This window comes from Choristoneura fumiferana, chromosome 24 (genome assembly GCF_025370935.1).
Source record: "Choristoneura fumiferana chromosome 24, NRCan_CFum_1, whole genome shotgun sequence".
Lineage (NCBI taxonomy): Eukaryota > Metazoa > Arthropoda > Insecta > Lepidoptera > Tortricidae > Choristoneura > Choristoneura fumiferana.
The window spans coordinates 1,738,130-1,803,343 of record NC_133495.1 but is presented as its reverse complement, the minus strand read 5'-3'; the positions used below and the strand labels follow the sequence as shown (position 1 = coordinate 1,803,343).

General features: G+C 37.2%; 2 protein-coding genes across 2 annotated transcripts; both read right to left on the bottom strand.

Moving 5' to 3' along the window:
- Positions 1 to 9,658: 9,658 nt before the first annotated feature.
- LOC141441899 (uncharacterized) lies at positions 9,659 to 20,161 on the bottom strand. Its single transcript, XM_074106793.1, is given in 4 exon segments — positions 9,659 to 17,843; positions 17,890 to 18,225; positions 18,227 to 18,341; positions 19,452 to 20,161. Coding segments are annotated over 4 exon segments (1,671 nt in total). The 3' UTR covers positions 9,659 to 17,333.
- Positions 20,162 to 44,078: 23,917 nt separating this feature from the next.
- On the bottom strand, positions 44,079 to 48,690 carry LOC141441504 (zinc finger BED domain-containing protein 4-like). The gene has a single exon (XM_074106266.1). The coding sequence runs from the start codon at positions 46,135 to 46,137 to the stop codon at positions 44,224 to 44,226; it is 1,914 nt and encodes a 637-aa protein (XP_073962367.1). The 5' UTR covers positions 46,138 to 48,690; the 3' UTR covers positions 44,079 to 44,223.
- Positions 48,691 to 65,214: the final 16,524 nt, after the last annotated feature.

Sequence of the window (65,214 nt, the reverse complement as noted above, 5' to 3'; positions counted from 1 at the left end):
GACTTCAGACTGGTAGAAAATTATTTTCATGGTTTTTTGTAGTCGGTTCAATTTTTGGTTATATTTTTTTTTCACGCTTTTTGTGCAAATAATATAAGATACTTACATTAGTATAATATCAACTGCTCGTCACCTTTTACGAACGATTGCTTTTTCCGATGCGGAGACGTTCATTATTGAGGAGTCCTGGTGCTTCGGATCACCACCCGTTTTACCATATGCATAACGAGGAGCATAAATTGGTTAGCAACTGTGTCATAGTACTTAATTAAAATTCAATCCGTGAAATACTTGTTATTGAGTAGTAACTCCGATGGTCAACTGTGGTGTGGTCTTCATCATCAGTTTCACTTCACCAAATGATGATTTTCAATAGCAAATGCACGAGTTACTGCTAAATATATCCAAATTACCAAAGGTGTCCCTACAATATTTGAAGTTCCCTCGATTCCTTAAGGTCCGATCATGAGATCCTAATTTGCTGCTTATGGGACCTAATTGAAAGCATACCTAGATGAACTAAAAAAAAATCAAATCGGTTCATAAATGAAGAGTTCTGAGGTAACAAACATATAAAAAAAATACAACCGAATTGATAACCTCCTTTTTTTAAAGTCGGTTAAAAAACCGGCCAAGAGCGTGTCGGACACGTCCGAAATAGGGTTCCGTAGCCATTACGAAAACAGTAAGTAATAGGTATTTTTCTAAGGATTTCGTATGTTATACGGAATCTTCCAAGTTTAAGTATATTTTATACCTTAGGCTGCTATTTACTCTTAAACTACTAATAATTCTCAAGCAAACTTAGCCGTTATAGTTTTCCTTGAGAAGTTTGATATACCTACTTGCTACCATCCTGATTTTTTTTTAATTTTAGATTTTAGAGTACGGTACGCTCGATTTTAATGAAAATTTGCACTTTAAAGTTGAATATATCGCAAACAAATCACTGAATCGTTTTTTTTTTTTAATTTTTATTGTACCATTTTGTCGGCATAGTTTACATATATATTCGTGCAAAATTACAGCTTCATAGACAGACATGGCGAAACTAATAGGGTTAGGGTTAATTTTGGCTCCGGAACCCTAAAAAAGAGTGGCAACTTTCTGTCAAAAATTGCATCTATAAGTAACAGGCGCTTCCTGGTGGCCAGAGGACAAACTAAATTACACACACACACACTCACACACACACACACACACACACACACACACACACGCACACGCACACGCACGCACACACACACACACACACACACACACACACACACACACACACACACATACACACACATGTATACAACAAGCATAACGACGATAGTATTTGTATTTCCTTCCTATGTCTTTTATCATCATCAGTCCGTCCACAACAAAATAAATAATATTAACAAATAACCCAAAAAACTTAAAAAAAATGCATCAAATTCTGCGAAATCCAGGCAGTTGAAAACTTGAAAAGGCAGATACATTTCTCTAAATCTACTTTTGACATTTTTGCCATGTTATTGACGGTTGTGTTTCATCATCCAGACATCAGAGGCGCTGTTGTCTACGAAAACAGAGAACAGAACAGATTAACAGACAGAGACTCTGCTCTTTGCAATAGATAGAGGAAAGAATAATAAAAAAAAAACCAATGGACCAATGCTCGACCTTATACTGCTCGGCCATCATTTGGTTAGAATTATCAAGTCGTACAATATTAGGTCGTGCATTATTAGGGTGTCCTAATTTTTGCTCAGCCGACTTGGTACGAAGTTTGTGGACTTGTGGTGGGTGTTGTATTATTTCGCCTTGTCTCTCTTAGTTGTGTCTGTGCTTGCTACGGAAGAAAGGGTAAATTGTATTTTCTGTTTTTATTTCACTCAAATTCAGAATAGGTTATACGGTGTTGTAAAATATAGTATTTATAGACAAAAAGATACGTTACAAATGCCGCTTTGTGTTCCGTGCGTTTTTAGTAAATTATTTTGGTATTATTATTAATTTAGAGAAGTAATTTAGTCTCAACCAGTTATAAAAGTAATTAGTAAAAAATAGGTTAGAATCCCGCCAGCTATGTTGTAGTGCAAGACTCAAGCTCAGGGTGGTTGGGCCGCAGCCTCTACTACCTACAAACAGGCTTATTTAGCTTAACCTATATCTGGTATGGTATTATCACAAAACATAATTATATGGCACTCATGCATAGTTCTGATAGCATTACTGCAAGCTGATCTGACATTGGAGCTAATGTACTGATCTGCTGACCAAATTGATATGTACATAATTATTCACTAGTGGTTAGTGTCATGTTACGAAATAAGGGAGTTTATACTGATTTTAGCTTAGGAGGAGGGTTCACAGAAAATTAATTTAATTGTGGTATGATATTTTCTTATAGACCAGATTTAAAAACATTATCAATGTAATTATCTTTGGAACTTTATTGTTATAATGAGATTCCAGCAACCAGACATGAAGTTCCATACCCAAAGGGTAAAAACGGGACCGGGCTGTATCTCATGAACCATGATAGCTAGACAGTTCAAATTTTCACAGATTATGTTCTGTTGCTGCTATAACAACAAATACTAAAAAAAGAATAAAATAAATAATTAAGGATGGCTCCCATTCAACAAGTGTGATTTTTTTGCCTTTTTTTTTCTCAATATTAATAACAGCAACAGGTAGACGCTTGAAATATTCTTAGAATATTTAGTCATATTCTCTTTAACAATCAATAATTAAATTAAAATAAAATAATTATTTGTATTTTGTGTCTTGTACAATAATGTTTATATACATACATATTTAGGGTGGGTTCCAATTACAACAAATGTGGTTTTTTGCTTATGTCTGATGTCATATAGATAATAGTACAGTTCCCTTCTTGCACAAGTCCAACTCGCACTTGGCTGTTTTTTAACTATGTTCATTATTGTGTACAGTCACCAGCACCAATATTTGACACAACAAGCGTGCATAAATATCTGATACAACTCATATTTCTAGGGCCGTAAGGATGTGTCGGATATTTTAGCATGGTCCGCTGAGGCAGATAGTAATGCTGGTGACTGTACAGTTAATTTTAAAAATTCCAGATGGCAACAGAGTTAACATTAAAATGGTTTTAGGCAGCTTTTTGTATTGATTTGTGGTGTGCAAAAGAACATGATATTGTAGATTATTATATTTTTATTATTTATAGATTTTCATTCTAAAATTCATGAAAAGATTGCTGACAAAACATGTACCTATGTACCTACGTGATTAATTAATTTCAGAACATTTGAAATCAACATCATCATCATGGAATCTCGGGACGCTATAGTGAAGGCTTTGATTTTAAGCGCTAACTTGTTTTTGGAAATGGATTTTAGTAGCGATGACGAAGAAAATGAAACAGTGTTGGTTGAAAATTATGATGATGGTCCAAATGCACACAATGCTAGTGCTGCCGCTGTGGCTGCTTTAAAAATAACAAGATGGAGTGGTGATGAATACCAAATGTATTTAAAGTAAGCTGTATACATTACTATTTTACAGGTGGTAGGACCTTGTGCTAGGTCCACCTGGATTGCTACCACCATCTTGCTTGCTAATTCTGCCCGTGTAGCAGCAGTAGCAGTGCTTGCACTGTTGTGTTTCAGCGTGGAGAGTAAGACAGCCGGAGAAATAACTGGCACTTGAGGTATCCCATTTTAGGCCTCTAGGTTGGCAACGCATCTGCAATACCCCTGGTGTTGCAGATGTTTATGGGCGGTGGTGATCTCTTACCATCAGGAGACCCACTTGCTTGTTTACCATCCAGTCAAATAAAAATAAAAAAAATAATTGGCAATCGGTGGGCCGAATCACTTGAAGAACAGATAACCATTGGAGAGAAAAGTCCTTGAGTGGCAACCACAAACCGAAAGACGAAGCATTGGCAGGCCTTCCACTAGGTGGACTGATGATCTGATAAGTGACAACTGGTAAGTTGTCATTCATTGAGGCCAAGTTCAGTTGTGGATGTCTTCCTGCTGTTGCTGGATGTATACATTACTAGCTGTTAAGCTTAAGACTTTGTCTGCAAAAAATCGATTTAGCGTGCGCCTACAGGAATTATGCAATTTTGCCCTCCTCCTGACTTGACTACATTGCTAGAGTTGCGGGCAACCGGATAATCCAAGTGGCGAGTTTTCCTTCCTTGTGGGGTTCTAAGGGGGAGGCCTCTATTCAACAGTGAACATCTTCTGGCTGATGATGACTATACTCTCCTCATACACATCATACAATTTGAAGTAAAGTTTAAATGATGTTGGCTGTAGTCAATGAGGTATGGCTGAAATATTTTAAACTCAGCCATGCCATTACCATTTAGCAGCGTTCAGGGGCATATGCATCCTGTGTGCGTCCTAGTGTCAGAGAGTTCCAGGTGTCAATCTGTCCATTCCATTGTCAAAAAGTTGGACTCTCTGACCCTTGGACATACATAAATAAATATAAATATCATGGAACACTTTACTCCAATTAATTGACTTAGTCCCAAAGTAAGGGCAAGGGATAAACTATGAATTTAAACTGATTTTTATACTAGATTGTTATATATTTTGTTTTTTTTTAGATTATCTGCTGAAACCTTTGAATTCCTGTATCAATTGATTGGACCAAAATTACGCAGAGTATGCTATGGTATGCCTATGGTTGAGGCGCACTTGCAATTAATGGTTGCCATCCATAAATTGACTTCATTGAAAACTTACAGGTACAGTACTTATATGTGACTAGCTGCTGCCCGCAGTTCCATCTGCGAAGTATTTATTTTGATTCTATGGGAACTATGCTATTTTCTGGAATAAAAAATATCCTAAGTCCTCAAGGCTTTAAACTAGTACCAACCAACAATATCGGTAACAGACTGCGTTTTCGCGACAGATGTGCCAAGATGTGTTGCAAGGAACACATAAGTAAATGAAGCGTTTCTATTGGTTTACGAAAAACACGTTTTTCATGAACCAATAGAAACGCTTCATTTACTTATCCAAGCACAGCACAGCTCTAGTTCAAACATCTGAGAGAAGCGAGGATAGGTAAACAAAGCGTTTCTACTGGTTGATGAAAAACACATTTATGGTGGAAGGAAATGCAGCCTTAGAGGGGTAATTATAATATTTGGGTTTATGAAACCAAGGCTTTTCTGGTACAAAAAATGCCACTTGCCAGTATTTCAAAACGTGTTTGAAGCCCTGTATTAAACTCTTATAACCACACATACACTCGCAAACTTTCGCATTTATAATATTAGTAAGAAAAGTAGGATAAGTGATTGAACAGAATTCTTTTCCATTTCAGGAATGCTAGTGACATGTTTAATTTGAAGAAATCTACTGGTTACGGCTGCACTAACAGAGTAATTAGTGCACTGCACGACCTCGCCCCAGTCTTCATAAAATGGCCGTCACAAGCTGGAGTTAGGAAGATATCTAGAAGTTTCCAAGAAGTAAGCGGCTTTCCAGGAATTATTGGTGATCTGGGCCAGTATAGATTCAATGAACTGTATGTAACAGAAAAAGATGACAACAATGGCATACTATTTCAGGTAAGACTTATTGAAGTGTTTAGATGGTGCACAGTTATTTCCGACAGTTTGTTTGTTCTTTTGGTTCTTTGTCATGGCATTCTAAAACCTAATAATAATTAAAAATACTGAGTACTTATGTTGAACCAGTTGACAAAACACTGTGTTACATACATTACATAGCAAAACAGTTGTACAAAAACATTATAAAAAGTAAGGTAATAAATAACTAATAATAAATTACATAATGTTGAGCCTGTGTTTGTCTTTACTTACAAATACTTAATTTTTCTGTTACAGGCTATATGTGACCATACAAGAAAATTCACCCACTGTCACATCGCATCATCTAACTCTGAAATGAATGAATGGCTCAACAACTACTTAGGAGATGCCACTTTGTTCCCAGCCAACACCCACTTGATCTCTACTAGTCCATATCCACTTCATGAAAATCTAATGGTGCCTTACAAAGAAGAATCCGACATGCAAAAGAATTTTAATAAAAAGTTGGTAGCGGCTTCAGTTATTGGCGAATGTCTTGGTAATTTACTTGGTCGTTTTGAATCGCTACATCGAGGTTTATCCCTGAATAAAACTAACAGGACTCATCTTGTGGCTTGTTGCGTTCTGCATAACATTTGTGAATTAAAGTGTGACAAGTACAAAGGTGAAAGAATCAAAATAGAAAAAATGAGTCGCAGTTCTTTTCCATGCTCTCTAAGAGCAAAAATGAAAAGAGATGCTATAGCTGCTAAGCTATCAAACAGTTGAAGATATTGCAGCAATTAAAAGGAACAAAATATAAATAAAGGGTCTCTATTATATGAATAGTCCTTCAATGAGTAAACGAAGAAAACTTAGTGGTTGCTTGCTTGCTAGAATGACTAGTTTAAAGGCTTCATCTCAGAAAATCAACGACTTTGTGAGGAACGCGATGGAGCGAAATCGGTAGAGGGAGCGCATTTGTGCTCTAATGACCATCATCAACCATGACTATCAGTCTAGCACCAAGAGAGTGCTGAGCTGAACTATAATCTCTGAATTAAAAGGCATGAAAACAAGTTGATACAGAAAAAGTGAGACATGGTTCTGTCCCATGTTCTCCGAAAGAAAATGTTAAAGGAGATGCTAGTCCAGTTAAACTCCCTAATATTGAAGATTTCATAGCAAATAAATGGAACTTAACAGTGATGAATGAAATCGTTTTTTTTTACTGGTTTTTGAGTCTTTACTATTTGAAGTATTCCTAAATCAGCAAACGAAGAAGACTCGCATGTTGTCGCTTGCTGCATTTCAAAAGGAGACAGGTTGAGATAGAAAAAGTGAGATTATTCTATCCCATATTCTCTTAATAGCACAAATACAAAGAGATTGTCATGTTTTATTTATGTTGGGTTGTGGTGTGTTCACCAATAAAATGGTAGGTAAAACTAATAAACAATAATAAAATTTCGGACGCCAGGCTATTTACAAGAAAATAAAACAGCCAAAACTCAGCAGATAGAGGAAATTTGGACTTTTCTTAACCCAAGCCGGGGACTCAGATGTTGCAATAAAAACTTAGTCTCACCTGATAGAGGCTCCCAGTTCTCGTCTGATTTCGTCGTACTTGGTTAATGGACTCTTAAGCCAAAAGTTATGAGCCGAAATTGCTTCCTTCACTTCATCATCGTCACAATTTTTTTTTCCTCGTAGTTCTTTTTTTAAATTTGGGAACAAATAATAATCGCTGGGGGCCAGGTCCGGGCTGTAGGGTGGGTGAACCAGCGATTTGAAGCCGCATCTGTTAAGAGCAGCAGTCGCAATATGGCTCTTGTGAACCGGTGCATTATCGTGCAACAGCAACACACCCTTTGACAAAGCCTTTTTTCTTTAATGGCTTCGCGTAGTCTTTCTAATAGCATCGCATAATATGTCCCAGTTATCGTAACACCCTTGTCTTTGTAGTCAATCATGAGAATCCCTTTTGTATCCCAAAAAATCGTAGCCATCACCTTTCCAGCCGATTCTGATACCTTGAACTTCTTCGGAGGGGGTGCAACCTTCTTATGCCACTGCATAGACTCTTGTTTTGACTCAGGTTCAAAATGATGAACCCAAGTTTCATCTCCAGTCACAATTCGTTCCAATATGTGGGTAGGATTGTCACCGCACAGATTAAAAAATTGCTTCGATGCTTCAACTCGTTGTTCCATCTGCTGCGGTTTGAGCATTCTCGGTACCCACCTAGCACTCACTTTCGTCATGCCAAGATGATCATGTAGGATCCTTAAAATTGTTGTATCTGATACACCAACTAATGCAGCTTCTAATACGAGTTTTTCTACTTTTTGTACAATATCCGACGATGTGGCGTCAATCGGCCGTCCTGGGCGAGGGTCGTCTTCAATTGACTCTCTACCACGTTTGAAGAGTCCAGACCACTTGTAAATCATGGTTTTAGCAGGACACTGGTCCCCGTAGACTGCTTTCATTTCATCCATTATAATTTGCGGAGGTTTTCCTTGCTTCGACAGAAATTTTATCACAGCACGATATTCAATTTGCTCCATAGTGGCACGTTTAATCGGAATAATTTGTTTGAAGGGCTATCTTTAAAAACAAATAACGGTTTTGAATTGACATTTACACATTTTTTTTCTAAAGAGTTTTTGTGCCAGATAAGCAAAGAGGTTTAGTACTATTTTACTTTTTTCTACTTCATTTCGCGGACTTTTGGACCTCGCCTCGTAGGAGTCGCTTAGTACGGGCAGAAATTTTTTGGTAGGCAACAAAAATCATCGGAAAGACCAGACTCATTGAACTTACGTTCGGCGTTGTCTTGCTTTGATCGCCGCCGTGCATTCTGTATCCCACCAGGGAGGTGAAGGGATTTTGCTACTGCGTATTTTTTTTTAGGGACGTACTTATCTGCTGCCTCTCATAAAAAAGATTGGAAGTAGTGGTATAGTTCTAAGGGATTTTATAGGTTGGGATCTAGCTCTTTTGATTTATTTTCAATATAATAATAGTAGCTTGGCCAGTCCGCTTTATCCAACCTATACTGAAGGAGGGGTTGGGGGACGGGTGAGGGAATAACAGAGGATGGCTGGGAAATAATTAAAGTGTAGTGATCACTTCCGAATGACTGACTCAGTAGGTGTCATTGCGCCAATTAGCGACCAGTTAGCTAGGTTGCCCACTTCAGATGAGTAAAAGAAAATGTTATCTACACACAATATAATATGTGTTATTAGAAATAGGTCCCAAATACGAGGGTCAAACTGAAAGTTCTTAGAAAATCAAAAACTGAGCAAACTAGCAAGTTATTAGTTATATTATATCTTTTCAAAATAGTATCTATTCACATCAATACACCGCTTGCATCCGATGGAACGACTGAGAAAAGCACATAGCACACTCGTCCTTAGGGGTCTCTTCGACGGCCTTTTGAAACGCACCCACTGCTTCCTCGGTGTTCACAAAAAGTTTTCCTCAAAGTTTTTCTTTTATTTTCGGGAATAAATAAAAATCGCAAGGTGCGAGGTCGGGGTTATACGGTGGGTGACCCAGTAATTCCACGTCTGACGTCACTAAATAGTCGATCGTTCGCCTGGCGGTGTGCGACGAGGCGTTGTCGTGGTGAAGAAGGATCCTACTTCGAGGTCGTTTCTCCCGAACTTTTTCCAATACAAGTGGAAAACATTATTGTTAGTGTACCACTCTGCAGTAACTGTTTTTTGATCCTCTAAAACAATTGTCGCATAGTGACTTGTCCTTCCGAAGAACGAGGCCACCATCTTTTTTCCCACGCTTCGACCTCTCTTGACTTTAGTTGGCAACTCCTCGAAAGGAAACACCCATTGGCAGACTGTCTCTTCGTTTCTGGATCATAACAGTAAACCCAGCTTTCGTCACCCCTAAGTATGTCGAAAACAGCATTTGAGTCACCTCCGTTAAATCTTTGAATCATTTCACGGCACCAATCAACCCGACGGAGTTTTTGGGCCTCGGTCAAATTATGAGGTATCCACCTCGCACAAAGCTTCCTGACCGCTAAATGTTCATGGAGGATTTTATGCACTTGACTCATACCGATGCCTAAGCTAGTCCAAATCTGCTGATACCTCACTCTTTTGTCAGTCTCTATCATACGCCGCACAACACTGATGTTATTTTCAGTCGTCGCCGTAGAAGGCCGTCCCTCACGCAGATCATCGGTGAGATTAGTGCGACCACGTTTAAACTCATTAAACCAGTTGTAAATGGTCGCACGAGATGGGACTTCATCATGAAAGGCCAATCGAAGTCTATCATAGCTTTCTTGTTGACTTAAATTACATCGAAAGTCATCAAAAATCATTGCACGAAAATTTTCTCGCGTTAAATTCATGTTGACGTGACACAGACAATTTTCAATTTAACGCCAAATCGAAAAACAAGTGACAAATGATTAATAGCAGTAATTGCAGCTAATTCATAGTAAATTTTTATTTCATCAGGCTGAAAACTCGGTACGTGTTCTTTAATTAGCTTAAACATACGTTCGTATGTATCTTGCCGCTTGTTGGGTAGCAAAGCATATACAGGGAACTACCCTCGTGTAGCTGTCGTCAGAACCTATGTCGCCATGTAACGTATACAATTGAAGAAATGGCTTTGGCACCATTTTAAAAGTGCTATCCACAAAAAAGGTTTTTAACCCTGTTATCCACTCCTTGCATTCACTTCTACAACAAATTATTGTCATAGTCGTGAACGCACACGAAATTTGCAGATATATTAACAGGTATGTCAACATCTTCAAATGTCTCGAACTTTATGTACTCGCTGATTTCTGGCGTGCTTTGTATAAAGCATCTCTTACAGAATGAAAAGGTAGAAGTTTATCGATGTATTCCTCACGCATGAATTTTCTCATTTGTTGTTTATATAGCGTAGGAATGCTATAATCAGCGGTAACTTTTTTTTTTAAGGCGATGATTTCTTTCTCACAATATCTATGGATTCGTAATCAGGCTCACAGGAATGTTGACCGTTGCACGTTCGTTTTTGTTTTCTTTTGGTACTTTTTCCCTTTCCTTTCCCTTTCTTGCTTGTAACTGTTTCCACTTTCTTTTTCTTAATTGCTTGTTTTTCGGCTATCGCATTCTTTTCTGGGGTGTCGGTAAGAACGGCACTCTTTCTGGTTCATCGTTTACGCCCTGTTAACACTTAGAGGTGGAGCTTTGGCTAGTGGTCAAATACTTTCTGGTAAGAAAGGGACATCTTTAGATGTTCCTGGTTGTGGTTCGTCATCGTGAGCTGCAAAGGATGGGTCTGGTTCCTTGAATTTTGGTTGATTGAATTTTAAAGCGCATTCATAAGCAAGCTTTTTCACCTGTTCAGGTAAAAGACCGAAGTAAATTGTGGAGCATCTTAATAAATACGAAGCTAAGACCGCCTCTTCTTCAGCATTGAACACCAACTTACGGATATATCCAACCGTAGGAGTTTGTCCGAGCTCAAGTTTCTTGACATATCTTTGTAATATAGCATAACATATTTCCAGTTCACGAGCTACAGTTTTTAATTTTCGACCGTCATTTATAACAGCTTCAGCTGCTTTTTGGAGTAATTCTTGAGAAGTGGTACCCTATTTGTCTTCCTTTTGTAAACTCATCCTTAAAATAATACAAATAATAATTAATGTGGGTTTAGTTGTGCCATCTTATTTTATTTGGGATTTCGCCCTGGGGTCCGTCACGAAGATACCCCAAAACCCAGGGCCGCTCCGGCTAGCGCGGCATGAAGTAGGGTCGTGCGATCGGCTGGCTTGAGGGCGCGGTCGAAAGTACCTTGGGCGCCGTAGAAAGAAGAGCGGCCGCACCGCAAACAGGACTGGTTAAATTAAACAAAGTATTCTCGTCTCATGGTCGTGTATTCACCCGTTGAAAAATTAAGTTGTAGTTATTATATTATACTCAAGACCTAAATGAGGTCTAATCAGGTGTTCAAAACTAGAGTAGCAAGACAAATACTCATAACTGGATCCAATAGGGTTATACACATTTCTTAACAATAACAGACTTATAAAGCTTATTTTACTTGTTTATAATTAGAGTAGTAAATTAATTACCTATATCTGGATAACCAATCGGGTTATAGCTCTAGCTTCTGTGGCTACTCTGGTGCTGCGGGAAGAGCAGCCCTTCCGCCCTTGCGTGACAAAGTCACAGCGGGCGAGGGCTGCTCTCCCTCCGCGCCACCGGTGTTTAAAAATTTAAAAAAAAGTCATAACTCCGAAAATACGAAAATTCGCGGAACATACATGGGGGTGATTCAGATAGCCCTCTAGGTCCTCTATCTCCCGGCTTTAGTATATCACTACTTCTTGGGACACCCTGTATATACACTCTACTAGGGGTAGGGCAGACAAGACCACGTGGAAAGTGGGGCGCTCTGATTCGGTTTTGGGTAATTTTCGGATATTCATAATTATAATGACAATAAAACACAAAGAATTTTAATAAAAGCTGTTTATTCAATTTTATAAATAATATATGCTTTATTTCCATATACAAGACATACAATAATACTGTAATAACTACTGGAGAGTTGTTATTATTGTTAGCAGTGTTAATAGTGTTAGTTTTAGTATTAGTAGTATGCAATAAACTTTTATTTGAGCCCGGAGCAATGAGACATCAGGGTCACGTTCGGTTTGGCTTGAGGGCGGATCACGAAGGTTACAGAGTCTTGGGCGCCGTAGAAGACGTGACCGCCGCAAACAGGATGGCGAAAATGAAAAGACACGACACTTGTTCTCACGAGTAGTTTATTTTCAGTTCACCCTGTCCAGTTTTCGTAAACCACGGTTGGTTACATTAATGTCCGTGATTGGTTACAGCAACATATAATCACGATACACTGAATATAGACCCAGGTAGCCAGTAAGGAGTCTATCTAAGGATAAGAGATCCTAACGGAGGCGTAGGCCACTTGGTTACATTAACATCAGCGTAAGGTTACAGTCTTATCAGAATTAAAATAAGATTAATTTCATCCCGGACAGAGGTTGAGAATCTATTAGGACAGTCGTCCTGACCTAATATTGCATCAAGCTTACAGTTCTATTGAGGGCTTCTCCTCGTTAAAACGGCAAAACCAAAAGAGGTCCTTAACCACCGCGAGGCAAAGTGGATTGGTGTTTTGAGGTTAAGAAAAGGTAACATCACGTGACTCCATGGCCGGGAAACCACAGCCATACGACGGTGCACTGGAGAAGCTCGCGACCGCAGATCCGCTCACGCTGGGACCAGGTTCATGACCGACCCGCTCCGGGTCATAACAGAGAGAGTAGAAACACGTCGCCTCACAGCGAGCAAGGGAGACGGCCCGCCGGGCCGGCGAAGTTACAGCCGTGTCCTTGAAATCACCGCCGCATCCTTGAAATTACCACCGTATTCTTGAAATCACCGCCATATCCTTGAAATCACTGCCGTATCCTTGAAATCACCGCCATATCCTTGAAATCACCACCGTATCCTTGAAATCACCACCGTATCCTTGAAGCCCTGAAATGATCGAAGTGACCGTTCAGGCAAAACACACAAACTAAACACAGCGAGTCGGATCAATATGCTTTATAGGTACTGGGGTGGAGACTTACCAGTTGGGCATTGCAAAGTTATGTGGAATAGGCCGAGTGGCCTTTATCCTCAGAACCGCACAGGGTTAGAGTTGAACGCCTAAAATGAATAATAACTTTCAGTACACGTTTTGCATTACGCTTCCTGGACCGTGCGTGTACACAAAGCTTACCATTGGCGTCACGACAAGGAAGGGCAGAAATAGCCTTTATGCTCGGGTCTGCTGAGCTTTAGCCCGTATACTCGGCTACAGAGTGTTGGATTCGAACACCTGAAATAAATAATATCACTCAGTACATGGTTTACATCACGCCTTTAGAAACGTGGGCGTACACGGAAAACCATGTGCATTACGCAAGGAAGCGAAGAGATGGTCTTTAATTATATTCGGAACCGCGGAGCGTTGCCGAGTTTGTTTTTAACACAAGGAAGTAGGAGAAAGCATCTGAAACAAACATTCTTTCAGACTCCAAACACAAAAAACATCGAATACTCACTCTTGCCCGTAACGCAGATCAGCTTCCGAGCATTGCCGCACACTCTCTCAGATAGAAATAAAAGAACACACCTCAGAGACCACCTTTCTTCGTCTTCTAATTAGAAACTTTCATTTACATCGCCATTCGTGTTCCGACAAAGCTAATGACCTCTCACTACCACGGAAGCGCTAGTGCAGAGAACTGCATTCCAATGCAGCCAAAAGACGCTCATCTGTCTTAGAAAAACCGGAAAACGCCCGTTCGCCGTGTAGACGCCGCTTACCCTGAAACGTCAATATCAAAAGAAGTTGAAACGTCAAACTGACAGTATTATGTGAGGTTATTATGCGCCAAATGGATTGCATGTTATTGTAGGAAGTTTAATTGAAACTAGATAGATTTTTTAGAATCGAAGTGTGAGTCCCGGTCAGGCGAGTGAGTGTACGCAGTCGCGTCGCTACGATGAAAATCACGCCATGAACTCGTCTAGCAAGTGCGTTATGGGCTCCGTGCAGTTCCTGGCATTTACGCTGAAAGAATAAAGAGAACGCCGCCCTACTTTATGCCAGAACGCCGGTCCACGTTGCTACAACGAGTTCCCACAATGCACTCCCGGCAGCGTGAGCGTAAGTACCTCCGATACACTCCGTTGGCATCTCACTACTATCGACCTCAGACTTCAATAACAATTAGCTAAACTCCATGCTCGTACTCCAATTGAACCTCAGGGCAAACAGAATAAGGGCATAAACGGCCAACTAGAATTTTGGGCGTTACAAACATATTTTATTGCATTTAATAATTCTTCATATGCATCTAAATGATTAACCATGATTCTTCGCCTCCAGCTATATTCACATAGCCAGTCGGTAAAATTGTGTTTGTTTTGATTTTGTCTAAATTGCTTTTTTAATCCTCTCCACTGGCTCTCGATTCGTTGTGTGTGTGTCCCGTCTGGTGCCACAAATTTGTTAGTTGGGTCACTATGATTTACCCTTTTATGTATATATCCATGCTCAGGAAGGCTCAGATATGCTCTCCAATAATCCGTGTGAATGATGGAACCTTCCTGAACATGTTTTTTTTAAGTGGCACCAATATGTCCGCAGACCTTTCATAATCGGGACACACCTCAAGCCGCAGATCATCACTGCCATCTTCGATCATTCCTATGACCCAATGTCCTTCGATATGTCTTCCACGATTGTACTTCCTTTTCCCAAATTTTGATTCGTCGATTTGAACTACTTTATTAGGGCCCCCTATTATTCCTTGGGTCCTTTGATTTTCTAATTGATAAATAGCTATGGTCTCGGAGGCTCATTCCATTTTATAAACATATTTTATTACATTTAATAATGCTTCATATGCATCTAAATGATTAACCATGATTCTTCGCCTCCAGCTATATTCACATAGCAAGTCGGTAAAATTGTGTTTGTTTTGATTTTGTCTAAATTGCTTTTTTAATCCTCTCCACTGGCTCTCGATTCGTTGTGTCTGTGTCCCGTCTGGTGCCACAAATTTGTTGGGTCACTATGAAATTACGTAGTAGTTTTCTCCATAGAAGCACAATACAGTAGTATTGATACATACTACTGGAGAGATGCTTCTTAAGACGTCTATCGTACGTCACCGCAGATCGGTACGATGCCTGAACAAGCTCTACAAAACTGGAGTAATCCAGCTTGAACCTACGCTCTTGCGCGCACTGGACGAGTCCAGCGATTCCATCAACGACGATGGAGTCAAGTATCATAGGGTCATTGCGTTCGACGGAAGGAACCGTCGATAGATGCTTAGGCGTGAGGTCTGGTTTCCTAACTGGTGTAGGTGGAGCAGACTTAGGCGCGGGTTCGGCGGAGGCCGGAGCCACAGGTGTGGTTAGTTCGATAGGGGCTGGTGAGCTCGCAGGCTTTCCACGTCCTCTACCTCGGTATCCTCCTCTACCGCGTCCTCGATTGTTAGTGGGTGGTAAAGCATTCATGATGCAAGTGATCGCGAACCCTTTTATGTATATATCCATGCTTAGGAAGGCTCAGATATGCTCTCCAATAATCCGTGTGAATGATGGAACCTTCCTGAACATGTTTTTTTATAAGTGGCACCAATATGTCCGCAGACCTTTCATTATCGGGACACAGCTCAAGCCGCAGATCATCACTGCCATCTTCGATCATTCCTATGACCCAATATCCTTCGATGTCTTCCACGATTGTACTTCCTTTTCCCAAATTTTGATTCGACGATTTGAACTACTTTATTAGGGCCCCCTATCTTTCCTTGGGCCCTTTGATTTTCTAATTGATAAATAGCTATGGTCTCCCGGCAATAGCTAAACCAGTCGGCCACAGTTCTGGGTGAAACTACCGAACCATCTTCAAACGCTAGCTCCTTTCTCGTTTGGTGATATGTCAGTCCCTCACTAAATGCGTACATAATTTGGAATATTAGAGTGAGGGACAAGCGAATTATGGAGGGGGCAGCAGCGGAGGAGATGAATTATAATTGCGGATTTAATAATAATAAAATTTAATGATTATAAAAGAATACAAGTTTTACTTAAACTATCACGAATGGTTTCGTGTTGTCCTATAAGACCCGATGTTAGGTGTCGAAAGGTCGCGAGTCACTGTGCACACTAGTTTTGTAATTAGTTCGAAACCGATTGCCTAATTCACTGTGCCGGCGACGTAGCGTGGTGACGTAGCGTCTTGACGTTGCACCGTGACGTTGCGCAGTGACGGTGAGTTGTCGTACGAGGTGCTGACGCGATGACGTAGCGCTGTGTAGGTCACGTGCCTAACAAGAGCGTGCGTTCTCGAACCAGGTTCCAACTGCACGGGAGACTGGTTTGGTCCGGCAGTTGCTTTTTCGGCATCTGAATTTTCCAACTTGTCCAGCTTCTTTAGTCAATGTCATTGCCTTGCGGTGGTAGGTGCACATTTTCTCAGTTGGAAGGAGACCTCTCTCCTCCGCAAACTGGATTGAGCTACTTTCGTCGAGATACTTTTGATTTTTTTGCATGCATTTAGGCTTTTTTCTTATATTTGAAGTTGATGGCACAGGATTGTCAAAGCTTATATTTTCCTTTTGAGATTTTGTATTGCACAGGTTAAAGTTTTTATTGATTATCTGCATATTTTTTTCAAAATCTTTTAAACCTACAAATGGAGTATTTTCAGGCTGGTATCTAATGTCCGAAAGAATGGTTACTTTTGCTTTCTTATTTCTTTTGTGTTGTTTAGATATGTCAGCATCTTCATTTATTTTTCTTTTTAAATGAGACGCTTTAATTTTTTTATCATTTTCATTAGTTTTAGTCACTTTTACCAGTCTATGTCTCCTTACATCAAAGCATTGACAGTAACCTCTTGAATCTCCACAAAAGCAACTTAGAGATCTGAATCGTATTTCATAATTGGATTCACTGTTACTTATTTGGTGCAAGTTCATTGTCTGAGGAACAGGCGTCAGAACTTCTTCAATTGAGTATTCGGCAATGTCATCCTCATTGATATAAAAAGTCATAACAGTTGTGTCCGAGTTTTTAAGACATGTATAGGCCGTGTATGCGTCTGGTATGTCAATTCCGTGTTTGACGTTATCGTCTAGTCTGCGTTTGAGTCCCCCTCTAACTCCATCTGCCGCTCCCTTTCCATGAGCAGATTCACTAAAGTTCCATGTTGAAAGGGGGAATCACATTTCCGTTGTACACTTGGTAAACAAAAAAAAAATTCTTTTTTTGTTTATACTGTGTTGCTGGTCCATCGGAGAAAAAATGGACCGCATTAACCAGCGGGTATTCCTTTGAACATATTTTAGTATGGGATTTAAATGTGCCCAAATGGCTTCGGGACCATGTTCATTAGATGTCGATATTGATGCGAATGACTGTGGTTTTTTTTCTTTGGCATACAAAACACCTGTATGAATAGTCACTTGTGACTTTGATGCTCCGAAGTGCATGGATTGCACTTCAGTAGCAAGTTTGCAAACATAATTTTCACTGAAGTCGATGTGAATTGCCACTTCAGTGGCCTTTAAGTTTTTTATACAGGATAAGTAATGTGCGCACTGATGTTTTATATTAAATATGTGTTTTTTAATATCTTTAAGTTCCTGATTAAATGATTCAGTTAGTGTTTGTAATTTATCTTGAATTTCTTTTTTCACCATTTTTTTAGTAGTCATAGTTTTGCCATCATTTTTGTTAATATATTCATGTGTCTGCTTAAAATTCGTTCCATTTAACAATTTCATTCATGTCCCGATCGTCTTCATCGAACTTCATAAATTTATTGACACATGTAGGACATTCACCATAGGCGCATGCTTTAGATTCCAAATCACATACGACGTTTAATAAGATTTCATTTGAATTCTTAGTCTTCAACATTCCTAAGGAATTTAACGTCGCAACCTTTATAGAAAAGTTTTCGTGCTTTATGCACCCGCATGTCTCTCTGCTAGAAAGTTTCGGTTGTAGCACATGAAATGGTCTGTACTTTTTAAATGCTGTCGATTTCGCTCTACCTCCTTCTGTTCTGTACTTTTTATAAAGCTCCTTTATTGTATTTAGCAAGTACCGCCTTTTGTCTTTTAATTTTGCCTTTAGTCTTGAATTCTTTTTTCCCAGCCGTAGCCCGACTCACATCGTCTCTGTTATAGAATTTAACTTTCTCACTTATTATAATTCTGTTCTTTCTAATTCATTTTTGGAAACGTTATCAATTTTTCATACAAAGGCAGCTGTTGGACAAAAAGTTTTTATATGAGAGTAAAATCAGTACTTATAGAAAAATCATATTTAAAAAATAAATGTTTAGTACAATGTATTTCGTGGAGATTTAATCTAAACAAAAGAAGTTCGCCATTAAGAACAATGTACAATAACTCAAATTTACCAAAAAACTTTCAAAATTTTAAACAAATAAAAGTGGGACAAACGAAAAATTATATTTGTAAAATTTTTTGCGACCATACCCAGCTACTAAAAAGGATTTCAAACCTGGAAGTAGTAGGCGTGCTTTTTATTTAATTTCAGCTCATTATCTGCTACAATTAATGAGAAATAACTCTTTTCCTTTGCTGCTGTTATCATATCCATATTATTGCGAGCCAGTGAGAGAAAACATTTTATCTCGATAATTGCATTTTCTGCTTCAATAACACGTACAGAAATTCGCAGTTAACAAGTAAAATAAATAAAAATAATATACAGAATGTTAGGTTACCTCTCTTGTCTGTAGTCCACGAAACCAGTTATAATGTCAGAGTCTATATAGAGCCTGCGCTGTTTGTGTGTTGGGAATGTTCCTAATTCCCGGTTATAATTTGGCAAAATGCTGTTAGCTTAATAGTTTGGAAGCCTTTGGGCATGGCTTATAAATTGACAAAGCCAGTATTTTTCATCCAATGTGAATCTTTGGCCTTTTTTTTTTGATATTGACTACTTAAATTCCATTTTGAAAAAAAAAACTATCGGCCAGTGACATCTTTTTACTCAGAATTTCAAATACAGTACTCGTAAGTAGTCTTTATGAATTTAGAACTTAAATGTAATTTTATTCTAAATTTATTTTTGGAATTTTCTTACAGCAAACTTTGAGACTACGTCGGCGAAACGTTGGTACATTTGTGGTTCTAACAACTCCAATAGCACAGATTTTTATTGCCATCGTTGCAGCCTTAAAACTTATGTCCGTCAAAGTCAAAATAATATTCAATTTGCACTTATGAATGTCAATAAAAAATCTACCACCGGTTAAAGTTACTTCTGTTTTTCCAATTAAGAATAATAAAATAAAATATTACACGTTTGTCGCGTAAGCCTCCAGCTGCACACTCTTCGCCGACTTGGGAAGTGTGGTAGGCGTGTTCGACTGGAATCCGGTGAACTGTGATTTAACGACGCGAGTCGGTATTAACTCCACTTTTGATCTCATCGCCGGCTCTACGGGTTCCAACACTTCGTACTCTGAAAATGCGCTCCTACTTCCTTGTCTTTCGGGCTGTTGGGGGGCCTCTTCAATTGAATCGGCTATCCTGGATGCCTCTGCGACCGGGTTAGGTGTAGACCGGTACGCGTGTCTTGGTGGTAACCTCTCATATATGTGCCCCGTAGACCCTAAGTAGTATGTCCCATTCAGCAGTCTCTCGCGAGTCTTTGCTGTGACTGTTATAGGTAGTCTGAGTATCTGGTCCAATGCACCGTCGGACAATATAAAAACTGCTGGAGCGCGTGCCTGGACAGCCACCTCTACAGCACCGCCCGCTTCCCACATAGAGAAGTTTGTTATCGTGGAATGGGTCTGAAAGTTCCAGGATGTGTATCTCCGTGGGTACTCTGTGTCCATACACGCCACATGGTCTCCCGCTTGGGGTAGCTCAGTCAAAGGTTCTAGAGTTGTTCCCACGTATGGTAGGGAAGCAACGAAGTTGTTTAGAGCGAGTGATTCACTCTTTGCGTCTAAAGTACGCACGTCGTGCACAGACCGTGTCTGTGCGTATAGTCCTGCCTCCATACTAGCAGTTTTCGATCACGGATTTGCAGATCTTGGTCAGGATGTGGTCGTATGAAGCGGCCTTTGAGGCAAAATAAATGTCGATAGCAGACAAGACCATCACTAAGATGATTAAGAGTATAACGATCGTATGTAGCAGACTACTACGTTTACAGTCTCTACATCCCGTCAAGGGTTGCGCCTCAACCGAGTCGTTGTCCATGTTGCGTCACACTTATCCTGAGTCTGTGTTCGTTTTCACTTTTCTTCTTTCCGGTGATGTGCTAGTTTATTGTCGCTAGCTTGAGTGGGTCGGTACAGTTAGGGGTATATCTCCGTAGATATGTGTCCTCTCTGTGGTCGGCCGACCGGTTTGGGAAAACCTTTGTTGAGAAGAATCCGGCAAGAAACTCAACGCGGTATATATTTCTTTCAACAGATTTACAATGTTGTTTAATGATCACAAGTATTTTTAGCATTTTGTTTATCGGTGACTACGAACAAGTTGGTCCATTTTAAAAGTTTTCTTTGGAGGCTTATTTAATTCGATCAAACTGAAAGCTCGACATTTCTCAGTTGCAGTATGGTTCAGCCATGTTTCGTCTAAAAATGACGACGGGCTTATTACCTTGCTTTGGTTACGTTTGATATAATGGAAACCTATTTGTTTTAAATCCTCAACGAAGTTAAACTTCCGTTGAATAATTCAGAATAATTTAAAGAGATTTTTAATTTTTTCACTGTAGGGTATTCTGTCCTCCTATAATAACATAGGTAGGGATTGCATTAAAAAGAGATTTGAGTTTTATAACTTTAAGGGGCTGTTTCACCATCCATTGATTAATGTTAACTGACGGTTAAATGTGATGCCATCTTTATTTGTATTGTTCGAATAATTTAACCGTCAGTGAACACTAATCAATGGATGGTAAAACAGCCCCTAATTCTCCCTTGTCGCCCTAGTCTACACCCTCGCCTCCGCCGACGCCACGGCCACACTCCACCGCGCGCACATAGAGCGCAGCTTAGCCTCGTCAGCTCGCTCTCCGAGGCTACTCAACTTCGATTAGGAGCAGCGTCCTATTGAGACGTAGCTACGCGCTACGCAGCGACTGTGTAGGGTGCGTGAAGATTGGGGTTGGCGGCATAGATTGTGGGGGCCCGGTGGCGGACAACAAAATATAAAAAAATATTCTGTATTGCACACATTGACGTACAATAAAACAACTAGACTCCCAGTCGCTCAACAAGTTCCTCAAAAAACGTCCGAGCGGCGTTGTGTATTTGTATACATCACATCAATTCATACAGATAATATTAACACATACGTTCAAATTAACACGTTATTTCGTGGCAGTAATGTTAAATGTCAATTGTATACGATCGTTGGAAGGTAGTGACACGACTAAGACTTAAGACTGCAGACCACTCGGTCCTGGGAAAGAAATAAACAAATTGTTAAGTTGTTAATAATGTAATAAAACTAAAAAAACTATTATACAATAAAAAAAAATATCAAACAATCTAAACAATAAAAAAAAACTATAATAAAATAAATTAAAAACTACTCCATACCCGTCCACATCGTACTTGGCCCAAACGTACGTACCCATTACCCCAGCGGCGGGGGGTTTATGTCATAGAGTAACATATATTGGGAGATAAGAGTTGTCAGTTTACTTCCCTTGTAAGCGCCCCCCAGTGGCTAAAGATGAAACTATTTCGTACTATGTCTATATGCATACCTACATAAATAATATGCGTGCGACAATGCGGTACTGTTGGATGTCCATTTAACTTTTTTATTATTATTCGTTAAATTAAACACACATTCGTCTTTAATGCTTATTTAAATAAAAACACGACTATAACCAAGTTGAATTATTAAATATGATAACATTACAAGGCACGGAAAGAAAGTACAACCTAAACTATGGAATTACAGTCCATTTGCTTTACAGCAAGCAATGATGACAGCAATGTAATTTCTAGTCTCACGAAACGAATTATGGATTCAAGTATAGGAATGTTTTGACTGACTGGGAGATACGATCGTATCGCGTTTCGACGTTATAAAACCCTTTTTGAATAAAAAGCCAAATGTCATAGGCTAATACGAGGTAGTCTGCAGCAGTAGCCTGGAATATTTTAAAAGCTGTGTCAACGGCAGCAACAAGAAGACTGTTGTTCATAACGCGTATCTTCCACTATGACCAAACATTTTTCGATACACATGACACACTCACCGATATACACAACAATTGGCTGAAATGTCACCTTCCATGCTCCTAACGTTTCTTTATGATCTGCTAAACGTGCCTCTAGATTCGCACAGGCAGGTACTCACAGAATTAAATTATCTCGTATGACCGCCTTGGATGTCTTTTTCAAGTCTTTTCCCTTCAAAGGCGTAATGTTCATTAGTAGGGGCAGCAACAGAAGGGATACGACCAGTTTATTTTCTGAATCGTCTGAAACAATACAAAATATATATATTGGGAGGGTGCGAAGTACTAGACGGGGGTAAGACGTCTCCAGGTCAACATTAACTTGGTCATTTTTGATGTCAAATATTTCAAACTTTTTTTTTGACGCATGTTTTAGGAGACGCAGCTCCCGTTTATATTATGCTTCTGATGCATGATATTTTCTTATTTTTGATTGTTTTTATTGTCACTATTCACTTTCACTATGCGACGAGCGGAGTTGTAACATTTTAATAATCTGTCACAAAAACATTATTGTCATCAAGTTTGTGCGAAATATTACCAACTTGTCATTTATCCTTGTTATGGCTTTTTTTGTGGCTTTCGCTTTCATCGCGTTTTTATTTTCTTTCTTCACGTTCTCATATTTTTGGGAAAAGGATTTGAGGATAGCAATTGTAGTACCTTATATTATATGATTACAAAACATAATATATTTTTGTAATTACTATGTAACAATGTTAATAATATATTTTCTAATAAGGTAAACATGTCTTTTAATTGTAATTCTAAAAATTGGTGCTTATTATAATTGGCCTTTGGGGTTCGTTTTTATCATTTTTATATTTATTTCACTTAATTTAAATTAAGGATCATTGTCTTGTAGCTTTAATTTTAAGAAAATTTAATGCTTTTGTTATTTTATTTGGTTTCTTTATATTTCTAATTGGTACGGTGGTTTATCGTCCTTTTACTAATATTGGTACAACATTTCTTTATGGAGTTTCCCTAACAATAGCTGTTTCATATCTTGGTTTATCCTTAGCTAATCTTTTATTAACTATTTCAGTTTATACAACATCTCCCTGTTTAAAATTTTGACTGGTCAATGCAGTTGGTTCTAATCTTTGTCTTGTATTTTGTTTTGCTTGTAACATTCTTTCTGTAATGATTTGATGCAGTAGTTTTGTTCTTTTGTAATGATCATTGATCATTTGTTGCATATAGTTATGATTAAAATTTAGATCAAATATACTTCGGTATGTCCAAATACTACTTCGAATGGAGTGAATCCTGTCATTGAATGAATGCTGTTATTGTATGACATTAGTGAATAAGTCATTACTTCTGCTGCATCTGTTATTTTTCTTTCGTATTTAACTAGTCTATACGTTTCTACAATGGTACTGTGGAATCTTTCTATTATTCCCATTGATTGCGGGTTATTAGAAGTTAAGTTTATTTTGTAAAGGTTAAGTAGTTCTTTAATTAAATTATTATTAAATTCTGATCCTGGGTTGCAACTTATTTTGGAAGGTGTTCCGTATGTTGAAAAGTATTTTATTAGAGCTTTAACTACTTATGGAGTTGATCTATTTTGTATTTGTATGGCGTATCCTAATTAACTAAATGCGTCCACTAGAGTTAAATATAGTTTTCCATCTATTTTGAATAAATCTATAAATATCTCCTCAAAAGGTTTGTTTTGAGTTCGCGTTAGTTCGTTTAATGGATTTAGTGGTTTTCGGACATATTTCATTTTCTTACAAATTTCACAATTATTAATGACTGCTGTAATTGTGTTTTTCATGTTTGACCAATGGTACTGTATTTTTATTTTATTGTAAGTTTCGTTTATACCTCTGTGACATGTTTTACCGTCGTGGTATTTGAATACAATGTATTTTTGTTCGTCTTCGTTTGTCAAAATTGACACCCTTTTAGTACATTCAATTAATGGGATTGTATTTGTTTCAAAAAGGTTTGCTGCTGTTTTACAAAAATATTCTTTTATCTGATTTGAATGAAAATATACGAAATATTTCTTATTAGGTTCTATGTGTTTCTTTATGAAATTTTCAATTACTTTTGTATTTAAGGGTAGGAAGACATTCATAATTTTTCCATTTGATTTGTGTAATATTCTAGTTATATTGCGATACCAATAATTTAATAAGTTTTGATTTGATTTTATGTTTACCGCTTCATGTAGAATTGGAGTTATTGTATTTTTGTCTAATTCTTCTATTTCTAAGTAGTCATTTTCATCTTCTACGCTTAAGGTGGTTTCAGATATATCATCGAGAATATCGTCTGTTTGTCTAGATGTCGACGGAATGGTTTCGTAAATTGGTTCATCAGTATCTTGAATCGTTAGTGTGTTTAATTGAATTCTAGATAATGCGTCCGCATTTGTTTTGTTTTCCTTGTTTATAGATAATGTCATAATTGTATTCTTGTAATCTTAGTCGCCAACGTGTTAATTTACTATTTGGTTCTTTAAGGGAGTAAAGCCATGCTAAGGGCCTGTGATCTGTACATATTTGGAATTTCTTACCATAAAGGTAACGTCTGAAGTATTTAACTGCCCATAGAACTGCGAAAAGTTCTTTTTCTATGGTGCTGTATTTTTGTTCGGTGGTATTTAATGTTCTACTAGCATAGGCGATGGGTTTATCGCTACCAATTGTTCCTTGAGATAATACTGCGCCTAAAGCTACATTTGAGGCATTAGTCGTAAGAATGAATGGTTTTTCGAAATCTGGATATTGTAGAATTGGTGCATTAGTCAAAAGAGTTTTACATGTTTCAAATGCGTTTATGAAGTCTTGAGTAATGGTAAATGTTTGTCCTTTTGTCAGTTTCACTGTCATTGGTTTTGTCAGTTTGTAACGGTTTTATTTTCTTATACCTTTACTCACCAACTTTCCCAGCCGGTTTGCTTTGAGACTCGTAGAAAGCTATACCTATTAAGCTATTCCCAGGGGCGCCAATCACAGTCCATATCAAACACTTTATTTTATATATATTGAAATAATTTATTTCGCTAATAGTTTCGCTTAAATTAAAGTTACAGTTATGCTCGTAGTACAAAAAATACAGATGTCGCAGCTAGGGAGATATGAGCATCATTAAAATAATAATTAATGCTATATTGTTAATACAATAAAAGGCTTACTGACCTTTCCGGATTAAGTCTTAGCTCTAGGTCTCACATATATATATAGTTTGGCTTCCTGCTTCGTCTTCAGCGCGTAGGGGACATATCCAACAGATGTGTGAACGTAACCGCGTATTCTAGACCCAGACAGACTTTCCTACTTCGGGACTAAATTGGTGGCGTTGGAAACACCAGTGACCAGGCTATGGAAGACCGGAACTAAGGGCGAACGATATTAAAGATGACCGGAACTAAGGACCCCTAAAACCAACAGAAAACACTCTATGATTCTAGGATTCCGTAAAAGCACTAAGTGGCAAATAAATTAGAGCCTAAATAAAATAACAAATCTGAATACTCACATTACTGGGCAAACAGCTGATGCGACATCTAATTATAGGGTTGGACCTAAAAGTCCATCGTTATACGATCACTCGCAGCACTTAAGATTTGCCATCTCGAAGGTTTTCGTATGAGACGAGAAAGAGCACTCTAACAGAAATTCAACTTTATTAAGACGATCTGCGACAAACGAAAGAGAGCTCCCGCAGCCGCGCGCTGACTTATATCGGCTCTATGACGTCACGGTTAATACGTGAGAACATACGAGGTCCGCTACCACTGCGCCCCCTGGCCGAAACTAAAGGCAACTCACGATAACCCAAGGCATAAGTCCTCCTATCACTTTTAACTACCTAAACATCATAGCGAAATGATAGCCATAGCCACCACTTTCGCTGCAGGCGTCTTTACCTAGATTCGAGTTTAAAGTCCCTAAGGCTTCCAAATTAATTGTTACAAGTTTTGCAAAATCTGATATTAACTTTCTTTCTTTCTTTTTCTTTTTTCTTTTTTCTTTTGACTCCCCACTGAGCAAGCGAAAGTTGCTATAACATTCCCGAAATTAACATTTGGGAAGCTGTAAGTTACAAACGCAAGATTGCAATGTTATGGCAAGCTGTGAGAAAGCTTGGGGCAAAGCTGTAACGGCCACACTTTTCATGTCATTTGCAACTTGCCCATTTAGCTCAAATGTAAGTTGTTAAAACTTACGAATATAAGTTACCCACAAGTTCCAAATAAAACATTCTGGGTTGCTGAAATCTAGGGTTAAAAAAATTTGTATGAATGTGTATGATATTAACTTGTTAGTAATAAATAACGAACATTGAAAATCTTACCATAATATCCAACTACTTTTACAATTGTATATTTTACCCAGTCATTTTCAGGCTTCATTTGTAAATTTATAGCCTTTCTTTCCAATGTCTTTTTTGGCCATATACAGCTTTTTTCATTCTCATCGATCCATTTTTTAGGAGCGGCCGATATATATTCCTCATTATCGCGTGTAAATATGACCACCGCATAAATAAGCTGAAATATATATAAAACCAAATTTGTAGGAATCAAAATGCGTAGAAATTTAGTAAATTGAAAGTTTATTGAACTTTTAACAATTTAATTACGGGAGACGTGTGTTCGCCGTGCAAGTCTTAGCAAGAAGAGAGTGTTGCCAGCTTATTCATCGCCTTTAAAAGTTGAGGCTGTCACAGTGTTATCAAACTCAAACCTTGCTGCCATTGTTTCTTCTGTCTCTTTCTGTTCAGTCGATGGAGTTTTGGCCCTGAAATTACCTAGATTTGACTTATTTTTCTTTTTAAACACTTTATCTAAGTCTGTATGGTCAAATTCAGGGTTTTTTCTTTGCAGCCTATTAGATTTCTTCCTATTATCCACTGTTAAAGTTTAAATCTTGTTGAAATAGTTAGTTTGTAAATTAATACAGTTCACTACTATAGTTTGGTAAAACCAATGTACTCTTGTTGTAAACCAATGTACTTGATGTAGGAATCAAAATGCGTAGAAATTATGTAAACTGAAAGTTTATTGAATTTTTTAACAATTTAATTACGGGAGACGTGTGTTCGCCGTGCAAGTCTTAGCAAGAAGAGAGTGTTGCCAGCTTAAAATAAATAAAGCTGTCTACACATTATATGTTTGGTTCTAAACATAGTTGGGGCCGGGCAATGTATCCTAGATACAAATAAAGTTGGCTGAGTCAGCTGTTTTCAATGAAATAATATTAAATATTACATTACAGGTAAAGGACACAAATTAGAGATAGCTCTAAGATACACTTTTGGTTCATCATTACATCAGCTACTCTTACATTGCCATCATTGCCAGGGAATGTTTTCACAATACGAGCCATGGGCCTGTTTATATTTTTAACAATGACTAAGAGATTATTGCTGTGTTAAATAATTATTTAATAATGTACAACAGATCAATTTAGAGGTTCGAATGTTAATTCTGCAACTATCTGAATAATTACAGTGTTGAGCTCTTCGTATGTTAAACAAACTCTTTTAAAGTGGTGTTTAAAACTACGAACGCTAATTTCCCAAATTCCCCCGAATGTTGGAGAGTAACTAGGTATCCAATTAAATGTTATGCAATTCTCAGCACAAAAAGATTTTATAGAGTCTCTACAATTTTTGGAGGAATGTAGGTCATACAATTCTTTTAATGTATTACATGCCCCTTTAAAGGTTTTTGCATTATCACAAAATATGTTTGTGGGCATGCCACGCCGAGAAATAAATCGCTTTAGACACGCTAAGAAGGCTTCAGTTGTGAGGTCTGATACGAGCTCTAAATGAATCGCTTTGACAGCAAAGCACACGAAGAGAGCTACGTAGCCTTTAGTAATAATGGGTTTCCTAATACGAGCAATCTTCATAGAGAAAGGACCGCAGAAATCAATTCCGACATGCTGAAAGGGCCTACTCTGGGTGATCCTTTCTTTAGGTAAATTTCCCATCAACTGCTTAGCAGCTTCAGCTTTCATACGTACACATTTTATACACTTGTGCACCACTTTCTTGACTTCTCGAATTCCATTTACTAAATGGTAACTTTGGGATAGAGAGCCTAAAATTAACCTAGCTCCTGCATGCATGAGCCTCAAATGCTCTCGTTCAATAATGAGATGCGTTATAGATGAATTCTTCGGAAGTATGGATGGATGGCGCCTGTCATACGACAAGTTATCAGCATTATGCAGCCTTCCCAGAGCCCTGATTACACCTTTTTTATCTAAAAATGTCAACTGATCACTAATTGTTACAGGTTTGTTTTTAGAAAGCAAGTTTAATTCCTTTGCAAAATGCTCTCTCTACACATAAAGCTGTGTTGATACAGAAGAGACTCTCTTAGGCTCTGCTTGAAGAGGCACCTGCAGACAAAGATCTAAGTACAGTCAGTGCCCTCTCCAATTCCATCATGCCTCGTGACCCGCCAGTTCCAAACTTAACCAGCTTGCTAGGTATAGAGGTCTTGTTTCTAACCATGAGTGCAGATAAAGTGGTCCCTGCTGAATCCTTAACGGCAGCAATACGAGAAATGTTTTCCTTTGACACTTTCCCATTCTCAAGTTGCTTTAAAGCACACAGCAATGGCAACCAAGTGAAAATCTCAGCAAAGTGCTCAGAACCGGGAGCTGCAGAATAGTATAATATCCTGTCCTTTGTCACATCTAGCCCAAGTGTAATTGCCATGGCACACTTAGGACTAAATGACCCTTTGGTAGCGCAGAATGCAGCACACATCCCAGTAAGACGGTTTAGTGTGTACTCATCATCCTTTATTTCGATGTTAGGTCCACCTTTCTTTATTGTCAGCGGATTACCAACTCTTATCATGGCATTGCCAATGGTCAAAATTTGTCCAGCCTGTAAGGTTTTCAGCTGTTGCCTTATCCTTTTTCCTTGGCAGAGTATTCCCTCAACAATATCTGGATCTGTCAAGAATAAGTCCGATTCATGCATTTTATAGAATTCATCGCCTTTAAAAGTTGAGGCTGTCACAGTGTTATCAAACTCAAACCTTGCTGCCATTGTTTCTTCTGTCTCTTTCTGTTCAGTCGATGGAGTTTTGGCCCTGAAATTACCTAGATTTGACTTATTTTTCTTTTTAAACACTTTATCTAAGTCTGTATGGTCAAATTCAGGGTTTTTTCTTTGCAGCCTATTAGATTTCTTCCTATTATCCACTGTTAAAGTTTAAATCTTGTTGAAATAGTTAGTTTGTAAATTAATACAGTTCACTACTATAGTTTGGTAAAACCAATGTACTCTTGTTGTAAACCAATGTACTTGATGTAGGAATCAAAATGCGTAGAAATTATGTAAACTGAAAGTTTATTGAATTTTTTAACAATTTAATTACGGGAGACGTGTGTTCGCCGTGCAAGTCTTAGCAAGAAGAGAGTGTTGCCAGCTTAAAATAAATAAAGCTGTCTACACATTATATGTTTGGTTCTAAACATAGTTGGGGCCGGGCAATGTATCCTAGATACAAATAAAGTTGGCTGAGTCAGCTGTTTTCAATGAAATAATATTAAATATTACTTACAGGTAAAGGACACAAATTAGAGATAGCTCTAAGATACACTTTTTGGTTCATCATTACATCAGCTACTCTTACATTGCCATCATTGCCAGGGAATGTTTTCACAATACGAGCCATGGGCCATTTTAATGGAGAGGTGTTTATATTTTTAACAATGACTAAGTCACCCTCCTTTAGATTAGGTTGCTGGTACTTCCACTTGGGACGGCTTTGGAGCTGTGTTAAATAATTATTTGACCATGACTTCCAAAAGTCTTGCTTGAGCTTTGTACATAGATTCCAAAAACGTAAACGATTTACTGAAGTTTCAGTGAGATCAATTTCAGGAAAGCTTGTCAAAGCTGTTCCAATAAGGAAATGTCCAGGCGTTATATAATCACAATCGTTTGTTACGGCAGATAGCAGAGGTCTGCTATTTAAAATTGCCTCTATCTGAATAATTACAGTGTTGAGCTCTTCGTATGTTAAACAAAGGTTACCTACTACTCTTTTAAAGTGGTGTTTAAAACTACGAACGCTAATTTCCCAAATTCCTCCGAATGTTGGAGAGTAACTAGGTATCCAATTAAATGTTATGCAATTCTCAGCACAAAAAGATTTTATAGAGTCTCTACAATTTTTGGAGGAATGTAGGTCATACAATTCTTTTAATGTATTACATGCCCCTTTAAAGGTTTTTGCATTATCACAAAATATGTTTGTGGGCATGCCACGCCGAGAAATAAATCGCTTTAGACACGCTAAAAAGGCTTCAGTTGTAAGGTCTGATACGAGCTCTAAATGAATCGCTTTGACAGCAAAGCACACGAAGAGAGCTACGTAGCCTTTAGTAATAATGGGTTTCCTAATACGAGCAATCTTCATAGAGAAAGGACCGCAGAAATCAATTCCGACATGCTGAAAGGGCCTACTCTGGGTGATCCTTTCTTTAGGTAAATTTCCCATCAACTGCTTAGCAGCTTCAGCTTTCATACGTACACATTTTATACACTTGTGCACCACTTTCTTGACTTCTCGAATTCCATTTACTAAATGGTAACTTTGGGATAGAGAGCCTAAAATTAACCTAGCTCCTGCATGCATGAGCCTCAAATGCTCTCGTTCAATAATGAGATGCGTTATAAATGAATTCTTCGGAAGTATGGATGGATGGCGCCTGTCATACGACAAGTTATCAGCATTATGCAGCCTTCCCAGAGCCCTGATTACACCTTTTTTATCTAAAAATGTCAACTGATCACTAATTGTTACAGGTTTGTTTTTAGAAAGCAAGTTTAATTCCTTTGCAAAATGCTCTCTCTGTGTGCAGCGCACAATAACCATCATTGAATCACGAAGTTCTTTTGAATTTAAGTTACTGCTTGTTATTTTATTATTTTTATTCAAGCAGTTATTATAAAATCTGTAGATAAAACCAATTACTTTTTGAAGCTTATAGATGCTGGAATATCTTTTTAATAACTCATAAGTCTCTACATTTGTGACATTGCACGTAATGTTATCCACCGACGACTCTACCTGCGACTCTACATGAGGCAAATTAAACTTTTCTGAATTTATGTGCGAGTAATTTACATCGCTCAAATCAGGCGAGCCATGCCACCAGAGATGGTTATCCTGCAGCTTTTGTGGTTGTACCCCTCTAGACAACAGGTCAGCAGGATTGTTTTTTGTCCTAACATAAAACCAATTTGACTTTCCTGTCAACTCTACAATTTGTTTGACTCTATTGTTAACATATACGTTAGATTTTGTTGCCCCTGATTTTATCCATGAGAGAACAATTTGTGAATCACTATACAGGAAGACATCATCAATCAATCCGGTTCGAAGGACCACTTACGCATGTAGGAATCAAAATGCGTAGAAATTTAGTAAATTGAAAGTTTATTGAACTTTTAACAATTTAATTACGGGAGACGTGTGTTCGCCGTGCAAGTCTTAGCAAGAAGAGAGTGTTGCCAGCTTAAAATAAATAAAGCTGTCTACACATTATATGTTTGGTTTTAAACAAAATTAGTTATTCTGTTCTTACTGTTATTTAACATGTTTAACATTAAGTTTGCCTTTGATTAATAACCGGCGCAAATTAAAAATTCTGTTTGTAAATGTGTTTTTTTTATAGAGGTCTGATAGATATGGATTTTATCATATTATAAATTCCGAATTTATATAGTTAATAAGACTCACCTGATGATGATAACATATATTGCATGCTGGTAATTAAATAATATAACTAAGCAAGCATTACTTAAGCAGTACTATACAATTATACATTCTTATGTATATTTTAATATGTTAGGTAACAAAAAATATTGCATAAATTTTATAATGAATACATTTTGTGATGATTTCACTAATAGATACTATCTCGCACACATCACTCAAGTGTGAAATGTAACCACCATGAGTAAACTTAGATTCACAAGGTATTTGGAAAAAGTTTTCATAAGATATATATGTTTTCATAATATCTTTGAAAAATGATATACATATTTTTTGTCTTCATACATTCAATTATTCTTACAATCTTTACCACAACATAGCCTTTAATAAGACAGTGGTTGTTTTTATTGTCAGTTCCTAATTTAAAATGCAAATATTTTACCCACTTATATATTTTAACTGTTTTGTCAGTCAAAAGAGGTTCAGTAGAGGAAATAATGAAATTTGATGACATTTTAACTAAGGCAGTATTACTCTGATAGAAGCGTTTTTCATTAATTCTGTTTATTAGCTGTTGTAAAGGCATATTGCAAGATTTCAAACATTTTTTTATTTCAAACATATAGTTTTCGTATTGAAATGGAGAGAAGTTATCTAGTGAACCAAAATTTAATACATCATCTGACAAATGTATAAGATTGTGAACATTGTAAGATACATACTCTTGTCCATACAGTTTAGAATAATTCCTGACAAAATACATTAGTAAATCCTTTGCATAATTATTAAATTCTATACACAATACTGTACTGCATAAAATCCTAATTGCACAACTAAGTGTTAAAAAGTGTGCGTATTGAGAAGGTTTTAATCTATTTTCCAGTATAATTGGACCTGTGTAGAGAAGTAACTGTCTAAACTCTGTAGCCTTCCATCGGTCCAGTTCAATAGATGACCTAGGTAATCTTGAAAAATCATTTGAGCTAATACAATTTCTCATATCGAAGGTGGTTTGGTCAAAATTATGTAAATCATTTTGCTTCATTCTAACCGAAATATTACCCTTTATCCAAAATTGCAACAACCTTTTCATTACACCCAAACAGACAAGGTGCATGTAATCAAGTGGGACGCCTTTTATTAAATCTAAGTCCAGTTGTAATAAAGGGCTTGGCTGGATGTGATAATCATCACCATACTGACCGTCGAGGAAACCTTGGTCTGTTCGCAATTCTGAATGCAAATCATTGTAACAAACCCTGTTATTTACATAATTTCCCTCAGTTATACATTGTGGCACTCTTTAGGGGAGGCCTATGGTGACACTATACATTATTTTAATTTCGGAATGGTATTAATAACAAGGTACAAAGTGTTTCGGACCTAAAGAAATTTCATAGCAATCCTGTGCACTAGCGCTCCAAAGCAAAATGTTTGATGTATGTAAAAATATTTTTATGGCCATTTTTTTAATAAAAAAGAAGGTTTATTATCTGGTACATAAAAGGTACATTTATTTGCTATTGAAATTATATCTCGAAGTTGCGTATATTAGCAGATCTGTGTGTGGCCGGGCTGGGTAGTACACTTCTCAGCCCGGCCACATTGGATGACCTGTAACTGGCAAACTATGAAGGTACAATTAATTTCCGACTTGGTACATAATAGTACATAATGGGTACATTTTATCACTGTAATCACAGCCTTGTACGAATATGTGGCCGGGCCAGGAGGGAACACACTCCGGAGATTACCCGTTACACACAAACTTAGTTACATTTCACAAACTGACAAACTTTTGCTCTTTATAATATTAGTATAGAAAACCAAACTGTACGGTCAGCATAACAAGAGGCAACACCTTTGTACCGTGTCACTTTAAATTTGGGTGAAAGCGACAAAGTCCCAGTGTCTAGCTACTTATAAGGCTGACTGTACAAATGGCAGCCTAAATGCCATATGGCATTCTATACCAGTCAACCATAGGGCCAAACAAAAACACACTAAAACAAAATCAGAACAGACAAAGTTTTTTTGTAAGGAAATCAATAGGTACTGCACAATAGGGCTTTCTGAGCTGCTTCTTTATCACCGACACCCACCATATCCTGTCATATGCCTTTGACACGCCCGTGGCGCACCGCATACCACCAAATGTATAAACACTGCCTTACAGGCCAAAGCAGTCTAAACATAAAAAGTATAAACTAGGCCACAGTGAGTGTCTAATGGCCCATGCATGCATTCGCGCTAATTAACATTGTGTAACTGGCTGTAAGTAGGTATATTGTAGGTACTTATAAACGTATAGAAAAAATAAGCCTGAATTAATCTTACTCACATTATGGTTAAGGATATCGGGTAGGTATATTTAGAGTTCAGTGGATTCGACTAGCCGAAGGCGAGCCAGTGAAGGCGGCGATTCAATCGGTGGGTGACCGAAGTCATAGGCATTCTCTGGCCAAGACCACTCAGTCCAGTTCGGGGGTCCATGTCGAAGCGTCATTCGAGCCAGCGAAGGCGACGATTCAAACGGTGGGTGACCGACGTCATAGGCATTCTCTGGCCAAGGAGACTCAGTCCAGTTCGGGGTCCATGTCGAAGCGTCATTCGCGCCAGCGAAGGCGACGATTCAAACGGTGGGTGACCGACGTCATAGGCATTCTCTGGCCAAGGAGACTCAGTCCAGTTCGGGGTCCATGTCGAAGCGTCATTCGAGCCAGCGAAGGCGACGATTCAAACGGTGGGTGACCGACGTCATAGGCATTCTCTGGCCAAGGAGACTCAGTCCAGTTCGGGGGTCCATGTCGAAGCGTCATTCGAGCCAGCGAAGGCGACGATTCAAACGGTGGGTGACCGACGTCATAGGCATTCTCTGGCCAAGGAGACTCAGTCCAGTTCGGGGGTCCATGTCGAAGCGTCATTCGAGCCAGCGAAGGCGACGATTCAAACGGTGGGTGACCGACGTCATAGGCATTCTCTGGCCAAGGAGACTCAGTCCAGTTCGGGGTCCATGTCGAAGCGTCATTCGAGCCAGCGAAGGCGACGATTCAAACGGTGGGTGACCGACGTCATGCACCAAGGAGACTCAGTCCAGTTCGGGGTCCATGTCGAAGCGTCTGGCCAAGGAGACTCAGTCCAGTTCGGGGATCCATGTCGAAGCGTCATCGATGGCTATTTAATTGACGTGGAAAAATTGATTGTTTTAATCGATGTGTAGGTTTCAAAATCCACCGACTTTCCAGCCACGGGAATCTCGAGGTGAAAGTATACCTATCTACAATACTCGTTACGTCGTTATTTTTTCGTGAAATACCTACAGAGTACGCATCGGAATAATCAATTCATTGCTCGTCAAATATATGCAAAATTACTAAACTATATTTGAGCGTCAAAAATGGCGTCATCGTTAAGATAATAAACTACTTATGCGCGGAACTATGCAATACATACCTAACACAGCTTTCTACTATACACTATCTAATATATATAGTAAAAACTACTCACCTTTTCAGAATAACTTCCGGTGTCTTCCATTTTCAAGTAATTTCAACTCACAGCACTTTATAACCTATAACTTCACGTGCATTATATTTTATTTTATTTTTTCTGTACACCCGCATTAAATCCATAGTCGATGAAACTTTGCGTAGAGTATGGAATTGTCCGTCGCGGGCGAAATGCCGAGTATGTTTCCATTATCACTTGTCAACAATAATAAACCTGTGTAGTATAATGGTAGTATACAGTTGAAATTTTATAGCCTTCTGAGACTGGCTGAGACCCAGCATTATGTTTTTTAATTAGGAACTTTTTGACATTCTGTAAGCTCAAAATTAATTTTGTAATTTGTACGCGGGGTCTTAGGAGTTCAAAATGTCGGACTTTAAAACAACTGCCATTCGATTTGGTTTGAATCCTCTTGCTTGGTTTCTAAATGAACTAATTGGATACAATTTGTGGCAACCTTGTTGCATATGCATAGCAGGCTGGAAAGGTAGGTATAATATTTATGGCTAGAATGATCTTTGTCATTGTTGACACATAAGATTCGTTCCTAGAAGCTTGTGACATTACACATATTTCTAACTCCAACCGGAATTATTATTATCACCGATAGTCCGATAAGATCCTCAAAGTGCACTGAACACGCAACCGACCGAGCCGACCATAGGGAACAGGAGGCTCATTCACATTTCTTATCCTATCCCCATAAATTCTTTCTAAAGGCTTATTAAATTCTTTCAGCGAAAATTGTTTTGAACAAGATCGGTTCAAAGGTTTTCGAGATATTTCTAAAAAACTGCCTTCCTTAAAGAAAAGGACGTAAGTGCCATTAGATTTCAGTAACGATACGACCTTTTTTAATAGGCACGGAACCGTTCGTTGTGCGTGGTCCGACACGCACTTGGCCGCTTTTTTTTAAAATGCAGCGGTGCCAGAACGTCCCAAAAGGGACGATTTTTGTCCGTTTAGATATCGCAACGTCCCTTCGATGTCCGTTCATATATTCCGTCCCTTTTACGTCCCTTTTCAAATAGTTATCCAGAATAATTTACTATTTTTAATAGGTACTTCATTTCATTACTCATTACAAAAAATAATGCGTTTCGTTTCATTCATCTAAGTAAGTAAGTAGAAACGAAACGGAAGAAAAGCGCAGCGCGTGAATGCGACAACTTCAGACTGCTGGCGATATTCAATATTGTACCATCCTTTTTCCACTCGCAGTGATCCCGTATCGTATGACAGTGAGTGAGTGAGTGATAGAGAGTGGGACACGACACGAGTCGTACTAGCGTAGCGCTAGCGAGCGACAAATTTGCTATCCGTTTTTCTTTCTTAATCAAATGTTTGTTTGATTATTTTAATTTGTTTAAAACTGAAGTGCGTGTGGTTTGTACTAAATAGTCCTGCATTCATTACAACTAGGTACTTAGTCAAATACTTAATATATCATAATAAACCGGTGCAAGCAGAGGAACCCAGCTTTTCTACAAACAAACCTGCGTTTGTAATTAAATGTTATAGATATCAATCAATAGATGTCTAATAAATAGTTTGAGAACTTGATAGGTTCCTAAATAAACTATCCTTAGAACTATTGTCAGGCTACATTAATTTCAAAAAGTATTCGGGTTACACTATACTATTTACCGGCCCGCATAATACCGACCAAAGAGTAAAGTAATGTATATGAGAAAGAGTGGCAACTCTATGGTCAAATTGCATGTATGGAAAGAGCTGCCATCTAAAGTTTTATAGGGTAACTAAGTTTGACATATACTTACATATAGATGTACATCTATATTTTATTAGATAGTATGCATACTACGCAATTGGTACGTAAGATGGAATGAGATTTAAGAAGATGCGTATTCGGTTATCAATACATAATAAATTTACAAACGTATCGAGTGTGATGTTTGTAAGATTTATACTAGAACGAAAACCGAATACTCATCTTCAGAAACTACATTCCATCATACGTACCTATAAGAAAAGAAAACTGAAATCGCACTAATTGAGAAATTAGGACCAATCACTTCAGCGGCACATGATTATTACTATAAGAAAAACACTATTTGAAGGAAAATGTAATCGTTTATTAATTTTCAATCTAATATCTAGTTTGATATAATTAAAAAAACCGTGATATAATTAACCCCGTGTCTGAATTTACTTGACCATTAATTTCAGTGATTTGTGACAAAATCAGAACACTACTTAATTTCAGCGAAATGGAAGCAGTTGGACCATTTTTGATATTTTGTAGATTTTGAGTGTTGTAAGGTAATGTAATCCTATGCTATGCTAAATATCCATGCATTTTTGTAATGACCAGAATTAAGATGTGGGATGACACTATTCCATTGTCTTGTTACAGTTTGACCTATGTGGCAACTATTTAGCCCGGTAAATTGTCTTGTCTTGTCAGGTAAGTAATAAAAAATAAATAGCTGTGTTTTGTAAATGAATATCATGAATTCTTATTTTCAAGGATTGATATAACGTTTAGTAAGATTTGGTGTTGAAACCGGACTATGTTATATAATGTAGGTACAGTCACCAGCATTAATATATGTCACAGCGGAGCGTGCAAAAATATCTGACACGTCCTTCCAGCCCTAGAAATAGAGTCGCATCAGATATTTATGCACGCTTGTTGTGTCAGATATTGGTGCTGGTGACTGTACTATGTGGGAGACATCACCCTTTGCCTGATTAAGAATCTCACACTAAATTGAATATGCCTGTTCATTACTTAGACAGGCAATGGGAATACCGTATCCCACACATTTTTTATGGTTTACAGGAAGAATACGACTTTTGTAAATACAAGGTGTTAATTAAATAACTGAAAACTAGAAAGTAGTTTGCTCAGAATCGAGAGCAGAATCGATTGTACTATGTTTTAAATTAGGTTGTGTTTGTGTTCTTAAATACCTTTTTTTATTGTGCCCAGTTAAAAGTTACGACTGCAATGCCAATTAATAGTACATTGTGTCTTAAGGGCGGTATATAAAAAAGGAATTACGAACGAGAGTCTATTAGAAGCCCGAAGTCCAAGACTGAGGGCATTAATGAGTCGATGTTCATAATTCTAGTACCGCCCGTGCGACATACAATGTTTTACATCCCATTTGCAAGTACAATTGTATATTTGTAAAAGTAAAACTTATATTTTTTCAAAAATTGCCGATACCGTTGACTGCGGTCTTGGCAGTGCCAGCTCCACCTCCACAGCATGTACCCGACGTGTACGCGCTCCTACAGCAGCGCGCACACGGGGCAGCAGCATACCATGCAGTAACAAACTCAGTTACCGACCTTGGGCTTCTTGACAAGAAAATTAGTACGGGCAATGACTCATGCGACCGACCACGGGTTTCATGACAAGTACAATAATGTCGAGGGTTTTATTTGGAGGGTTGGAACCAAGGTAGCCTGCATGTTACGACACTGTTTACGAGCAAGTGTGATGAAAATATTTTAGCGAGGTTGCATATTATTTAGATAATTTAATATTGGCTGTTTTGCTGTTAATATGTGAATTTCTTCTAAAAACGTCAAACGTCAAAGCGCAACTGACAAATACGAATTATGAGTAGAGCAAGTGTAGAGTTAGATATAAAGTAGAATTACTGACTTAGCAAAATACACGAATATGTTATAAAATAATGAAGGTATTCAAAAATAAATGCCAGCAACTAACTTAAAATTAAAAAATATTTTTGGCGTGTCTGAGGTTTTCAGTTATTTAATTAACACCTTGTATAAAGAACTTATATAAATACACGCTTGTTCTTTTCGACCTAGTAAAGGGTTAACCCTTTCGTTTCGGCAAAGTCGTACACAAAATCTACCCAGTTTGCCAGGTTCAGTGAAATGATGTCGGCTCCTCAGTCCTATAGGCGAGTTAACTCGTTCACAGAAATTATGCTCATACGCCCGAAAGACGATTTAACTCGGCTAGGTAAAACGCTCTGAAGAGCCGATTGACGAGATAACTCGTTTGTTAAAATTGTCAAAATGATACTATAGCAACTAGGTATGAATCAAGTCAAGGCCAAGAGTACGGGACACAAAGTATCCGGCTCCGGAAGTAATTTCCGATTACCCTCATTGGCTGTAGTCAAAAAATTTGGAAACGGGTATAGTCGGCTACCGAATCTGAGAGCTTATCGCACAAAACGAGTTAACTCGACAGCCGGGGTGAAAGGGTTAATCTTGAGAACATCTGCCCCCGTCGCCGTCTTGGGATAACACTACTATACTTGGTTTGGATAGGTATTTAACTAAATGTAAACAAACTTCAGCTGCCAGATTTGGTACACTCAAGGATTTTTAACATTTTACTTATCTATCATTGTAATACAAACTAGACTAGTGTATTTCAATACAGAAAAGTAAATTTTTTAGATAGTTTAATGGGGAATTTCAATATTTATGACACCGATTGATGCCGTTTTGTTTACATTTAGTTAAATACCTATCCAAACTTAGTCAAAAATAATCTTATGTTTTGTCAAACAATTACAGTATATCGAATATACAAACTGAGACATGGATGCACAGAAAAACCAGAAACAGAGACCAGCGCTGGGAATCAAACCCAAGTCCTCATCATTCCGTGCTGCGTGCACGCCCCTACACCCCTACACTACCACTGCAGGAGTACAGACACGAATTTCTTCTATGCACCCATATCTCAGGTTGCTTATTTCTACAACGCTACTTAAGCAACAGCACTAGCGACATCTATGTTTCGCTCTCATCGAGAGACGTAACACACTTTCGGAACTAACCGCTCACCCAGACAAGAGATGTCGCTCATGTCGCTACTAAGCAGTAAGCAATCAAATTATGATTGGTTATTTGGAATCTCTTAGTTTTTTTTTTAATTTCTACTTAATATATTTAGTATAATTCTGATTTACATTACGATTCTGAGTATGACAGTATAATTCTGATTAACAAAATTAATCGACCTAACTAATATTATGAGAAATCTAATTATGATTGTAATTGGTATGTCAAATAGAGGAGAAAAGGAACGTAACATTAAAACTTATTTTTTATATGTTTTGTGTTTGTTGTAATATGTTTGAGCTGCCATTTTCATAAGATCCTCCCCATTATACGTTAATTTTCCTTCTAATATCCTATTTATTGATCTGCACCAGCTATAAATTATAATATTTATGGATGTATCAACAAAACAATCCTTCACGTCATCTTTATGATTTATGCAATCCATAAAATTGAAATCAGCAACTATATCTATGAAGGCTTTAATTCTTTCCTTGAGATTTGGTTTGTAACATTCCGTATTTAAAAATGTAACAGTTATATTTTGTATTTCTTGAAAATATGCTACTAAGTTTTCGGAAGGATAGCAAAGCCACTTTTTATTTGTTGTATACTCTTTGGCTCTGATATATTTGTACTGTTCGCTATCTGGATTACCTTTTAATGTATTCATGCAACTTCTGCACCCTTTGACTACTTTCTGTAGACATTTTGACAATGCCCACCCGCAGACATAAATTCTTTGATCAGCCCCTGGTTTTGCAATACTTGTTACGTTTTGCATAATTTCCAGAGGCTGATCAATTACAATGTTTTGGGTCTGCGAGGAGCCGACTTTTTCTTTATTTTTGATGAAAAAGGACAGTGACTGTAGGCAGTCGTTTACATCCTCTTCACAATTTGAGTGAATGGAATGATTGCTGCTAAAATTGTTTAGCAATAGCGTTTTAAATGCTCCCTCAAACCCAATGCAATTGGGAGCCACATTTCTAGCGTCTAAGCTTCTAATACTCCCGAATAAATTTTCAATGGGGTCTTGATTGAAGTTTCTTGTAAGCATTGTATCAATCGAATACTTTTGGTGCAAAAGTTGCCAAATGGTTTTAAAGCCTTCAATGGTTTTTATCAAATTATTTATAGTCGGCACAGATCGTTCAATTTTATGAATGTTACTTCTTAGAACCATAAACTTAACTGTTTTTAACATTTTTAATGACTCTTGCCACAACTCGTGGTGAGGAGAACCCCGCTTTACAGCCGCTCTGTATTTCTTTCCATTAATCACCGAAAAACTGGATGCATTAAGACTATCGAAAAGTTTATCTATCAGTACAACAAATGGAATCAAATTACGGCATTCTGCAGGGACACTTCCTCTCGCCACTAAATTGTCTGTGGCCACTGCCATGCTATAACTGAGGACTTGCACTGCATTCTTTACTCGCATTTTCTTTATTTTTTCCGGGTCTATATGCTCGTTTGTTAATTTAAAAAAGTAAATGTAGGTTACCCCAAATTCAACGCGAGCGAAGCCGTGGGCAAAAGCTAGTATAATTATATAGATAGATACATACTTATATTAAACACCCAAGACCCGAGAACAAACATTCGTTTTTTTTATACAAATATATGCCCCGACACGGGAATCGAACCCGTGACCTCAAGCTTCGTAGTCAGGTTCTCTAACCACTAGGCCATCTGGTCGTCAACAAATATTGCATTGTCATCTGATTTACACATACATGCAAAATCTCAGCTCAATCAGAAACCGGCAAGTGGATCAAATTTAAGTTGCAAGTTTATTGTAAAAAAAAAAAAAACATTTTAATACAAGCTTTAGTTCTTTGCTGACTGTACTGTTTATCGACTTTACTTGCATTGCACCCAAACTAAATTTGCATACCAAAGGACCATGCGTCAAAATGGACCAAAAACCAACAGAGCTGAGAATTAGGTCACTAAAAAGGTCTGCTTATTTACTTTATTTTGTTCTATCGGCACATAGATAAATTCTATTGCATAACCCAGATATACATACATTATAAATATCTATGAAAAACTGTGTTTTTCTTGGTGAATATCGGCAGAACCGTTTACCTTTACTTGCCCGAATTTCACTTACCGTACAGTCGCCATCGTAGCGGCCAAGGTGTCCAAATATTTCTGAGCAAGACCAAATTTCAATAAATTCTGCACACTATAAATACCATTTATATCATAGCTATTGCAATTCCAAAAATATGTAAGCACTCTTTTTTTTTCAATAACTTCTTTACATACGACCAGCCAAAAATATCTGATCACACAAGACATCAAATGTATCTAAGCAATAAAGGCGTCCACAAATATCTGCACATTAAGGCAAAATATACCTTTAATCTTTGAGTTAAGGTTGAATATTTCAATGCATGTCTGTCTTTATTTAAATACCGAGTGGCAGCGTCAGGGATAAATGGAACCCTGAAGTCAGGCAACTATCTATGACGTTGGATGTCAAGCTTTCTGGTTAGTAATGGAATATTACAGCAACTTTCTGCCGTCAGTACAGTACTAGCACAAAACTGTAAACATAGACATAACTTTATTTCGACATCAAACTTAAAATAATACATAATTTACAGAAAGAAAAACATTTGATGATGTCGAAAAGGAATTGACTCAGCATTATGCTGCAGTAAGTATCTATATGCTGCCTACTACAGCGCTGATTTTCAGCACAACACCTTCATATCTTTGCTCCTAATGGTGTTGGACCGGAATCAGCACAAATAAGTTTTTGTCGGAAAAGTGTACAATAAAAAGGTAATAATAAATTTATAGATAACAATAGCTTATTATCTGTGATTAAAATATGTAGAAACCAAACGCAAGTCTGATTAAAAGTTTTTTAAATGAACTAAAAGAATTTCCTTGCTCACCCGCGACCTTAAAAGACCTTGTAAGGTCGCGGGTGAGCAAGGAAATTCTTTTAGTTCATTGATATGGGCCTCCGCAAAGTAACGCCCGATTCAATAAATTATTTGAAAGTTTTTTGATTATTTCAATTATTTTTTTGGAAATATCCTCCTGAGTCCTTGCGTACCTTATAAAGGACCAATTCACACTAAGAATAACAATGGTTTATAATGTACAAATTGTTCATTGAATAAAGATTTCTAAGAATTTAAAAATAGGGATGTGCCGACTAGTCGGTAAAGCCGACTATCCGGCCACTTTTGTAGTCGGCGACTAGTCGGCGAATAGTCGGCAAAGAGCGCCGACTATCCGGCGTCTTGCTTTGAATGTATTTCTTAATAAAAATGTATGTAGAGGGCGAACTACATTAAATAAGAACAAAAACCTTGTTTGCTTATTAATATTTTTATTTTATAATCAGTCTTACACAATTTGAAATGTAGGTAAAGCAACCTTTCCTTTGGTATAATCAATCAGTTTAATTAAAATTACTTGCTTGTAGAGAAAACAAACATACATATCTATTTATCTTACTTAATAAACCAACAAAACAACATAATATCTTTCATCTTGAATAATAAATAGCATTTACATTTATTTCGTCTTATTTAAATTTTAAATAAAAGAGTAGGATTTTTGAATAACAAACTAAACTAAGTAACATTAAAGCAAAATTGCATGTACATGATGTACAGTAAAAATATACTTACTTGTCAAAAAAAACGTAACATTAACTGCTTCATAAAAAAATGCGTACTTATATGATTATTGATTGATTTATAACCTTACATGACATAATCAAATTAAAGTGACAATTGTGAACAACAAAAATATCATCATCTTCTTATATTTTTTATTTTTATAACTTACTTATATTTTTTTATTAAAGGTAAATTATGATGTAAAAAGACTAAAGCTTCTGCCCTTTCTGGCAGCAACCGATTTCTTTTTGTTTCGTATATATTCCCGGCCTCTGAGAAGAGCCGCTCACTGTAAACGGAACTTGCGGGACAACAAAGGTACACTTTAGCGATGCGCGACATTTCAGGATACCTAGAATTATTGCATCTCCACCACTGGAATGGGTCATCATTTCGCTTTATCACCGGTAACGCACAGTAGGACTGCAGTTCATGGGCTGCCTTTGACTTGTCATCTTGAATATCTTCTATTTTTCTTGATGCAAATTTTTGGTAGCATTGCCAAAAATTCCTATGTGTTGTTGTTTCTGTATTGTCTTCTTCGATGGAGGTGCTCTGCAAATCATCTTTGCAACTGTCGCTGTCATCATCACTCATGCTATTTTTCAGAGATTCTAATAAAAATTGAGACCTAATGGTGATGAGATCTTCTGTCTCGAAAAACTGTTGCTTATATCTTGGATCCAACAACGTAGCCAGCGTGAAGACTTTGTTATACTCCACGTCAAATCGACTCTTCAAATCATTTTCCAGCAGAACTTTCATTTCCATGATTTCTTTGTTTTCATCATTGTATATTTGTAGATATTTTTGTAAGGTTTTCAGATGAGGTATTACTTCAGACACCGAAGAGCAACTTGAACTTATAATCTTAGTAATCTCTTCAAATGGCTTAAGCAATTCAATGATTTTTCCTAGTATTTTCCACTCTTCATTAGACAAATTTTCGAAATTTACTGATGTTTTAGCCAGGTATAAAGAAATAGCACGTTTTTGTTCGAAAAGCCGAGATATCATGTAGTACGTAGAATTCCATCTCGTACATACGTCTTGGACAAGTTGGTGGTCTGATAAATTTAGTTCTCTCTGCAAATCACAAAGTTTTGACTGAGCTTGATTAGAGTGGTTAAAGTGTGTCACAATTCGTCTCGATTTTACAAGTAGTTGTGCCATTGTATCATGTTTCAATGCAGTATTAATTGCCAGTTGTAGAGTATTTATGAAACACGGCACTCCCTTAAAAACTGAATCGTCGATTGCTTTCGTCACATTTCTGCCGTTGTCTCGTACAACAGCATGAATTTTGGTTGTGTCTATATCCCACAAAGTTGGAATTTCTTCTAAACAGTTTTTTATATTATGGGCGGTGTGTGCTTCAGGGAAATGTTTCATTTGCAATACTGCGTGATGATATTTGAAACTATCGTCAAACCAGTGAGCTGTAAAACTCAAAAAACTGTCTTTGTTGTTTATGTTTGTCAACATGTCAGTAGTGACTGAAAGTGCAGTTGCACTCATCACTCCTCTTCGTATTTCAGATTTAGTGTCTTCGTAAAGTTGAGGAATGATGTTCTGTGTGAAATACTTTCTGCCCGGTATGTTATATTTTGGTTTAATTTTTCTCATCAAATTTCTAAAGCCAGTATTTTCAACAACTGACAACGGCTGGTTATCAAGTGCAATCATCTCACCTATCGCAATATTGATGTCTCTTGATCTTGAGTCTTCACGTGACCATTGTAAAGCAATACTGTCTTCAATATTTTGTTGGCTTTTCTGACATAAACTGACCTCTGATGACACTGAAGTCGACGGAGTAGGCATTGTTGTAAGTAGTTCTTCTGCTTGACTTTGCGACTGGGAGGAATCATCTCTGGTCGAACATTTGATCGCAGAACCTAACTGAGGTATCAGGGTTGGATGTCGGTATTTAATATGGTTGTTCATACTTGTAGTATTTGCGCTTTTTCCCTGCCCACCACGAGAAATTATCATTTGGCATTGGTTACACTTGACTTTGCGACAATCATTGTCCAATTCTTCAAAAAAGAACCACACACGAGACTTTCTTTTTGACATGATTAATTTAAATTGAATTCTTTAACTTTAATGAACAAAAACAGTATTATTTTTACGCAAAATTACTTTTTTCACACAAAAACTCCGCTCTGACTCGTACAAAAACAAAAATCAATGCGAAGTAAACAAAACAAACAGGTTCCGACTTGCTCGCAAGCGGCGGTTACGAATTGCGCGCGAATCAGCTGTAAACGAAACGCCACGACAATCCCCGACACCGTGATCGGCTTGGCCGACTAGTCGGCCTCTCTACAACCGACTAATCGGCTAGTCGGCTAGTCGGCCAAAGTCATGATCGGCACATCTCTATTTAAAAATAATATCCAAAACAGCAAAACAGGTCAACCACGCCTAGGTCTTAAGCACTAAATTTGTTAAAAATTGTTAGGACTCAGAAGGAGCTCTATCGTTAAGCAGCGTTTCCACCAATAATGTGCGAGGATGTGTTGCGAGGGATGTGATTTTCATTAACCAATAAAAACGCTTCATTTACACATCCTCGTACAGCACATCTCTGGTGGAAACAGCTGACCGGAGCGAAGCGGGGTAAATGAAGCGTTTCTATTGGTTCATGAAAAACATATTCCTCGCAACACATCCTCGCACATCTGTAGTGGAAACGCTGCTTTACTATCGATGTAAATATCAAGTTATTTTGTTACTAATAAATATATCATGATTTTTAAAGGTACTACGAGGGCGACACTGAAAGTTTTTAGTACTGGCCACTTGTAAACAATATAATAAAAAAGTACTTAAGTTTAAATTTTGAAAATTTATCTCTTTGCCGATATTATTGAGTATGTAGTTCATTCATTTGTCATTTGTTTTACGATTTGGCGGCTAATTGAAAATTGTCTGTGTCACGTCAACATGAATTTAACGCGAGAAAATTTTCATGCAATGATTTTTTATGACTTTCGATGTCATTTAAGTCAACAAGAAAGCTATGATAGACTTCGATTGGCCTTTCATGATGAAGCTCCATCTCGTGCGACCATTTACAACTGGTTTAATGAGTTGAAACGTGGTCGCACTAATCTCACCGATGATCTGCGTAAGGGACGGCCTTCTACGGCGACGACTGAAAATAACATCAGTGTATGTGTGGCGAATGATAGAGACTGACAAAAGAGTGACGTATCAGCAGATTTGGACAAGCTTAGGCATCGGTATGAGTCAAGTGCATAAAATCCTTCATGAACATTTGTCGGTCAGGAAGCTTTGTGCTAGGTGGATACCGATATATTTGACCGAGGCCCAAAAACTCCGTCGGGTTGATTGGTGCCGTCAAATGATTCAAAGATTTAACGGAGGTGACTCAAATGCTGTTTTCGACAAACTTACGTACGGGTAACGAAAGCTGGGTTTACTGTTATAATCCAGAAACCAAGAGACAGTCTGCTCAATGGGTGTTTCCTTTCGAGGAGTTGCCAACTAAAGTGAAGAGAGGTCGAAGCGTGGGAAAAAAGATGGTGGCCTCGTTCTTCGGAAGGACAGGTCACTATGCGACAATTGTTTTAGAGGATCAAAAAACAGTTACTGCAGAGTGGTACACTACCAATTGTTTGCCACTTGTATTGGAAAAAGTTCGAGAGAAACGACCTCGAAGTAGGATCCTTCTTCACCACGACAACGCCTCGTCGCACACCGCCAGGCGAACGATCGACTATTTAGTGACGTCAGACGTGGAATTACTGGGTCACCCGCCGTATAGCCCCGACCTCGAACCTTGCGATTTTTATTTATCCCCGAAAATAAAGGAAAAACTTTTTTATGAACACCGAGGAAGCAGTGGGTGCGTTTCAAAAGGCCGTCGAAGAGACCCCTAAGGACGAGTGGGCTAAGTGCTTCTCTCAGTGGTTCCATCGGATGCAGCGGTGTATTGATGTGAATGGACACTATTTTGAAAAGATATAATAAAACTAATAACTTGCTAGTTTGCTCAGTTTTTGATTTTCTAAGAACTTTCAGTTTGACCCTCGTTATACTCTTTGGTCATGATCTGTCATGGCGACAAAATATAAAGAAACCTAAGGTAATCATGGGTTTTATAGTGTCGCCCCCTGCACAGAGCTTTGCCTAATATTCTCTATTAACGAAGTGAACAGTAGATCCATGACATAATTCTTAGCTCTGTTGATTTTTGTTACACTCCCATACAAAGTTGCCCATGGTCCTTTCCATTTCAAGTTCCACCCTGCGGAGACAATCCTGGCCGGACTACCATATCTATGCTTAACTCAATACCTGCTATAAGGACCCTTTTGCTAGGGATTGCCACATATTTTTTCAACATTCATAAATAATCCCATGCAAGTCTGAATTCAAATTATGAAAACAGATCAAGATTCAAATATGCCAAAAGACCAATCAAGTCAGGTCTAGTAAAGACCACCTTTACTTACATGATAAAAATAAAAAACATATTTTTACCTGCATCAAATTTCACTTTTCTTGTTCGAGAATGGTGCTTATCACTTGAAGTAAAACAAGTGGTTGATGAAGACCCAGATGGTATTGAAAATTCTACTGCATTATCTGCTGATGACGGTCCTGTGTATTTGTTATATCAGCTAGAGGTCTTGATTGGAAATATTCCCTTCGAGGTCCACAATAGCTGTGGTCTGCCTCCACAACAGTAGCAATTGATTGTTGTACACCTTTACAAATTAATATTTATTTATTATAATGTATTAATTGATCAATAAAAAATTACAACATTACAGTAAATAAATAAAGAACTAAAAAGTATAAAATAATTAAATCAGATAAGAAAGTTTAATAGGTACATTGTATTAAATCTTTGCGTCTTTATCACAATTCCAATTATTATAAACAAAAACAAGAAATAAATAACTAACCATAAACATTTAATTTTTATACAAGCTTTTTTTGCTGACCTTACTTTTTGTTGACTGTACTTGCATTGTCACCCAACTACATTTGCATACCAAAATTCAAGTCTATGATATATAACCGTTAAAGAGTTCCGTCTTGCGGAGACGATCCTGGCTGGACTACCAGGATGTCACTACTAGATTATTGTATTGTCACGCAATGTACATAAGTATTCAAAATTTAGTCAAACTGACTACTGGAAGTTGGTGAAATTTAACTTGCAAGATTCTATTACAGACAGACAGACAATGAGACAGGTGGAGCTAAAAAAAAACAACATACAGACGAATTGAGACCTCTAATTATATAGATAGATACATACTTATATTAAACACCCAAGACCCGAGAACAAACATTCTTTTTTTTTATACAAATATATGCCCCAACACGGGAAATCGAACCCGGGACCTCAAGCTTCATAGTCAGGTTCTCGAACCACTAGGCATCTGGTCGTCAACACAAATTTCATTGTCATCTGATTTACACATGCATGCAAAATTTCAGCTCAATCACCACCAAGTACCAGCAAGTAGGTAAGGTGCTTTATTACATTACAATCTAGCCTATCTAGGCTAATAAGCAATTTATCTTTAACTTAAACTATCTAATCAGAGTTTAATCTAAGAAAATGTCCATTGGCAGTTCTTAGTTCCTTGAGGGGAAGACACTATGTTCATGTGTTCTTTCAGCAAGTGGATCAAATTTAACTTGCAAGTTTTTGGTAAAAAAATATTTATAATACTTGCTTTTCTTGCTGAATATACTTTTTGTCGACTTTAGTTGCATTGTTACCGAAACTTGAGTACCAAATTCAAGTCCATGCCATTAACCATAGAAGAGTTATAACGGACTGGCCGGACTACCAGGATGTCACTACTCACTACCAGATTATGGTATTTACATAATTATGCCAAATTTCAAGTCAATCTGACTACTGAAAGTTGGTCAAATTTAACTTGCAAGATTTGATTACAGACAGACATACAACGGGGCAGTTAAAACTAAATTAAAGCTTGTAATGTAAAAAAATAATCCAATTAATAATTCAATTATACATACAAAGAGCATAAACAAGACATACAAAAAAAATTAAAATAAAATATCATGGGACAATTCACACCAATTGACCTAGTCCCAAAGTAAGCTTAGCAAAGCTTGTGTTGTGAGTACTAAGCATTGGAATCTATAAAACTACTAGCGTCGCTGTCGTCGCTTAAATTTATGATATTTGAAGTGTACCAGGTCCTGATACCGACCCGATATTTCGTGTACAGTACACCCTTACAAACTGGTGTCAAACTGACATGAGTTACTATGGGCGTGTACGAAATATCATGTCGGTATTATCCGGCCGGTAAATAGTGTCTGTCACCCGACACAATCACCCATCAGCATTTAAAACTATCGTGCTCTCTTTTCCAGTAGGTATTTTTTTGTACATACATACAACGTCATGTTAGAAAGAGAGATTTCGTTATTTTTTTGTTTGTCGTGTCGTTGTCTGACTGGCTGCATGGTTATTATTACCTTTGCCTGTCCTAGTGAGGACGAATGTATCAAAAAAAAAATTGTCTGTCATCGCGACGAGACGGTTAATCAAGGAATCGTCAAAGGTTTGTATAGACTTCTTATTTAGCTGTTTGATGGTTTTAATTTAAGTTCAATAATTGAAGACTCATGCATGACCAGACCAACCAGCAATCAGCACCTTAAAACTATTGTGCTCGCTCTTTCAGTACACACAATACGTCTCACCTGTTTCACAGATAAATGCGATGCCGTCTCCGTCTATTCGCAGAAAAAAACAAACAGACGGCATCACAGATATCTGTCACATAAAATTAATCAATGAATGGGGAAAGTGAAACGGGGGTTAGTGTGGTCTAGTCTTTTATTTGTGGTGTCATGGTTATTAACCTGGACGGAACGGTGTTTGTTGCATTGCATGTTTGCTTTTGTACACAGAAAATGGACAAATTCTTATTTAAAACGCGGCGCGTTACGCGGGACCTTGAAGAAAAAGAAGATGACAAAGCTTCAACTTCTTCACAAAACAACGAAAAGGAATCATCAGAAAATTCTATAACTAACCCTTCTAGCAACGATGAACGTGATAGGGCTGCGTCTAGTACTAGTAGCGCAGAACCATCTAAAACTAAAATATATACATTTAGCGACAAATGGTTAACCATAACGGAATTTAAACACTGGCTCACAACCGACTACAAAAAGGGTATTGAGGTGGCCAAATGCAAATACTGCCAGGTGATTTTACATAATCACAAGCCTCACTTGTACAGGCATGAGACTGAAAACATAAAAACATCATGGCTGCTATTCGGCAGACAGTGCCTATTAGAGAAGCATTACAACTGTCTGAAGAAGATAGAATGGCGAAAAGGGCTGAAATAAAACTAGCGTCTGTTTTGGCAACAAACAACTTACCATTTCTATTATGTGACACGCTTGTCCCTCTCATAGCAAATATCTGTCCAGACTCAAAGATTGCTCAAAAAATGACGATGGGTCGAACAAAGGCCACTGCTGTTGTCCATCAAATTTTAGGATCCCATTTCATGCAAAATACAGCGGAATACCTAAAAGCGCCCGGAAATTTCTTTTCTGTTGTAATGGATGAAACAACAGACCAAGGTTCTGTCAAGCAATGTGCCATAACGGCAATATATATGGATAATGAAGACATAATAAAAAGCGTTTTCTTCGACATGGTCGAGATGCCATCTGGAACAGCGGATGATCTATTTCGGGCGCTTTTAGACAATATAAAACAAAAGGACATTCCTTTTACAAATGTGGTTGGGTTTTCTGCAGATACGACAAATGTTATGGTAGGGCAGCATAACTCCGTTTTTTCAAAATTAAGAGAAGTTCTCCCTTACATTGTTTGCATCAAATGTAGCTGCCACATGATCCACCTAGCAGCTTCAAAAGCTTGTCTAAAATTGCCTAACTCAATTGAAGATTTATTGCGGAATATAGGATCCCACTTTAGTCGGAGCTATTTGAGACAAAAAAAAATAGCGGAAATGCAAAGTTTTTTCAAAATCGAAATCCATAAAGTTTTATCACCCGCTACGACAAGATGGTTGTCATTAAAAGCTTGTGTAGACAGGGTCCTGGAACAATACCCAGCTTTGGAGTCTTACTTCAGACTAGAATGCTTTGAAGACCCATCCAAAACTAACGACAGTATCTACGCATCATTGAAAAATAACTTTACTAAAGTTTATCTCGAGTTTATGTCATATGTTTTTGAGCTATTGAACGATTTTTAATATTATGTTTCAATCAGAGGCTCCACTGTTACATAAACTAAAGCCAGAAACAGAGAAATTAATAAAAACATTAGCTGCTAATTATATGGAACTCTCCCACGTTAAGGGAACCAATGCATTTAGAATCCAGTATAATAATCCTAGGCTCTACGTACCAATAAATAAAGTTTACATAGGAATATCAGCACAGGAAACAATAAATGAGATGCAACGCCAACCAAATCCTCCCCCCCAATCAGACATAGACCGAGCGCGCCTTGACTGCATGCAGTTTTACATTGAAGCAATCAATCAAATAATAACCAGGTTTGATTTCTCTGACAGTTCGTTGTTTGATATTCTACCTATTGTAGAGCCCGCCACAAGTACAAGCTTCAATTTCCCGGAATTGACACCAGCAATCGACAGATTTCCATTCTTAAAAGATGTATTAGACTACAAAACGTTAGTTAAAGAATGGCGGGAGTATTTTTTTTTTTTTTTTTTTATTCGACTGGATGGCAAACGAGCAAGTGGGTCTCCTGATGGTAAGAGATCACCACCGCCCATAAACATCTGCAACGCCAGGGGTATTGCAGATGCGTTGCCAACCTAGAGGCCTAAGATGGAATACCTCAGGTGCCAGTAATTTCACCGGCTGTCTTACTCTCCACGCCGAACACAACAGTGCAAGCACTGCTGCTTCACGGCAGGATTAGCGAGCAAGATGGTGGTAGCAATCCGGGCGGACCTTGCACAAGGTCCTACCACCTGCAAAAGATGCCTGATGGAGACCGATGCGCACCTGGGTAAGGATCTACCGGCAGAACAATACTGGAAAAAAGTTTTCCAAATAAAGGACATTACCGGAATGTGAAATACCCAACATCCGAAAATTTATTGGAATGCTGTTGGTATTACCATTTGCAAATGCTAGCGTGGAAAGAGTTTCAGTAACTGAAAAGGATCAAGACCGAAAGCAGAACCCGCCTCAACACTAATACCTTAGTATCCCTGATGGCAACGAGTTCAGGAATTAAAGATGTTATTAAGTTTGAGCCGACCAAGGACATGCTAGAAAAGAAATTAAAATACTGAAAAATTAAAAAATATATATTTTTTATATTAAATATATTTCATAAATTAAACCACATAACCCTCCAAAGCAACTAGGTGTACAAAAATAAAAAATGTTAATCAAATCAGTTACCTACCTACAAACCTACAATTTACCAGCTGGAGTTGGAGTATCATCATTCATCAACCACTTTAAACGCTTTCAAAAGCATGATAAATTCTGCCTTTCTTGTTATTCTTCAACAAATATTAAATAAACACGCTGCTTACTCAGGTACTATGGCCTGCAAAAGTCGATGGACAATTCCAAAACATAATCGTCTGACGCGAGAAACAGCGCCATCTATGTGTTTGAAGTGTATTAGCGGTATTTACTTATTTACTAACTTAGTTAGTTTATTAATATCTCACTAGATGGCGCTGGCGCTGACCTTAAAAAAATATTTTATACTCATGTTAGAAATTTTATATTTCGCTGCCGTAGTAACTAAATTATATGTCCCTGCCTGGGTGGGACACCGTGGGATGATACCGCGAATCGCGTAACGACATTTTCTGTCTCTTTCGTACTTATCGTAAGAGAAGGAGAATATTATTATTCGCATTACTATCGTTTCTTGTTCAATTCTTTGGTGTGTGTGAAGTTCCCAATCCGCACTGGGCCCGCGTGGGAACTACGGCCCAAGCCCTCTCATTCTGAGAGGAGGCCTGTGACCAGCAGTGGGACGTGTATCTATAGGCTGGGAGGCTGATGATAATGAAATTCTTTATTTATGATGACCCATGTTGCGAATGAGTGTCAACTTTAGTAATCTCCAAATCTAGCAGTAAATTTACAAAAACACAAACTCAATATTATCGCCTGGTGGGATTTGAACTTGTGACATACGAACGAAGAACGAAGTTCATAACCACTTGACCATATTACTGTTATCATAAGCGATGAAAATCGGATCTATATCGGGTCGTCTTAAAATTAATCGGTAAGTCATGCGTGTTTAACGAAACTTAAAGAGGGTAGACTGAAGATCTTCAAACTACCAGGCTAAGTTTTTATTACAAAGATTTTGCTACTTGTTCAGCTGCTTGCAACATCGTTTGATCGTCTCTTTCAAGTTGAATCTGCTGATTATCGTAATTATTCTTTAAAATGAGTTCTCATCGCAATATTGAGATGGTTAAAAGTTGTGAAATTATTAATTTATATGAAGAAGGAAAAAATATGTCGGAAATTTTTAGAGAAATGTTAATGTGAGTTTTTTTTGGTTACGTTCATCCTACCAACTTCTTCATTAAAATGATATCTACGTTATATTATTTTATGTTTATTTATATTGTTACAGATAAAAACAGTTATATTGTGCAAGACTGCTTTAATCAACACAAAAATAATGTTAAAGTCGTTCCTTGGCCTGCCAGATCACCGGATTTAAATCCCATTGAAAAATTATGAGTTGTTATAACCATGTCCAACGTTGGGATAACAAAAATAAGCGAACTCCGGAAACGTTAGAAGCCCACTGTGTAAAAATAAGGGACAGTATTCGCGGCTCTTATATGTGTGAAAATCTACTAGCATCGATGCGATTCTTTTTGCAAGCAGTTATCGACAATCATGGTGGTTACAACAGTTATTAAAATAAAATTGATAGTTACGTGTAGACCGGGGTTATATACTCAAACAATTATGTTATAATAAAATATATAAGGTGCGGATATTTTCAGGGTATGTAATTAATAACCTAATAATTAATTATACACATAAATTATTTAAGTATAGTGTGGTAATATTTTTTTGCTTCATACAAAAATACCATTCCGTTCAAAAAAATTCATCCTCGCATTAACATTAAATTAACTGTATTTTTTTTAATTTAATTTAATTGAAACCAATTAACGACGATGCAAATAATCGATCCTTAAAATATCCGCATCTGATTTCCTAGCACACTGTATTATATGAACCAAAATATTTATCTTTATTTGTGATCCTGTAGGAATCACTTTGTTATGAAAAGTAATTATTTGATTATTATGAACAAAACTTTTAATTATACCTTGATAGTTTTGTTTACTTATGTGAGATAAGTGTGAAAGTTCAATATATGACTGTAATCTTATTATAACTGTCAGTAACACACTACAGTGGATCTACGCCATCAATTATTGATAAGTAAATGTTTAAAACTGGAAAACTTCAATTATTATAGTTTATAACGCGGTCTCAGGTATAATTTACTTTCAAATACTATTTTTTTATTGTGGTTCAGCTTCAATCCTCTTTCCAGAAACGGAAATGAATACTTAAGCTAATACCTCAATAAAATTTTAAAATACAACTTTTGATCAGGTGCTAATAAAATAACTGAAAACCTCACACGACACACAGAAAATATTTTTTCATTTTATTTTAAGTTAGTTGTTGAAACATCCCTAAAACATTTGGCGTATGAATTCGTAATATTTAGACTGGGCACAATAAAAAAAGGATTTAAAAACTCAAACACTACCTGATTTAAAACATAGTGTAATCGATTCTACTCTGGATTCTGCGCAAACTACTTTCTGGTTTTCAGTTATTTAATTAATATATAGTATATAATAACTGCGTCAATATTTAATGAATAGAAATATTGTTTTAGGAATAAAATTTTATGTTTTAAACTTCAAAACGTGTATTATTTCTGTTGCAACGTTATCCTTTTTTCAGAGTTTTTTTTATTTCCATATACAAATTAAAATAGAAACTTATAAATAAAAATAAGAACAAAAAACAATTCTGATATGTAGGATACGAACTTATGATCATTTACGAGTTTATCTAGACCAACTCAGCTATCGGCACATTGCTTTTACGGGGATAAAATATCGATCATATCATAATAACTGTTTAACAGCGCCATCTAGTTCATTTCTTGTGAACACCTAACCAAATCGTCAACTCTCGTGTTCAAACGATTATAGAACGTAAGGTGTCCATCCACTTATGCAGGCCATTGTACGTCGGTTATGAAGAACATAAATTGTGATTGAGTGCTCGCTACATAAAATCTAGATAATGATATGTTGTGTGTGATTATCTTCCTATAAAAAAAATTTTAAATTTATTATTTATAATCTATATAATATATATAATAATTTATTAAAAACAGTTATACACTAAAAAAAAATAAAAATAAAAATGTCAAAAATCACGAAAAGGAGAAAAAAAAAAAAAAATGAGAATAAATTATATAAATAAAGTAAAAAACTACTCCATACCCGTCCGCATCGTACTTGGCCAAACGTACCCATTTACCCCAGCGCATTGCCCCGTTGTATGGCCAACGAGACCCGCTGGACCAAGTACGACCCGGAACGGGGGTCACCTCCTCTGTCCTCATCCTGCGCCCCAATTCCCAAACCAACGTCCTGGCGTCCACCCCCCAAGGGCCAGCCGTCTCGACCGCAAATGGCACAAAGTCGTACGCCGGTTCAAGGCTGAGTATTTCAGGCGCTTTGACCGCGCGGCATTTTCAGCCGCGGCACCAGCTGCCCTCGACGTGTGACTCAGGTGTGATGCCGCAAAGGTACTTACGCACGTTGCATCCCACAAGAGACACCGCCCTCTCCGCCAGGGAACCAACGTCAGCCCATCAGGCCTCTTGCCGTCGCTACGGCTCAACCCCGGAGGCTCCAACATACAAGGCACGTTAGCTGCACCCATTGCCCTGTGAATCAGGTCATTAATTGAGTGATGCCTCGAGAACCGGCCAGCACACCTTTGACAACTAAGTCCATGGTGACCATCCTCCTCCACCATCGCCCCGCATATGCAACGATGCTGCTCGCAAACTTTGCATCCCAGCCTAAGTGCAACGGCTATCCGGAGAGAGTCGTTATCCAGCAAAGTGCCAAGCTGAGGAGACGGCAACGCACTTCTTTTTGTTGGTACCTACCGTCAACCGGGTCATTACCTACATTAGGCACGATTATGAACTTTGAACAAGATTTTACGGAATATTTGTATTTCCATAAGGGCTTGTTAAGATTTTAAAGCTTAATTCTTATCCACTTCTTATCTTTGATTATTTCGCGTTCAGCTGTGGTGGAGTGGAACCGCGCACCGCATAGCAACAACCGCTGTCCTTGACAATGACAAGCCCATGGTCAGTCAGAATCAGAGAAATTATGTATTTAGATTTAGAAACCACCTAATTGTTCGAACTTTGACGGACACACAGCCGCAGCCGTGGGATAGGAATTTAAAAATGCTCAAGCCATAAATACTTAATTACTTACCTATGTGTAGGTATAGGTAACAGTTCTACAAAGAAATACACATAACAGAGGAAAAAAGCGACCAAGTGCGTGTTGAACCACGATCAATGAATTAAGGGTTCCGTACCTACTCTCTACCGCTATTAGTCCTAATTTAAAACCAATATCCTGTACGGTGAATTAAAAAAGGTCGTATGTTCATAGGAATCTCACGGCTCTTACGTCCTTTTGTTTGGGCAGTTTTTCAGCTATAGCTCCGTAATCATAATTAGGTATATTATAAATACCAGTGTGTCCGTCTATCGGGTACCTAGTTACCTACCTCTTCATACTTAAACCGCGGAACCGATTTAGATGTAAATGTGGTATGGTTATTTTGAATCCCGGGGAAGGACATATGATAGTTTTTATCCCAGAAATAATCCCCTGAGGGGTTGACGTGGAGCTACCGATATGATATAATGAGTTCCATGCACGCGGACGCGGACACCATACTAAATTTTCTGTGACCTTGCTTGGCCGTCCGACAAAATCGGGCCGTAGAAGCGTCTCCTTCAGTCATCAGCTTAAGGCCCCCTTATCCCAAATTTATACTTCTAAATCGAGTTGTTTTCAGAGAAATCATCATATTTTAATTCTGAAAAAAATATATAGTACAGATCCACGTTTGATCTAGTGAATTTTTTGGATAAAAACACAATATTAACACTACTCGAAAAAAAAATCAGAAGTAACGTCGATTTTGAAAGTATTTTAACCTTTTCAACGCTCTCATATTTGAATGAAGTGATCATTCACACGCCAAGAGCTGTTGCCTTATCAAAAATGTCGAATCTCGTAGTGCTGTGCAAAACATTTATCGATAAAATTTACTAGCCTCGGTAATCGTAATTTATTCCGACCTTTTTATGGGTTGTTGGCGTGGTGGGCACGACAGCACTCGACCACTTTAGTGGCTCTTGGCGCTGAAAAGGTTAAGCTGTATGAGACTTGGACATTGAAGCTGTAACGTTCTTGGTACAGTCAGCGTGAAATACTCTGAAGCAGTCGAAGTGGCCAAATAGTTCGGTAGGTACACCATACTAAATATATGGTGTGCTGTACCGAACTATTTCACTACTTTGGTTGCTACTACAAAGTAATTGACGCTGAGTGTACTAAAAATGTTATACATTGCATAAAGTATGTTGCAGAGATTATATTATGAAACATTTCAATGTGTTTAGTTTGCAAAGTAAATAAATAAATAAATTAAAAATGCAATGTCTATAATGTAATGTTTAACAACACTGAAACTGTAACATTCTGGGCACTTCATATTTTAAACCATGTATAAAGTATACCCTAAACCTGCACAAACCTGCGAAGCAATTCAATGGTGCGTGTGAAGTTCCCAATCCGCACTGGCCCGCGTGGGAACTATAGCCCAAGCCTCTTGTTCTGAGAGGAGGCCTGTGCCCAGCAGGGGACGTATATAGGCTGGGATGATGGATGATAAAGTATACATTTCAAAAAGCTTAATATGAAAAGTAACAGCAATGTCTTTTATGTAAGTTACAGCAACATTTAAAATGTGTCATTGAAGCTATATATTGCAAGATGTAAATCGCTACAATGATCATATTGAAAGTTTCAATAACTTTAGTTTGAAACGTTCCTGCAATGTCTATAATATAATGTTTAACAACATTGAAACTGTAACATTCTGGGCACTTCATATTTTAAACCATGTATAAAGTATGTTGCAGCAATAATATTATGAAACATTTCAAAAAGTTTAATATGAAAAGTAATAGCAATGTCTTTTATGTAAGTTACAGCAACATTTAACATGTGTCATTGAAGCAACATAAAAATATATATATTGCAAGATGTAAATCGCTGCAATGATCATATTGAAAGTTTCAATAACGTTAGTTTGAAACCTTCCTGCAATGTCTATAGTGAAATGATTGAACAACATTGAAACTGAAACGTTTCTGGTACTTTACATTTTATGGTTTGTATAAAGTACGTTGCTGCAAAAATATTATAAAACATTTCAATATGTTGTTTGCAGAGTAATAGCAATATTCCGTGATGCACATTGTTAAATATATAATTGCTGCAACGTTTCATCTGCAATGTTATAATAATTATGTTGCAGCCATGTTATTAATATACCTTACAATAAGTTTATGGATATAAGTTGTCTCAAAGTTTAAAAATAAACTTTCAGATGTAATGTTGGCGCTACATCCATTACTACATTTTAAACAAACAACACACATTTACATTTTAAAACATTAAAACATTAAAACATTAAATAACTTTCATTGTAATTTTAAATCTATGTCGCTGTAATGTTCCTAGAAGCTTTATTTTGTAAACTTTTATATGGAAGGTTGATCAACTTGCTAGAAACTTTCTGTAACGTACATGCTCAGTGGGTCTATACGTTTCTACAATGGTACTGTGGAATCTTTCTATTATTCCCATTGATTGCGGGTTGTTAGAAGTTAAATTTATTTTGTAAAGGTTAAGTAGTTCTTTAATTAAATTATTATTAAATTCTGATCTTGGGTTGCAACTTATTTTGGAAGGTGTTCCGTATGTTGAAAAGTATTTTATTAGAGCTTTAACTACTTCTGGAGTTGATCTATTTTGTATTTGTATGGCGTATCCTAATAAACTAAATGCGTCTACTAGAGTTAAATATAAATTTCCATCTATTTTGAATAAATCTATACACATCTCCTCAAAAGGTTTGTTTTGAGTGCGCGTTTGTTCGTTTAATGGATTTAGTGGTTTTTCGGACTTATTTCATTTTCTTACAAATTTCACAATTATTAATGACTGCTGTAATTGTGTTTTTCATGTTTGACCAATGGTACTGTATTTTTATTTTATTGTAAGTTTCGTTTATACCTCTGTGACATGTTTTACCGTCGTGGTATTTGAATATAATGTATTTTTGTTCGTCTTCGTTTGTCAAAATTTACAGTCTTTTAGTACATTCAATTAATGGGATTGTATTTGTTTCAAAAAGGTTTGCTGCTGTTTTACAAAAATATTCTTTTATCAGATTTGAAAGAAAATATACGAAATATTTCTTATTAGGTTCTATGTGTTTTTTATGAAATTTTCAATTACTTTTGTATTTAATGGTAGGAAGACATCCATAATTTTTCCATTTGATTTGTGTAATATTTTAGTTATATTGCGATACCAATAATTTAATAAGTTTTGATTTGATTTTATGTTTACCGCTTCATGTAGAATTGGAATTATTGTATTTTTGTCTAATTCTTCTATTTCTAGTCATTTTCATCTTCTACGCTTAAGGTGGTTTCAGATATATCATCGAGAATATCGTCTGTTTGTCTAGATCGTTAGTGTGTTTAATTGAATTCTAGATAATGCGTCCGCATTTGTTTTGTTTTCCTTGTTTATAGATAATGTCAAAATTGTATTCTTGTAATCTTAGTCGCCAACGTGTTAATTTACTTTTGGTTCTTTAAGGGAGTAAAGCCATGCTAAGGGCCTGTGATCTGTACATATTTGGAATTTCTTACCATAAAGGTAAGGTCTGAAGTATTTAACTGCCCATAGAACTGCGAAAAGTTCTTTTTCTATGGTGCTGTATTTTTGTTCGGTGGTATTTAATGTTCTACTAGCATAGGCGATGGGTTTATCGCTACCAATTGTTCCTTGAGATAATACTGCGCCTAAAGCTACATTTGAGGCATTAGTCGTAAGATGAATGGTTTTTCGAAATCTGGATATTGTAGAATTGGTGCATTAGTCAAAAGAGTTTTACATGTTTCAAATGCGTTTATGAAGTCTTGAGTAATGGTAAATGTTTGTCCTTTTGTCAGTTTCACTGTCATTGGTTTTGTCAGTTGTGCAAAATCTGATATAAACTTTTTCTATAATATCCTACTAGTCCTAGGAATGATTTAATTTATTTAACTGTTTTTGGTAAAGGCTAGTTGAACACTGATTTTATTGTGTCCTCGTTTGGTTTTAATCCTTCTTTAGTGATTGTATGACCGAGATGTAAAACTTCTTTTCGTAAAAAATCTGATTTGTCCAACTGTACTTTTAATTTGCTTTTCTGAAATGAAAATGAAATGAAATGATTTATTTTCTGAGTGTTTCAAATACTTTTCTTAGACGCGTTAAATGTTCTGATAGAGTTACTGAGAATATAATAATATCATCTAAATATATAAGACAATGTGTGTCTTGGAGTCTTCAGTATATTACTCATAGAACGTTGAAATGCTGCAGGTGCTGTTGTTAATCCAAAGGACATTCTTAAAAATTCGTAATATCCGTACTGCGTGCTGAAGGCTGTTTTCTGTATATCTGCTTAGCGCTGAGGCTAAATCTAAGGTTGTGAAATATATACTATTCCCTAATTTGTCGAAAATGTCATTAATATTGGGTAAAGGGTATTTGTCGTCAATAGTAACTTCATTTAACTTCCGATAATCAATCACCATTCTATACTTTTGTTCATTTGTGGCATCCAGTTGTTTTGGTATGATGTGTACTGGTGCGCACCATGGAGAAAATGAGGGTTTAATGATATTATTTTGTAATAATTTATCTACTTGGTTCTTAATTTCAGCTGTTTGACTGGGTGATTGTCTATATGGTCTTATGTAAATTAGGTTTTAATTTTTTGTCCTAATGTGATGTTTTACTTCATGCGTAAAAGTAAGAAGAATCTTTTCGTGAAAAATATGCCCCTATAGTCATAGCATAATTTAGTAATGGCTTATTTTTCTTCTTCATTCATGTGTTCGTACGAAGTCTTTCTAATTTTTTTACTAGTAGTTCGTCATAGGAATGAGTTGCATAATTACATATGATTTTGTTGTTATATGTTTCTATTTGGAATGGTTCCAGTATTTTAATTTTAATTTCTTTTTCTGTGGAATTTGAATTATTGTCTGTGCAAAACCATTTTCTCATTGTACTATTGCGCATGGCATTGTTATTCCTGTATCGAATTGAACTTTTTCTATTATTCCTGTTCCATGCTTTAATTGAGTTGGTATAATAACTCTTTGTTCTGTACTTGGTTGAACTGTTAAAGTTAATATTGGCATTTTTATTGTTTTAGTATTTGATAACTGAATTGGAATAGTTGTTTTTGATTTTATTAATATTTTACGTTCTTAGTCAATTAGAGTCAACCTACAATAACTCTGCAATGAATTGACAACAGTAGAAATCTAGGGTTTGTTTGTGGCAATACTGATTTATAGTCAAAAACACGTTTTGAACTTCTGATTAGATTAAACAGGTCATCGTTCATCCACCAATACTATTACTTCTTATATTTCGTTTCTATTTTTTTTTTACCGTTCACGGCAAAACTTACTGGACACTGGATATTTAAAAAAAAGCAACGACACACCAACTTTTAATTATTATTATTATTTATAGTTAGGCGTAATAGCATGGGGTCATACATGACTCGTCCCGTCCTAACTAATTCCACCAATCGTCGGTGATAGTTCGATACCGAGACCACGTACATACCAAATCAAATAAATATTTGTCATGAAATAAATAGTAATTGTTATTTACGCTGTATTGAAATATCAATCACGCTATGGAAGTATGCATTGCATACTAGATTTCGCATAAGTATGATTTTTTATACCTACTTACTTATCGGTTCTGTTCCTGAAAGAGTTGCTGTTTGTACTTAAAAGGGCACATTGACGGCCAACTTAATGTCGAATTCCTCAATATATAGATGTGATCTAGTAATTAAAATTATTTTTATTTAACGCTTTTCCAGGTATAGCGACAGCAACCATATAAATTTACACAAATATTCGACCTTTCTACATTTACAATATGGTACAAAATCAATTGAAGTTGTTAAAAGTACCTACTATTTGTCTTTAAATTAATCCCCCATAGGTAAACAATATAAAAGTATGATTCGTTTTGCAATAGCGTATCTAAATTAGCGGGGCCTGGAAAAGGGTTAAATCAACGAAATTGTATCAAATTACAGGGTGCTCAATACTTTTGGTCAAGGCTGTGTTATATAAATTCAGGTAAATACAAAACAAAGCAATAAAACGTTAAATAGTTACTGACATATTTATTATTCAATAAATGACACATCAGTCTAAAAATCCACTCCCTCATACACTTCTTACTGTACCTGAATTCCTTCGGACTTCTTCTCTTTCAACCTCTGCTTCCCTACTCTCCTCACTGTCAGTGTCATCATCACTTTGCACATTTATAACAAATGGTATCAGATCATCCAATAACCCATCTTGTTGCCTGTGTTCAGATTCTAATTTTTTTTACATGTTCGGCACACTTATGCCAGTCATCCGGACTAACGGATGCAAATGCTTGCTCTACTTTTGCCTCCATATCTCGAGCTGAACCTTTACATTTACGCTGCCTACTTTTCGCTTTGCCAGACTCCATATTAGTTCAATAGTGTTCAAGTGGCAATGGTATGGGGGTAACCGCAATATTTCATGCCCATTTGCTTTTAACAGCTCATCAATATAATATATTGGGTCGGGTTTGTTGCGTTTACCAAAGTTAAAAGTTCAGCCCTGGTGAATGTTTCCCAAGGAAAGTTATTTGAGGTAAGCCAATCACGGATTGCTTGTTTCCTTGAACTGGTATTCGGTGCCTTATTAATCTGAATTGTGTGGTAACTTGCGTTGTCCATAACTATAATGCTTGGTTGTATCCAAATTAGGCAGCAGCTTATCTTGAACCCACTTTGAGAAATTGGCAGCGTTCATGTCATCATGATAATCGGCTGACTTTGATTTGCTGCTAAATATTAAAAGGGCATTATTTACAAATCCTGATTCAGTGCCTGCATGTACAATTATGAACCGTTTGCCTTTTGATATATTAGTGACCATTTTAGAAATTGACGGACCCTGCCAACTTTTTTTTGGTTTGTAGTTAACATGAATATAGGTCTCATCTAAATAAACAATCGGTTTTCTTTCCTCTGAAGGCATATTTCTATATTCTGTAATTTTTCTAATGTATTTGTGTCTTGCTGCAGCAATATCATTTTTTTTCCAGTCATATGGTTCTCTCTTCAACATTTTTCTTGAAACAAAATCCCATGTTATGTATAATTTTGCGTAGTGTTTCATGACCACCATCAAACTGAATAGATTGACGCAACTCACTAAGCAGTTTTGCGATTGTGGGGACCTCATTTCTTACTAAGTAAAATTCATTTATCAGGTTACGTATGGCAACCTTATCGAAGTCATCAATATTTCTTTTCGTGGCACGGCACTTGCGTTTCTTGCCAGGAGTTAACCATATGCCTGAATTTGTATTACCTTCGTGCTTGATTTGGCGAATTGTTCTTAAGCTAATACCTACAAATAATAAGTTATATGTTAAGTCTAGAAAATATTACTAATTTGGACCTTTAAAACAAGTTCGAACAACATATTACCAGTCTTTGAACTAATTTTTTGAATATATGTCGCCTCTGCGCTGACGTCCATTTGTCCATTTGTTTGAGTTTGTCAACAGAATTTTTTATTGTTGTCTG

Coding starts and splice junctions, on each gene's coding strand:
- LOC141441504 (XM_074106266.1), bottom strand. CDS start 46,137: ATGTCAAAAAGAAAGTCTCGTGTGTGGTTCTTTTTTGAAGAATTGGAC.